Below are 72,089 nucleotides of genomic sequence, written 5' to 3' on the forward strand. Positions count from 1 at the left end.
AGTAATTAACAAAACTTCTTTCTGCAAGTTGGAAAATAGATCAATTATAAGAAAGATTCCTAGTTAACAAAATAGCTAAGCTCTAGTTAAATAGTTGATCATAGAAGCAAGTATTAATTTTATTTAAAAATATAACAAACTAGTTATAGTTGCTGGAAATGTTTTGTAAACTAATCTTTATTCTTAAACCACCCAAGAAACATTCATTAACTTACTCTTTGCTAAATAAACAGTTAGAGGAATGTTCATAAGATTTAACTTACTAGCGGCCTTGAGAGTTAAAAGAACCTAGTTCAGGTTGGCGGATTCATCCACATGAACCGGTCAACCAGATTACTTACCTTCTTAGTGTTGCATTGATTGCCACTAAGTGCCGAAACCACTCAAAATATTATGGATTTGAGTAGTTTGGTTAGCTACTTGCTATTTCGTCTCGCATCTGATAGGGTCTATTCAAACCAATTCAAACATAGCAAATATGTGTATGTGCATAAAGTAAATAAATACCAGAATCAAAATAAACCTTTAGATTACTCAGTTTGATCTCACAACACATCGCTAGAGTTTGCTAAATCTGTCAACTAAGAAAATAAAGCAAATTAGCCACTCATGGTGATCTTTTAACACAAACAAATTTCTTGAAAATAAAAAAAAGAAAGAAGATAAAGAGAAGATGCAGCGGCAGTAGATGCTACTGTGAACGGCCACAAGATGAAGAGGAGATGATGTTTTTTGCTTGGCAGCCCTATATTTTATAATCCAAGGAGGCTAGGGTTTTTTTCTTTTCTTTATTGAGATCTTTCCCCAAAGATTTCAGCTTATCCTCAACTTCTGAAATAATCTTCTCTTCATTTTTAGCCCTTAAATTTTGGTTGGGATATGATTTTCTCATATTAAAAAATGCATCCCTTTTTCTTCAAATAATCTATTGATCGTGACACAAGCCTTGGGCATGGCTTATTTTGGGTATGCGCGGGGCCTGTGAACTTATATGTTGCCTTAACCTTGGTTAAGGCTTAGTTGAATATAATCCTGGTTCCATTTTGTTGCCTTAGCTACAAGCTGTACCCAAGGGTTGGTTGTGCTTATCCATTACTACTAAGATGTAAGACCTGGGCAAGGCTTGAGTGTGTGGGCCAAAGTTTACTATTGTTGTAGGGTTTAAGCCTTGACCAAGGCTTAGACCATGAAAAATAATTGTTTTCCAGTTCTTTTTTTTTTCAGAATTTAAGCTTCATGTCTTATCCTGCATCAAAATAGACAAAATAACTTAATTAAATAACACAATTTAATTTAAACGCACAAAAGTAGATGACAAGGACGTTATTTTTATACATTATCAGAGGTTGACATTGGAATGGTGGAAAATAATTTAATCAACTTCCATCAAGTCATCAAAATTCTAACTTTCAAAAGTGGATTGATGTCATGAATGAAAAGATCAAGTCTATGAAGGACAATGACGTATGAAATCTTGTCTCTTTCCTGAAGGTGCGAGACCAATTGGTTGCAAATGGATATTTAAGACCAAGAGAGACTCGAAATTCGATGATGAGAGTTGCAAGGCACATTTTATCACTAAGGGATTCACATAAAAAGAAGGTATCAATTATAAAGAGACATTTTCTCTAATTTCATCGATAGACTCTTTCAAGACTATAATAGTTTTAGTGTCGCATTTTAATTGTTGAGTTGCTTCAGATGGATATTAAGACCGTGTTTCTCAATGATGACATTGATGACATAATTTTTATAGTGCAACCAGAAAACTTTGTATTGAGTTAGGCAAAGTAAATAGTTTACAAATTAAAGAAATTCATCTATGGACTCAAGTAGGATTCTCGTCAATGGTATCATAAATTCCATCAAGTTATCATCTCGTTTGATTTTAGATGAATGTAATGGATGATTGTGTATACCATAAGTTTAATGGGAGTAAATACATTTTTTTAGTTTTATATATTGATGACATACTGCTTGTCAATAATGATATAAACTTATTGCATGAAATCAAGAGTTTTTTATAAAAAAAATTTAAACAAAAGATCTTAAAGACACCTCTTTTGTTTTAGGGATTAAGATATATTGGGATCACCCTCTGAGTACTCTTGAATTATCACAAAAGAGCTATATCAAAAAGATTCTTAAGAGATTTGGCATGTAGGATTATAAATCAAATGACACCCTAGTGTCTAAGGGAGGTAGTTTAGTTTAAGTTAATGCCTCAATAATGACTTTGAAAGTAAAGAAATGCAAAAGATTCTTCATGCTTCAACTGTAGGGAGTCTTTTGTATGCTCAGGTTTGTGCGCGTTCAGATATTGCTACATTGTTGGAATACTAGGGAGATATTTGAACAATACAGGAATAGATTATTAGAAAGTAACCAAACGAGCCATGCAATATTTATAGAGAATGAAAGATTACATACTCACGAATAAGAGATCGGATCAGTTAGAAATCATTAGTTATTTTGATTCTAATTTTGTCAAATGCCAAAATAGTAGGAGATCAACATTAGGCTATATCTACTTATTTGCTGGGGAAGTTATTTTCTAGAAGAGTGCTAAGTAAACACTCATAGTTTCTTCCCCCATGGCAGCAGAATTCATAGCATGTTATGAGGCATCCAATCATATAATATGCTTGCAAAATTTTATCACTGAGTTGCATATTGTAGATGGCATTGAAAGACGAATCAAGTTATTTTGTGACAATAAGTTTGCAGTTATGTATTCTAATAAAAATAGGAGTTTGACAAAGTCAAAGCAAATAGACATCAAGTTCTTAGTTGTTAAAGAAAGAGTTCAGAGTAGACAGATATTGATAGAGCACATCAGAATAAACTCCATGGTTGTGGATCCGCTCACTAAGGGATTACTACCTAAGGTATTTCACAAGCACATTATTTATATGGAAGTTGTATCTCTAGATGATAAATAGTTTCAGTAGGAGTTTTGTACTTTTTCCTGATTTAGACATGTCTTTTGGTAAACTTTGGATATAGTTTATGTATATATAGTTATTATATTTTAGTTATAAAGACTTTGATTTATTTTGTCTATGAACTTGCTTAAAGTTGATTTCACTAAGCTTTAAGATAGAACCAGAATTGAAAGAGGCATGCTCGGATCACATTGTATGTAGTTTCCATGTTACACATCTATGTTTGATCAATGTCATTCGGTTATATTGATATATGTGATAGTTGACGGGTTTAGTTACAAAAAATGTAGATATGATTGATGGACCAGATTGTTTAGGTATGCATTCAGTAATGATAACAAAATTATAAGTACTGATAAAGTTGTTTAATGCACAATTATAAGGTGACACATATAACCCAAGTGAGAGATTGTTGGGTTTTAATTTTACCATGTGGGCTTCTATGTAAATTATTGTGCATAAAAGGCTATCAAATTAGTTGGACTCGTTTAAAGTGATTCGATAAGGTTAAAGGTATATTGGATTTTAATGCATCAAATTAAAGTGTGATTTTTTTCGTGTAGAGACCAAAGTGTTATTTTTAATTTTGTGACAGGTTAAATTAGAAATGATGAAAATTAAGGTTATAAATATACAGTTATAGTCCCCAAATTACACACGTAGGATTTTGCTATCATGACATCCCATCATTAGAAATAGAAAAAGTGAAAAAAATCCAAAGGACTACGTGATAATTTGGAATATTAATCGTAAGACGTGTTGCTCTCTTCTATCATAGATTTAGGTACGCTTCTGATTCAAACTAAATCTCAATGATTTGATATGAGTGTTTTGAAATTATTTAGATTCAAATTCTAAATTCCCTATATCTATTTATTGTTGATCTACATCTTTTCCAGTCCAGTTTTATGTATTTCTTCATTGAAAATAACATCTCGGCTAATAATAGTTTTAGCTGTGATAAAATTGAACAATTTGTAAGATTTTGATTGTAAGAAAGATACATTTTTCATCTAGTTTTTTTCCTTCTTAAATGGAATATGTGCTTATGCAATGCACCCAAAAATCTAAAAATAATCAACAGTTGATCAATATCCACTCCAAACTTCTTCAAGTGTCATATTTTGAACAACAAATATGGGGCACCTATTGAAAATATGAACACTCCAATTTACTACTTCTAGGCAGAATTGCTTTGGAACTCTTTTTTGTGATCATGCTTCTAACCATGTTTAAGATGGTTTGATTTTTCCTTTCTACTACACAGTTTTGTTGGGGTGTATAGGCTTTGTTGTCACTTGTTTCTGAATTCCTTGCTCATCGCAAAATTTTGAGAATTCATGGGATGTGTATTCACCACTACGGTTAGTGCAGAGTATTTTAATAATTCTCACATCTTCATTCTCCACTTGAACTGTAAAACTCTTAAATGCCATCAAAGCTTCATATTTTTTCTGCAAGCAATAGACTCATGTCTTTCAACAATAATTATCAATAAAAGAAATAAAATATTTCTTTTTGTCATTTAATACATGGTTAATGGGATTACAAATGTTAAAGTGAATCAGCTCAAGTGATTTTTGAGCTCTCTGTGCTTGTCTTTTTGGAAATTGCTCTCGATGTTGTTTGCTAACAATACATTCTTCACATATTTTAGAAGTGGGAACAATTTGAGGTAGGTCAATCACCATGTTTTTTTTTTAGAAAGAGTCTTCAATCCATTGAAGTTTAGATAATAATAATGAAAATATCACATCTATGTTTGATCGTTCATCTTGGTCATAAGGCAAGTCTAAATAGTCTAGATTCGTAGAGGAAATAACCGTTTGGTGTCATCTTGACATGAGTAATTAAACCCCTTTTAGAATCGTAGACTTCACAAGCTCCTCTTTTGATTGTAACCTTATAACCTTTTTCTTGCAGTTGTCTCACACTTAGCAAATTATTTTTTAAGTTATGAATATAAAAGACATTTCATATATTCTTAATATTGTTTTTTTAGTCTTGATTTGAACATCACATTTTCCCATAACACTGACTTTGGAATGAACACCAAAACTCACATTAGTATGAAAATCTTCATTTAAGTGAGAGAAAAATGTTTACTGCCGCATATATAATTGCTCATCCTGTATCCAAATACCATATATCTGGTTCATATTTGTCCTCCTTGATGTGAAAAGCCATCAAGAGTTTTTTTTATTCTTTTTGCTCTATAAAGTTATATTGCTCCTCTTTATTAAAACGTAAGCTTGCGGTGCATTCAGACTTGTATGAACCAATTTGTGATAGTGATAACACTTAGTATTGGACTTATTAAATTTTATTTCATTGCGGTGATCATTTTCTTTATCTCTATTTCAAGATTCTAATGAGTTAGAACATCTACCTCTTCCTCATCCACGACCATGGCCACTTGATCCTCTCCCTATAAAAAATTCACCATGAGTTGAAGCCTTCAAGGCTTGCTCTTTGCTTGGAGTTATTATCATTCTCTGCTCATGTAATAATAATGAACTTTGCAATTCATCAATTGAAAGTGCATCAAGGTCTTTTGACTCCTCAATAGAGCATACAACATAAGAGAATTTTTGAGCCATTGGTCTAAGAATCTTCTCCACCATAGTGACATCTTCTATTTTTTCACCATGAGTACGTATCTTGTTTACTATACTCAATGTTCTTGAGAAATACTCATCAACAGACTCTTTGTGCTTCATGTGAAGAATTTTAAATTCTTTACAAAGGGCAGCTTGAAGCTGCTGCTCTCTTACCCTTATTGTATCTTGATATTTTGTCTTCATAAAATCCTAAATATGTTTGCAGGTATCTTTTTGAAGAATTATCTCCAAAATGACACAATCAATTGCTTAAAACAGATAATTTTTTTCCTTGAGATCCTTCAATTTTTATTCTTTTATTCACTTATGTTGAGCTTCCGTCAACATTACTCGAAAGGTTGGTTCACGCACTCATGTTTCCACAACACTCTACTATTATTTGGATCGAAGAAAATTCTCCATCAACATGCTCTAATGATCATAATGACAATCAAAATAAGGAATTATAGGTTGCACATACCTATTCTCCGATGCCATGGATGCCTACTGCTACTGCAGAATAAAAAAAACTACTATTTTTTTTCTTTTTTTGACTCTAATACCAGATGTAGAAATAGAATAATACAAATTGTATGTATAGAAGAATTAAACTAAACTCAAGTAATTTTTACTGATGAAATCAATTAGCTTAAATAGGATAAAAATAAACAAACATTACAAAAAATAAATAATCACTGACCCACTAAGAAAACTACTAATTCACTAATTTATAATTCTTGAAATTAAGAGACCACTACTCCATGATTCAAATACCACTACTCTACTACTCCATAACTACTATATTAAACCACCACTAACCCACAATTAATGACTCTTAAATACATAATAAAATCTTAATAACTTGCACCAACACTTGAAGCCATCAAGTCAAAATGCTTCTTCTTTCACGAATACAAATTCACTACTTTGCTAACGTCTATACTCGAACCTGACTCAAATACCAGTTGTTGGAAGTAAATGAAGACTTGTTTAACTGGAAAGATATGTTTAGAGCAAAGAATATAAATTTTTTATTCAACCCAAAAGGAATGCTAGTACATAACAATACATGACCTATATATAGGTGATGATAACCACCTATTAATTTCCTTCCTCATAACCACCACATTTATTATATTTAATAACTATTTAATTTAACATTATTTTATTTTAATTTTTTCATACTGTTCATTTATAATTTTTTTAGTAACAAAAAATTTATGATTGTACATAAAGAAAACTAACTAATTTTAACATGTCTTAGAGGAGGGATACAAATTTTTGTGAAGATTCTCACTAGAAAGACCATTACTTTAGAAGTTGAAAGTTCTAATACCATTGATAATGTCAAGGCCAAGATTCAAGGAAAGGAGGGAATCCCATAAGATAAATAAAGATTAACATTTCTTAGTAAGCAACTTCAAGATGGAAGAACTCTTGTTGACTACAACATCTAAAAAGAGTCAATCCTACACTTGGTGCCTTGACTCCATGGTGGTATACAAACTACAACATTCAAAAGGAATCAACTCTGCACCCTGTCCTTCGTCTTCATGGTGGATTATAAGTGTGATGAAATAATGCTATATATTTAGTTGGTTGTCTTTGGTGTGTCCTTATGCGTCTGTCACGTCTTACTCTTTAGCCATTTTAATGCCATATTGAGGCTTTTAATATATATATATATATAGTTTTTAGTCCCAGCACACTTTAAAGTTGTTATATTGAATGGTCCTAAATTGGACAAAAATCAAAATGGTTACATGGTCCCTTATGAGGATCGAACTATTAAGAATCACTTCGATTTGGATACTATGACTAAGTTTTTTTTTGTTTTTATAAAAATTATATATGTATTATATTATGTACTCATATTACATATATACCTAAGTAATTTAGTTTAGTTAAAAATATATAACATATGTTAGATGTATAGTATATATTTTATATATATTTAAAAGAAATATGTTAATTAGTGGGTATCATGATTGGTCTCATACTCTATTAATCCAACAACAACTCGAGGATTATTGAGTTCATTTCAGTTTGAAATGAACATAAGCAATTCGAACTGAGTAATACACATTATGAAAATTAGATTTAGTTTATTATTATTTTTTTCGTTTACAATTAAAAAATTATCAACTAATTGGAAAGTTTTCTTTAGTCTAAAACTTTGATGAAATGCTTAAAAAGTAGAACTAATTGTAAATTTTAGTTAAATGATTAAAAAAACCTTCCTCCCCTTGTACACCCTTCTTTCTTGCATTTCAACATGTGGTGCCCCCCACGTGACGAGTTTTGCACTACCATTCCGGGATTGATACCCTATTTTGCTTCTAAAAAATCATTTTGTCCCTATAGATTGCCAAGTTAGTGAGCTGGGTACTCAACAATTTATGTATTTTAAATCAGCATCAAATTTTTAGAAATATAATATTTTGGAAAAAAGTATTAGTTAATAACTTGGTGAAATTTTAGTAAATTTGTTTTCTTCTTCAAAATTAAATAAAATCTAGAGTACTGTTCTCTCATTAGAATTGATCTAAAGTTTTGAGGGTAAATCAACCATTTGTCACACCTTAAAACCTCTATAAATTAAGGTTTTCTCTTAGCAAAAATCAATCAAGAATTTCTAATAGACAAAATGTAAAAATTCTCTCATTCTTAAATCTTTTTATTAAAATTATAGATTTGACACCTTAAAAATAGGAGATATGAGTTACTAAAGACGATCAATCAATAATCTAGATAAATCTAAACTCAATTCTATTTGGTAGACAAGAAGTCAATGTAAGCCTTTGATGGGTGCTGAATCTACCAATTATTTTAACCAATAATACTAAATTGTAGTAGCGGCAAATAGGGTTGAATCTTTAGGAAACTGAGGATTGTTTTCCTCTTTTTTATAACTAGTTTGAACATAATTAAAGTAGAAAAGGTGGGGGGTTATTCTTTAGAATGAAATAGATGTTAAGAGAGGTTTATTTGAATTTAAATTCTCACTTAAAAGAAAACATTGAAAGTAAATGTAGACAAATTAATTATACAAGCATTCCTAGTCAACAAAGTAGCTACGCTCTAATTATATAATTGATCATTGATGCAAAAATTAGTTTTATTAAAATGCAGCAAATTAGTTATGGTTGTCAAAAACATTCTGACAACGAATCTTTCCTTAATCTTAAACCAGTCAAGAAACGTTCATTAACTGGTTCTCATTGATCAAACAATCCCAAGAACAGCCCTGGAGTTTAATTTTTCAACAGCCTTAAGAACCAGAATGACATGATTCAAGTTACCAGATTCATTTGTGTGAACTAGTTATCAAGATTTTCTACTCCCTTCGTTTAAAACTAATCACCACTGAATACCATTTCGGCTCAAACAATTATGGATTTGAACTGCTTCAGATGGTTGTATGCTACTGTGTCACACGCCTAACAGATTTTGTTGAATAATTACCAACAGGAAATATTATATATATATATATATACGCAGAGAAATAAATAAATATTTGCATTCAAACAAAATCAAAATCAACTTAACTCAATTCGATCTCATAATCACTAAATTTGTGAACTGGGAAAAGAAAAAGTGTTTAGTCACTCATGATGAGTTTAATATAGCACAAAGTTTTTTGAATATTGGAGAGAGGAAAGAGAAAAGTACAAAAAACTTACAGGTGTTGCAGTATGCGCCGTGAGGAAGAAGATGGTTATATTCTCTACCAATGATCTCTTTTTATAGCAAAAAGGATTAGGGTTTCCCTTTTACTTTGATTGAGATTCCTCCTAATGATTTCAGCACTTTGTTTGTTTCCAAAATTATTTTCCCCTTTATTTTTAGTTGTCAATCCCTATTACAGTGGGATTCTTTCTTTTAAATCTCAAGAGTGCATTTTTTTTAACTCAACTGTCGCACATGACCTAAGCGTTGGCCAAGGCTTGGTTGAATGTGAATTGGGCCTCCCTATTGCTGTATTGTTTCTAGTTGGATCCAAGGGTTAACTATGTTTCTTCGTCTTACTGAGATGTAAGCCTTGGTCGAGGCTTACTTGAGTGAACCCGCGATTGTAATCCCACTAATGCCTTAGCCTTGCTCGAGGCTTAAGTGTATTAAAACCAGAGTATGCTGTCATTTGTTGGGCATAAGCCTTAACTAAGGCATATTCCTAATATGATAGCTTCTTCACGAATTCTACCCCTTTTTATATTATTTTCCCTGATTTCGCCCCCATCTTTTGTCCCGCATAAAAATGAATAAAATAACTTAAATCACATAGCAATTATTCCCATTAAGTATTCAAAAATGGATAATGAAGATGATATTTTTATGCACACCAAACTCCCTCATACTTATCTCACACTTGCCCTCAAGCACTTCACAATATAAATCACCAATTCCCAACCCTTCACTTTCAACCCAACTATTCTTAGCAATTTCATCACAACTCGATCTATTATATCTTGACTTTTAAATTCGAAGGACAACTACACAAATGAACAAGCATTTTAACCAATATTCATACACAACATGAAAGAGTTTTGCAAGTTTTTTGGCACAAAATTTTTCATTGAGAGAAATAGCTAATACCCAATACAACACCCACCAAACCTATCCAAATAAAAGGATTTCATGCAATTGGTTCACTAAAAACATAGAATTTATTTGTAGCTAACTTGAGCACTTTATTGCTTGCTTGAAATGTTACTAGCTTTTTGATACGAGGGCAAACATTTGTAATAAATGCACTAAGTTACTTAGTTGGTCATAGTTTCAAGTGGCTACTAGCACTAATCATAGTTATTTGACTTAAAATGTTACTAATATTTTGATGTGAGGGCAAATATTTATGACGAATGCACCCAATTACTCGGTCAAAGTTTCAAGTGACTAAAGGAGTAGATTATTTGTGCTCTCTTTTCTCTTTGTTTTATTTTTTTTTAAAGTCTTAGACATCAACCATAAGAATTATAAACACATAAATGCAGACAAGTTATAGTAGAGTTCTTTTTAAGCATTGACGTTTACTAAAAAATGAGGGAAAATCAATTTTTGGTGACAATCTCCAAACAAGTAATGTTTAAGATACATGATCAATGATAATTGTTCATAGTGTGAAAGGATGAAAGACAATCTATAATTCTTAAAAGATGGTTGTAATTTGTAATTTGATTTTTAAATTATCATATTGAGTTGTAAAATAATTAAAATGGTTGTCAAAAAAGTTGGGGAAAGAATTGTCGAAAGTGTATTTGTGTGATTTGGGCATGGCTAAGAATGTGGAGTTGTATGTGTTCAAAATATGGCTAACCTAAAAATCTGAATGTGCAACATGTACCTAAACTCTCCCACAATTAAATGACACATTGTCCCCAGTGTGATGTAAGGCATGTAGTAGGAAATAGAGAAAATAAACAAAAGGAAAGATCAACACAAAATAAGAGAAAAATAAAAAGGAAAAAAAAAAGACAGAATATTCCCCTGAAGGCTCATCTGGTGTGGGGTCGCATTGGTGGTTGCCCTGTTTAGGTGAGTAACTAAGTCAGTGCATCAACTTTTTCATTCAACTCTCATGTCAATTATTGGATAAGGTTCATACGATCATCTAACAAGCAGAATTGCATGAGGACAAAGTCCATAAATTCTTTTAGGTCAAGTTGTGGAGGATTAGGGACTATAGGATCTCGTTGCTCCTTTCTTTTGCTTAATATTCGCTGGTCTCTTAGACAGGTGGCCTAAGAGATACAAAGCAAGGGGTGTCGTCTTTGACAAGTAGCAAACTCGCCGCATCTAGAGATCCTAAGTCCGAGGGTGCTTGTGGGCATGCAAGATGCAGGTTATTGTCTGTGGGGTCAAAGTTAGTGAAGTTAACATCGAGTCGAGTGAGGACAAATCCTAGGATCAGTGGTCGCTGGAAGGAGATGACATTAAAAAACTAGGTGACCATCTAGAAGCCTAAATTTAGCCTTCTCTTAAGCACTATGGACCATAAGAAATACAACTTTGTTTTGGATAGGATGCTCAGTGCATCCTTACAGCCTGAAAATGAGTATGCCAGAAACCGATTGATATACTTCATGTTAGACTCCCATAGGTAGAGGTCTTTTGTTTTGCTAGGGTCGTAAGTGCCAGATAGGTCTTGGCAGAGCTCTTCATACACAGTGACCACGTTGAAATCTTTATCAAAATTGCATAATGGATGTTCGAGGAAAGGGTGAGAGAATCCCATGGCACTTTGGAACTGAGTGATGGAAAAATTGAGTCGCTACCCAATCAAACGGAAGAAAATTAAGTTTGGTGTCTTTAAAGTGAAATCAATCTATTTGTAAAACTCGAAAGTGGAGTAGAACTCACAAACTAATCGAGTGAAATCAGTTGTGAGAATGGCATAGGTGTAGTATGTTATAGGAATTTGAAGTTGAAAATAGGCACCAGGTGTCATATGCTTAAGCCAAGGTAGAATCGAATTTTTTTTCAATGTAAACTTACGCCTTACATAAAGGTTAGGCAAGTATTTCGGATAGACAACAGGTGTGTATTAGCCTAAGACAAGGCTTGATCAGGTCTCTTTTATGAAAGAAAACCTCGGGCAAGGTTAATGCGATTGACTAACTTTTTTCCTTTACTAGTCCAACACATTAGCCTTGGATAAAGCTTATGAAAAATCTTGACTGGGGGTTGATGTTCATTACCCTGGGGCAAGACGTATGCAGTCTGCATAGACTAAAGCACATAGGCGATCAAAGTACAAGCCTTAAGCAAGGCTTGGTTAGTGACCACCAAATTATTGTCCAGGCATCGTTGTTTGAACAATCTTTAGGCAACAGTCAATACATTAGCACGAGCCTAGGGCTATTCCTCTTTTCATGATTTAAATCTAAGTTCACATGATCCTTATTCAAGAGCTTAACAATCTTATGTAGGTTATTTAATGGCCTGTGATGAGAAAGAAAACGTAAGTTAAAGTGGCATTAACACTCAATATAAAAATAAACAATAAAAAAAGAAGAATAAGGAAAATAGAATGAATGAATAAACCAAATGGGTTGCCTCCCATTCAACGCCCTTATTTATTGTCTTAGGCTGGACGTAGTTCGTGGGTTGTCAGTCATTGTCTACATGATTCTTTAGGATAATTTCTTTAACTTGTTGCTATGTGAATCCCACATAATGTGTTTAAGTCAGTGCCTATTTACCTTGAATGTAACCCTCGGGCCCAGAAATTTGGCCCGGGACAATTTTACATTAATAAAATAATGTATTAAACTAATTTAATTTTTTATTTCGTTTTATTTTTATGAAATTTTTGAGAAAAAATGGATTTAAGAATAAAATTAAAAATAATTTGAGAAAATGGTTGAAACTGTGAATAAAGGGGAGGGTCTTTGAAAGAGAAATTGTAAATAAAGGGTAAAATCACAAAAAAAAGGAAAATACGGCCACATAGGATGGCCACGTCAGCAGTATCGACGAGTTAGAAGTCGTCATGCGCTGACATTGGTTCCACGCGGGAGGCCATATGGGCGATTCATGTGCCAACGAATCCAACAACCCAGATCGCATCCCGCGCGCACAGACGGCCCAGATGCATTTCCTCTTCATATGGGATCGGACGGATGGGATTGATCACGATAGAAAACTCAGATTCGCACAAGTGATTGGCCTAAACAAGCAATGATCGAATGGTTCTTCTCGCTCCACATCGATGCGAACGAATGGCCAGGATCAGAGGGAAGAGAGGTATTTAAACCCCTCTTCAATCGGCTCCAAAACCCTAGTCGATGAACTTGACCAGAAAAGAAGGAGCGCGGCCAAAGGAAGGACCAGTTGCAGGAGGAACACCGTTGTTGCTGCATCAGAGCCATTATCAACACCAAAAGAGGTAAAAAAAATTTCTTTCACTCGAAATTGAATTCCGAGCTTCTCCACACTCATATCGGAGCAAAAAAAGGCAGTAGGTGAGCCAAAAAATACAAGTAGAGCTTGGATGAGCCACCACAGCCGTAACTTGAAGACCTCTTCGATAACCCCTTTCTCGTTTTCCCTTCCCCTTAATTTTTTGACTATTTTGTTCCTCGTCCTTTTTTGGTGCAGGTTAGCCGAAGGAAAACCCTGACCGCAAAGGAGGAATGGTAGAACCGCCGTACCTGGACACTATTTCGCCAAGAGGGTTTTGGTTTCCCTTTTTCTGGCAAGCAGAGGTCCCCTAACTTGGTTTTTTTACAGGTTTTCATGCAAAACTTGCCGAAATCGGTCTAAACCGGTCAAAAACGGCTAGGCCGAGAACAACCATCACCGTGGGCGGTGAAGCTAGTGTCGAAGCAGGGCGGCATCGCCATGCTGGAACCTAAATTGGACAGAAAATTTTAAAAACACCTATTTTGGCCTTTTGGGGTATTTTTGGATACATGATGCATATTTTTAATTTTCGCAGAAAAACTCAAAAAATCTGGGGACTGCCAAAAAATGTAGTGAAAAATATAGTGTTTCAGACACCGATCTGGGATAAGAATCTCTCACCTTTTCTACTGTTATGGTAAATTAAAGTTTAATAATTAATAACATTATATTTTGTGAAAATTAAAAAAATCTTAAAAATTATTATAAGCTATTAGTGGAGCTGGAATTTGTCAGTATATAGCTGTGTTGCCCATTTATTTCTATATTGTCTTAATCGCTTATTGTTGTATCAGGTGCTTTAATTTATTAATTCTAATTTCCTTTTCAATTATTAGTTTATGTAATCGTTATATCCTTATTTATTGATTGATCTATATTAAATGTCTTAATCGTGTTTTCTTGATTTACATGTTGTCTATTTGCATGACTTACTGTTGATTGGTAAAAAAATGGGATGTTGGTATGTGATTTGTAACTGGTTGACGGTGTAGATCTATATATGAAAGGCTTACTAGGTACCCTAGAAAAGCGTGGACGAACTTGGTATATAAAAAAATCCTACAGTGGACATTACCTCAGTCGAACGGGGCTGAGAAGTCCTATACAAGAAGGGGTTAGGAGGTATAGTTCACCCTTATACCGGACAGGGTATTGAGGTGGTGGTACGTTTAACGCTCATTACCAAATGGGATATGGGGACGGTCGGTTGATTAATAAATTGGATATAGGGTTTACGTGTAGGGAGATTTCTCTATGGACTCCCAAGGGTATTGGTAAATAAGAAAATTTGTTGTTATTACATATTTGAATATGAAATCATAATGTTGTTCAGGTTATTATCTTCATAGGTTAGTTTAGAAACTCATAAGGGTAAGTATGACATAATGCTTTTTGAGTTAAATGAATTTATAAAGAAATAACGACTCCATTTGTTGTTTTATGATTTTTTTACCAACCTTTGGCTTTCTGTATCGATGTTAAGTATGATATTCTTACTGAACTAGTGTATCTCATTCTTCTATTTAACCATTTCAAATCATGAAGACCAAGATCCAGATCCTGAACAGTATGAGGATTGCAAATAAAGGTTACCTCCCAAACCCCATCAGAGTTGGCTTTATTTCATTTTGTTTTAATTATTTATTTCGTTACTTTGAACTTCTATAAAGGGATATTTCTGTAGCCCTATTAGGTATCCTGATTTACTGTGTAAGGAATATAAATCCTAAATTCTAAATTGCTTCTGCTTATAATTGGTATAATTCGATATTTTGATTTCTTTAAGTCTTGGGCCTTTACAGTTAGTATTAGAATCGCATTCCTCGAAACAATTCATTGCACAAAGATCTAAATCACTAAAATACAACCTAACACTCAACCCTTTCTTGTGAAATATAGGTACAAGGATATGAGGAGAGAAAGATCCCCACTAAACCGAGTAGCCCGGGATGGGTCACTTCGTGAGGATGGCAATCGACTCTTCAAGATGTTGGAGAGACTTATATCTGCCCAGCAAGCCTGGGAAGAGAGGAGGGAGTTGTCTGACCCTCTGCCACTGTCATAGTATGAGCCACCTCTGCAACAAGAAGATCCAGTGCCACCCTGATATAGTCATGCTCCTCCACCATATCATCAAGCATTGCCACAGTACAGTCTGATGCCCCCACCATACCCAGTATAATGCAGTCCCTCTTCAGCGTGATCTAGTTCCACCTATGATGGACTTAGGCTACATTAAGAGGCATAAGAAACTAAACTCATCAACCTTTGCAGGGGCATCCTCTTTCGAAGAGATTGACTACTGGTTAGTAGAGACAGAGAAGACCTTTGTAACTCTTGGGGTAATTCACTAACAAAAGTTTGTACTTGCCACCTACATGCTCGTAGGTGATGCAGGTCGTTGGTTGCAGCTGAAGTAAGCCACCCTACCCATTCTAGTCACTTGGGAACAGTTTTTGGTAGTCTTAAATGCATAGTACCTCCTAGAGCATCTTCGGCATTTGAAAAAAATAGAGTTTGAACACTTGGTCCAGGGTGAGATGACAATGTCTGAGTATGCACGAAGGTTCCAAGAGTTGGATCGGTATTCTCCTGAAAGTATGATGGATGAAGGCAAAAAGGCAAGAAAGTTTGAGTGGGGCCTTTGTCTTGAGATCAGGCAACAGTTGTATGTATTCGAGCTTAATACCTACTCAGCAGTTTTGGCCAAGACACAGCTAGTAGAGAGGAATCTTCGTATCTTTCCTCCAACAGTGGGCAATTCCAGACTCTCGGTTCTAAACTGCAGGCCAGCACCTACTGCACCGATTCAGCAGAACAAGAGACCTAGGCTTGTGACTCAAGCTCCTTCTCAAGCTCCGACGATAGGACACCATAGGGCTTACCAGCACTGTGGTAAGAATCATGGGGATCAACCCTACTATCGCCTCAATAATACCTATCTCATAAGTGGAAATGTCCAGCACTACGTGTGATAGTGCCCATGAAATCATAATCAAGCTAAATCTCCCATCTAGGGCAGAGCTTACACCCTCACCCAGCAGGATGCTGAAGCCAACCCGAATGTGATATAGGGTACATACACTATCTGTAATTACCTTGCACATGTTTTGATTGATACTGGTGTTTCTCATTTTTCTTCTCATATGCTTTTGCAAAAAATCTAAATATGTTATCTGTAAATCTCGATTATGTATTATTTGACTCCTAGGAATGAGACATTATTAGGGGAGGTCATATACAAAGCTTGCATCGTAGAAACAATAGGTAAAAAATTGAGTGTAGACCTAATAGCAATAGACATGGGAGATTTTGATGTGATTCTGGGGATGAATTGGTTAGTAACGTATCACACCACCATAGATTACTTTCATAAAAAGCTTGTATTTAATCTTCTTAACAAAGAATCATTCACCAATTAATAAAAGTTTCAGATATTATTCTCTTATGATAACTGCATTGTTTATATGATGTCTTAACTTAGTTGTTCTTTTCTACATTAGGCAAGTCTAAAAAAAAAATTTGCATTCAAGAGATCCTTGTGGTCCAAGAATTCTCATATGTATTTTCTGATAAACTACCCGGACTGCTGGTGGATAGAGAAGTTAAGTTTACTATAGCTCTTCAGCTTGACACCCAACCCATTTCGGTTGTCCCTTATCGCATGAGTCGCGAAGAGATAGAAAAATTAAAAAATAGATTGAAAAATTTCAGGGGACGGGTCCCTAAGGTTGTGTATTGACTACAGGGGATTGAACAGAGTTACAATCAAGAACAAGTACCCCATCTTCAAGATCGATGATCTTTTCGACCAATTACAGGGTATTTAGGTTTTCTTCAAAATTGACTTGCGTTTGGGTTACCATCAAGTAAAGATCAGGGCAGAGGACATTTCCAAGACAACTTTCAGAACCAGGTACGGACACTATGAGTTCTTGGTCATATCATTTAGGCAAACCAATGCGTTAGCCATTGGTATGGACTTGATAAATAGGGTTTTCAGGCAATTCTTAGATCACTTCGTCATATTGTTTATTGATGATACCCTAGTTTATTTGAAGAGTAGGGAGGAACACGCTCAACATCTGACTCAGGTTTTATAGGTTCTTAGAGAGAAGAAGTTGTATGCAAAATTGAGTAAGTGTGGGTTTTGTCTCGAGTAGACTACCTTTTTGGGGCACATAATATCAAAGGATGGGGTGTCAGTAAATCCTGAAAAGGTTGAGGCGGTACTCGATTGGGAGAAACTAATTTCGGTTAAGGAGATTTGTAATTTTTTAGAAATGACAAGATATTACCGTAGATTTATGGAATGATTTTCTTGTCTAACCGCTCCCTTGACTTGGCTTACAAAGAAGAATGTCAAGTTTGAATAGAATGAGAATTGCGAAAGGAGCTTATAGAACTCAAGAAGCAGTTGACTACCGTATCGATTTTGGCTCTATTGAGTGGGACAAGTGGATGCACAGTGTATAGTGATGCTTCCTACCTAGGGTTAGGCTGTATTCTGATGCAGCATGGAAAAGTCGTAGCCTATGGGTCTAGACAGTTGAAAAGTCATGAAAAGAATTACCCCACCCACGACTTAGAACTTGCCATCATTATTCACGTTTTGAAAAGCTGGCGCTACTACTTATATGGGGAGAATTTTGAGATTTATATAGACCATAAAAACTTAAAACATATATTCACCCAGAAAGATCTCAACATGCATCAGAGGTGTTGGATAATACTCCTCAAGGACTACGATTGTAAGATTTTGTATCACCCGAGTAAGGGGCAATATTGTAGCCGACGCTCTCAGCAAAAAAAGTGCAGGTATGTTGGTCCGCTTAATGGTTTATAAATGCAGAGTAATAGGGGCTGCGCAACAGATATGACTTCATGATTTGAAGATGGTTATATGCCTGGCCCATCTAGCTGTCCAACCTGAACTTATTTAGAGAATAAATGAAGCTTAATTGACTGATTCCACCCTAACAGCTCTTAGGAATGATACAGAACATAAGGTAAATCCAGAATTTCGAGTTTCTGTCGATGGGTTACTCAAGTTCCAGGACAGGGTGTGTGTCCCAGATGACAGTGAACTAAAAAAGGATATTATGATAGAGGCCCATAGCTTAAAGTTCACTATGCATCCCGAAAGTACTAACACGTACCAAAGTATGTGACTCCAGTTTGGCGGAGCGGGATGAAAAGAAAAATTGTCGATTTCGCCTCTAAATGCCTTGTATGTCAGAAGGTTAAGGCAGAGTGTTAACGCCTGGGCAGGCTACTTCAACCACTATCGATCTCGGAGTGGAAATGAGAACATATAACCATAAATTTTATAACAGGGTTACCTAAGGCACGCTTGGGACATGATGCCATCTAAGTAATTGTTGACCGGCTCACCAAGTCCTCTCATTTCTTGGCCATCAAAATGATTGACGCCTTGGACAAGATAGCAAGAATTTATATTCAGGAGATAGTCAGGCTATATAGAGTTCTGGTGAAAGTGGTATCTGACAAGGACCTCAGGTTCACCTCTCGATTTAGGTCTAGTTTTCAGCAAGCAATAGGAACGAAACTATCTTTCAGCACAACATTCCACCTTCAAACAGATGGAGAGTCATAATGAATAATTCGTACACTGGAGGATATGCTCAGAGCTTACGTTCTGGACTTCGGAGAACATTGCGATGATCACCTGTCTTTGATAGAGTTCATCTACAATAACAGTTACCAAGCAAGTATTGACATAGTCCCCCGTATGAGGCATTGTACGGTTGACCCTGTAGATCGTTGATATGTTGGGTAGAAGTGGGTGCTAAAAAATTATTTGGCCTAGATCTTGTACATGAGGTCAAAGCTAAGATAGTTAAAATCAGGAAGAACATTCAGATAGCTCAAAGTAGGCAAAAGAGTTATGTGAAGATCCGGAGAAGAGATTTGAAATTGAAGAAAGGTGATCGGATGGTTCTTAAGGTCAGCCCCTTTAAGCGTATCAACAGGTTAGGAAAGAGGAAAAAATTAAATCTCCGGTTCATTGGACCGGTTTAGATCCTGGACAGGGTTAGTGCATCAACTTACAACTAGCACTACCTCTAAAGCTATCTAAAGTCCATAATGTGTTTTATGTGTTTATGCTATGCAAGTACAACCCAAACCCCTCGCATATCCTGTCTCATGAGCCACTTTCATTCCAGGAGGATCTATCATATGAGTAGGTACCGATAGGTATTTTAGACCGGAAGAGCAGAGTGCTTCGCAATAAAGAAATTCCCTTCGTCAAGAACTTATGGTAGAATCACGCGAAAGACAAGGCCACTTGAGAGATAGAATCGAACTTTAGATCCCAATACCCCCAACTATTTGACCAGTGAAAGGGCGACAAATTTAAGGGACCAAATTTCTTCTTAAAAGGGGAGAGTTGTAACACTCGAGTCCAAAAATTTGGCATTGGATAATTTTACATTAATAAAATAATGTATTAAAGTAATTTAATTTTTTATTTCATTTTATTTTTATGAAATTTTTTAGGAAAAAAATAGATTTAGGGATGAAATTAAAAACAGTTTTGAGAAAATAGGTGAAACTGTGAATAAGAGGGTGTTTTTGAAAGACAAATTTAAAATAGAGGGTGCAATCGCAAAAAAGAGAAATACAACCACGTGGGACGACCATTTTAGAAACACCGGGGAGTCAGAACGCACCGCGTGGTGGACACACTGACATCGATTCCACGCGGGCGATCCACGTGCCAGTGAATCCAATGGCCCAAATCGCATCCTGGGCGCACGGACAGCCCAAATGCATTTTCTCTTCAAATGCAATCGGTCGAATATGATTGATCGCGATATACGGCTAAGATTCACACACGTCATCAGCCTAAACAAGCAACGATCAGATGGTTCTCCTCGCTCCACGTCGATGCAGACGAACAACCAAGATCATAGGAAAGAGAGGTATAAATACCTCTCTTAAGTCAGCCCCAAAACCCTAGCCAACGACCCTGACCGGAGAAGAAGAATGAGGGTAGCTGGAGGAAAGACCAGCTATCGGAGGGACACCATTACCACCGCACTTAAGCCATCGCACCAGAGCCACCGCCGACAATAAAAGAGGTAAAAAAAATTTCCTTCCACTCAAAATTGAATTCTGAGCCTCTCCACACCCATATCGGAGCAAAAAGGGTAGTAGGTGAGCCAAAAACCACAAATGGAGATCGGTCAAGCTGCCGCAGCCACAGCCAAAAATCTCTCCGATGAACCCCTTCTTGTTTCCCGTTCCCCTCAATTTTCTGACCATTTTATTTATCGTCCTTTTATGGTGGAGGTTAGCAGAAAGAACTCCAATCACGAAGGAGGAACGACAGAGCTGCCACACCCGGAGACCCTTATGTTAGTAGATTTATGTATGAAAGACTTACTAGGTACCCTAGAAAAGGGTGGACGGACTCAGTACATAGAAAAAATCCTACTGTAGATATTATCTCAGTCGAATGGGGCTGAGAAGTCCCATACCGGAAGGGGTTGAGAGGTATAGTTTACCCTCATACCAGACGAGGTATTGAGGCGGTAGCACGTTTGGCGTCCATTACCGGACGGGGTATAAGGACGGCTGGTTGATTAATAAATTAGATATAGGGTTCACGTGTATGGAGATTTCTTTATAGACCCCCAAGGGTACTGGTAAACAGGTAAGTTTATTGTTATTAGGTATTTGAATATGAAATCACAATGTTGTTCGGGTTATTGTCTTCATAGGTCAATTTAAAAACTCATAAGGATAAGTATGACATAACACTTTTTGAGTTAAATGAATTTATAAAGAAATAATAACTCCATTAGTTGTTTTATGATTTTTTTTACCAACCTTTGATTTTCCATATCGGTGTTAAGTATGATATTCTTACTGGTTTAGTGTAGCTCATTCCCTTATTTAACCATTTCAGATCAGGAAGACCAAGATCCAAATCTTGAACAGCAGAAGGGTTGCGAATAAAGGTTAACTCCCGAACTCCATCAGAGTTGCCCAGCGGATGTTAACCCTATAGGACCTTTATTTTATTTTATTTTAATTATTTATTCCATTACTTTGAATTTCTATAAAAGGACATTCTCGTAGCTCTATTTGGTATCCTGATTTACTATGTAAGGAATGTAAACCCTAAATTCTAAATTGTTTCCGCTTATAGTTGGTATAATTTGATATTTTCATTTCCTTAAGTCTTGGGCCTTTACATTGAATATCTTGTGCGTGTCCAAGCTCTTGATTTCAATAGCTCCATGGGGGTAGATGTTTCCGACGATAAAAGGTCCTAGCCACCTAGAACTCAATTTGCTTGGGAATAGTTTTAAACGGGAATCATACAGCAGAACATTCAGACCTATAGAAAATTGCTTCCTTAAAATCATTTGATCGGCAAAATTTTTTATTTTCTCTTTGTAGATGCACACATTTTCATAGGCTTCTTTTCTTATCTCTTTCAATTCCTATAGTTGTAGTTTCCTCTATCCTCTAGCTTCATCCAATCTCCTATTACAACTCTTAATCACCTAGTGCACTTTCTGTTCTAACTCTACAGGAAGATGGCAAGCTTTTTTGAACACCAATTGATATGGTGATATTGCTATGGGGGTCTTGTAGGCTATTTTATAAGCCCACAGAGCATCCTTTAACAATACACTTTTTGGTTTGAATTGAAGGTCTTCTCCAATATAGAATTCATCTTATTGTTTGAAATTTTCATCTGACTACTAGTCTACAGATGATTAATAGAAGTACGACGAGTAACATGGTGTCTTTTAAGGAGAGTATTAACAACTCAGTTTAAAAATGTGCGCCTCTATCATTAATCATTACATGAGGCACCTCGAACCGTATAAAGATATGGGATTTGATAAATTTGACAATAGTTTTGCATCATCTATTCGGGTTGCCTTGGCCTCCACTCACTTCGAGACGTAGCCAGTAGAATGTATGAATTTCCATAAGAATAGAAGAAGGACCCCATGAAGTCGATTCCTTATACATCAAAATTTTCCTAGACAAAGATGGGTGTTAAAGGCATTTGGTCCCTACGATTTATAATTCCTGTCCTCTAATAGTTTTTACAAGCTTTACAATAAATGTATGCATCCCGAAATAAGGAAGGCCAAAACAGACCGCATTCCAACACTTTTCGAGTTGTGCACTTGGGACTGAAATGTCCTCCTCAAGCATAAAAATGGAACAAGCTCAAAATGGAAGGAATTTCCACCTTAGAGACACAACGGCGAAGGATCTAACTTGCACAATTAATGTGATACCCGCTGACAACACAATTAAACTAGAGGAGTACAAGAAGCGAGCAAGTCCAGATGAGGTTCTTAGAAACGGGAGAAAGCAATGGTGAGATAACAATACTTTTAATTACTCTATGCCCGACCAATTATTAAACAGTGAGGCCGAATCAATCAAGCAAACCTCCCGGCCTAGGAAGAAACGACACCAGAAGGTGCTAGAAACCCGAAGGGTAACGGGCCTTACTGCTAAGGAATGACTCAGTCCGAAAATCCTGACCTAAAAAGAAAGCCCAAATGTTGTATGGGTTTAGGTAGTTGTGGGATACACATGCGTTTAATACACATATAGGATACTTGGCCCACACACCCACTAGTGTTCCTCGATCCTGTAGTGAAGGAGTCAAGGCGACCTCATACTCTGTACGAAAATTGGAGACAAGCAACCTTCTCGACGTAGAGATTTAGAGGTCCACACGTGCGTTGGACACGCGACATGGCTCACGAACATGCACGGATACCCACACGGACGACACGCATGAGTGCCCAGGAGCACCCACGCACGCAATACTCTAGGCCCGCGTAGAACCAACCACGCGCACACAGGACCACAGGTCGAACACTCCCATCCCGCACGAATGGGCCCGCAAATAGCCCAGCAAAATAGCCCAAGCCTGCTAGCCCACAACTCCCGTGGGCTTATCCCTGCACAACCCACGCGGATCTGTCAGCCCGATCCCTCCGGGTAGCCCAAACCGACTGGCCCCTCTTTTCCCCTTTTTAAATTATTTAAGTATTTATTTATTTGATTTTAAAATTCTAAAATCTTTTAAAAAGACTTGGGACCCACTTTTTAAAGTACCCATGGGTTAAAATTAATTTCCATATGTGTTTTAAATGGTTTTCACATGGGATAAATATGGATTTAAATTAATTATTATTTTAACATAAGTCTATCCCTTAGAATTATTTAATTTATTTATTTAGGATAGAACAATTATATTATTATGTAATTATCCTCGATTAAGATAGAATTTTATTTAGGTTATTATTTTATTAATTATCTCAAGATTTTATACTTATCTAGTTTTTCCGAGAAAGGCTATAAATAGGTATTTGCCCTTATGATGTAAATGCAAATTTTGAGAATAAATTTGAGATAATTTTTTAGAGATTTGACTTTTCTTCTTTTAGCATTTTTGCTAAAATTAACTTCTTCAAGTTCTTCGGGAAGCAAGAGTCTTCAGAAGTCTTATTGAGCCAAGGAACGATGATAAACTTATCGGTAAGTTCATGGAGTTTTTCTTTTCCTTATTTTATTTTCTCGTGTCTTTGTTTTTACTTTATTTTTAAGATTATAGATTCAATTAGAGGGAGAGATTTAATTCTAGGCGGTTATAGTTTCGGTATTGTACATGTTGAGTGGGTTTCAATAGTAGATTTGATCTTCCCCATACCCTCTTGCATCATCTGGTATTAGAGCTTTAGCTCCTAGAGACCCAAATCTATCTTTATCTACTTTAGCATTTTGTTTTTAAATTAGCATTCAAATTTATTTGATTGTTAATTCGTATTGCATCCTGCTTGTATTCATATCTATCCATTCAATTCAAGTAGTTCATGTTATTATTCAAAAAAACATTATATATCAAAAATACCAAGAACACCCCAATTGCACCCCATAAGGCAATTAGCACATTGTTTGCATTTTGCATCACAAAATCAAAATAGTCGTTTAATTGGTGACCAGAAATCCTTTGAGAAATCAAAGGCAGAGTATGTTGCCTAATTGGTGTGAGCAAAAATTTTTGTTTTCATTTCGCACACTATCCACAATTTAATTTTTGAATTGTATTTTTGTAATCTGCATTAACGTTGCATAAAGAAACTTGATCGGTAATAGCATGTAACTGACAAATTAGGAGTAGTATAGGAAGATACACTTGTCGAGTATATCATTGGGATTGATCGGATCCCTATACATCACTCCGAATTGTCATTCTTTGTGATCTATGTTTTGTTTTTTAGTTTGCACTTGTTCCATTACATAGCTAAGTGACTAATTGTTACTAGTTTCTTAACACATAAAAAGCACACTAGTCCTCCTTTTGTGTGCTTATTTATGAGCTTTCATGTAACGGCCCCGGAAAATATTAAAAAGAAATGGGTATTTAAATATATCGAATGCGGAAGCGAGATCAAAATTTCATTTAACATCCCTTACACGAAAAACCAAAAACGTACTTAAAATATAAAAGATTAAACTAACTAAGAAAGAAACTCGAAAATAAAACTATGCGTATGACTACAGAGTCTCTAGGCATCCCCTTCGTCGTCCTCCTGCGGAACGGGCTCGGGAACCATGTCTTCCTGATCTGAAATGGTTAATTAAGGAGTGAGCTACACTAGCCCAGTAAGAACATCACGATATCTCACCGTCACGGAGATAAAGGTGGGTAAAAAACCACAAAAAGACCAATGGAGCATAATTTACAATAAACTCGTTTATTAACAACAAAACCTTTTATCAATAATAAAACTTTGACCATCCACTTACCTTGGTGGAATTTATGAAAACAATATGAGAAAAACAATAACATTATCATAATCATTGAATAATCTAAGCTGTAAAACATAACACTTATCACGCCTCTTGTAATTCAATCATTGTACAACATATCTTTTTCTCATTTACCAGCCTACTAGTATCCGTGGGGGTCCATAGGGGTTCCGCTACCCGTTAACCTTTAACATTCATAATCAGTTTCCAGGGCCGTCCCCATACCCCGTCCGGTATGGGCGCCAAAACCATGAACCTCAATACCCCGTCCGGTATGAGGGTGAAACGGGCCGTCCCCATACCCCGTCCGGTATGGGCGCCAAAACCATAAACCTCAATACCCCGTCCGGTATGAGGGTGAAACGGGCCGTCCCCATACCCCGTCCGGTATGGGCGCCAAAACCATAAGATCTCCATACCCCGTCCGGCATGTGAGACCACAATCCCGGTAGGGTTCCCTACGGACCCGGTCCGTCCACCATCTCCCAGGATATCTAGTCAGGCTGACCCCCATAATACAATTATCAGTTTACACAATCTTTCATTTTTCCTTTTCCTCAATCAGCATCATCAATTCACATTTAAACAAGCAAATCGTAATTCATACCAAACAGACAACATACAGTATCAGTTTTTCAGTCATTCAACCCATAATTAATAAAAACGTAGTACATGCACACAAATCTGTAAAATGAACACATCAAACCTCATTTTGCATTTAAAGCTGTAAACAGGCCAAATAACAGTAAACCACCAATCACACTAGACTCGGGCTCCATTAGCTACCTTAAGCAATTTCACACATGCATTAATTCAAGAAATACCGTTTTATCATTTTGAACTTTAATACCGTGATAGGAAATAAGGTGAGGGGTCCTTACCTGTTTTCGGGATCCGAATACGATTCACAGTGCGCCTGCAGGCTGTCCCTAATTTTCCCCTGAATTTTTCCCGGGGAACTGAAACACGCTCACAGTACCTGCACAGGTTCCAAAAAAAATCCAAATTAGGCCCAGGGCCTCTTTCGGCCCAAATCGCAACTCCGGCACGACGTCTCCGCCGTGCTCCGGCGACGGCGCCGCCGCTGGCGGCGGCGAGTCGCCTCGGGTTGACTGTTTTCGGCCGTTTTTGGCCGAATTCGGCCACACTCGCATTGGTCCTTGTCAGAAAACAACCCTAGGGCCCTCGGGGGGCCAAAAAATCACGGAAAAACGGAGCTTACCGGCGGCGGCGCTCTCGGGTACGGCGACTCTCCGGCGAAGTTCGTGTTTTGGTGATTTGGCTTCGGTCAACCTGTAGAGAAAAGAATGGTGATCACGGTGATATAAAAATTGCATCGAACGGAGGCCGGGAAGGGCCTCGTCGGAGGCAAAAACCGAGAGGGGGCGCGGCGGTGCCGCTGGGCTTCGGCCGCGTATTCCGGCCGTTTGGCCGGGATTTCGGCTTCGATTTGGCCATAGGAGGAATCAGTGGGGAAAAACGAGTCGGGGGTATGAAATTTACCTCGATCGGCGGTCGGAAATTTCCCCGGTGCGGCGGCGAGTGGCGGCGGGTGGCGGCGGTCGGCCTCTGGTTCGTCTTCTCCGGCGAGCGGCTGGCGGCTAGGGTTTGTGGTCTGGTGTGGAGGTTCTATTTATAACCCCTTGCCTTTTGATCACAGCCGTTCATTTTGTTTTAATCTAGGCCGTTCGTTTTTGATTGAATCTGGGCCGTCCGTGCGATTGAATCTGGGCCGTCCGATCGCGTGATTGATCTGGGCCGTCGGATCGCACCCACGCGGATCGCCAGCGTGGCTCCTTTTGGAGTGACGCGGTCTTGCCACGTGGCAGGCCCTGGTTGGCCGGGACTGCTGACCGGGCCTGCTGACGTGGCTGCTGACGTGGCCGCCCCTTTTTTTTTTTTTTTTTTTTTTTTTTTTTTTTCTCCTCCTTTCCGGGTGCTACATTTCATAAAAATCAGAATCCTTTAGGGTTTCTGTTTATGTTGTAAGGATGAACGTGCAAACCCAATTAAAGTGATTCTGTTTTCGAATGCTCAACTCGACAGACAAAGTTGTCAATTGAGGGATCGTGGGGTAAACATAAGCGAAGGTGAGAGAGAGATATTGTTTTCACTAACTCAAGACTTTGCAGGAACTCCATAATGTCTCACTAAAGCACCAACAACCAACCAGTCACCTTAGAAGAGATAGTTATGACATGTTCACCCAGTTAAGTGTCCAATTTCGAAACATAGCTGCCTGTATAGATCACCAGGAGCGAGGCGAACACTGTAGTCGTGCCCGATGCCAAATAGTGCATAACGAGAAAGGATCGTGTGGCGACGATGTTGGTGACAGGCAGGGAGGCCATTGCGAAGAGGTGGACGGAGACCTCTATGACTTCAAGTTCCAGATACCAGCTTTGCAAGGAAATAATGATCCTGAAGCCTACCTTGAGTGGGAATAGAAGATTGATCGCATTTTTAGTTATCGCAACTATAGTGAAGAGGAAAAGCTCAAGTTGGCCACCCTTGAGTTTACCGACTATACCTCAATATGGTGAGATCAATTAGCTCTTCTCCGAGAATGAGATGGAGACTTGCCTATCACCACATGACGAGAATTGAGATCCATCGTGAGGAAGTGGTTAGTGCCAGTTCATTTTATAATACCCCACTCACCACCGTTCTAAATTGTATTTAAAAATCCTATTTTTTCAGGTCTTCAAGCCACACTGAACTCATTTAAATTCATTTCGCAACTTTATATCGTAATTCGTAATTTTGATTTATGTTGATTTTTTTATTCTATTTTGATTTTATTTAATCATTATTATTATTTATTTTGATTTAATTATTATTATAATTATTATTTTTGAAATAATTAAATTTTAGGAGAAAACGGAAGAGGGGGAACAATCTCACGAGAAAACACCTACAGGAGAACGTTCCCCCCGCGGGCACTGCATGCTGTACGCGCGAGACAGGCGCAGGACGTGCGCACAGTGCGCATGTCCCATTGCCCGCAGATAGAGGCCAGGCACCACACATTATGCGCGCGTCGTCCACACAACAAGCCTCTGTAGATAGGCCTGCGCACCTGGGGCCTGCGTGCAGTAGGCTTGCATGCGGCACCCCAGCGCGTTGTAGGCACTATGTGTGGCAGGGTAACTCAGTGCCTACAACGCATGTCGGCCGGGTAAGGCACACTGCCGCCTCAGGCAATGTGCCGCTCCCTCAATTGTGGGCGTGCTGCCACTTGGGGTATGCCGCCCTTAGTGGAAGAAAAAAATTTCCTTCATCTTTCGTGCTGCAACAAATCAATCTTTTCCATTTCAACATTCTCTCTTTTCACTGGATTGCACCACTTGGTGCAAATCCGACGACCCCCATTTTCTATAAATAAGGGCCCTTTCTCCCATTTTTCTCATCACTTCCATTATTCCACCTTTCAAGAGTTTATAGAGAGAAAGAGTGATCTAGAGAGAGAATGAGAGGAGGAGAAGAAGAACGATGTAGGAAAAATTTTGAGATTTCAGTAAGAAATTTAGTATTTCTTTAAACTTTTTAAGGAGTATTTCTAGAAAATTAAAATAATAAATCTGTGATTTGCATGTTCTATGTTTATACAAAGTGAATTATTCTTGATTTCAAGTATGCTATACAATTTATAGACACTTAATAATTTACATGTAAATAAAATAATATGAAACCAGTAAGGTTATCTGAAAAATAAAAACAAAAAAAGAGAAAAAAAAAGTGGAATAAAGCCTGAATGGTCTGAAGTACATATGTATCTGTATTGATATGTATAATGCATCAAGTGTCTTGTTAGGCTTTTTATCTCTTAGGGGTATTTGTTTCTCCCTCCCCTATCTGGTATGAAAAGACGTGAGATGACCACTCACTATGAATGACAGCATACCCTCTGATGAGAGCAGTGACGCGAATATCTATTAGGGATCACCTTTGACTAAATACTAGCGTGGTTATAGAATATTTGATAGGATCACTATGGTCGGTACGACCGTGGTCATAGTCGTACTATGGTTTGGCAAGCCAAAAATGTGTCTGTGCAAATTGTCGTTATCTGTATCTGATATAATCATTCTACCTGAGTAGTTGAAAATTCGTATATGCCCTCAGAGATGGAAGCCGAAACGATTTCGCGAAGCATGACACTAAAAATCTGAGCATTTCATGATTTATTTAATTTTTTCTATTGTTGAGTGTGATGTTTAATTTTGATTATTGTGACTATGGCATGGTGTTTTCTTGATAAATAAAATTATTTTCATAAGGACTCTAACATGACTAAATGGTAAGTATTAATGATATTATTATTCATCTTTTAAACCTTACGATGTTATCTAAATATTGTTTTCTTTATTGAGCATATGGAACTCACAATTTCCATTTCTCCCCAAGATGATAAAGATAGTAAAAAATCGTCAACTGACCTATCCCTTGAAGTCTATCAGGATCCTGTGGATCCGCAAACCTTGAGTGCATGATTGTTTCTGCACTCTAATGAATCCAATAGCATAATGATAGAAGTGGCCCTTTTTGTATTTAGGTATTTTATATTTTGTAAACACTTTTGGCCTCAGTTATATATGTATACTTGAGACTCATATATTTTGTAAGGAATTTGTATTAATTTACTCTGTTGCATATAATTTGTATCATGCACTCGTAATCTGTTTCTGTATCTGGAAACCTCATGCCTTCATTAGCATTTGAGATATCACATATGGTATCAAAGTAGTTACGTGGACCAAATCCCTTACAACTGAGGCTATAGATAGAAAGACCCTTAGAATATCTAGGAAAATAAGTCATCCTTTTAAAGTTAAACTACCAACTCATGTCTTACTTTTTTTTTATAGGAATGACGCACGAAAGATCTTTCATAGAACGTATTGAAAGACTCGAGGCCCAGGATCATCCAACCAGGGCCGAGTTTACCGAACTCTTCCAAACTATCCAAGGATTGACCATAGTCGTAGTATAGAACCAAACTAACCCTTATCTACACCCAGCACTGGAGTACCGAACAGCTGAGAAGTCCATCTCTTATAACATAGCGAAGTTTAGGAAACTTAACCCCCCACACTTTGAAACTGGCTTTGACCCCTTAATAGCTAAAGCTTGGATCCTACAGATAGAGAAGTTTTTCTTTGTCTTAGACCTAACCGAGGAATAAAAAGTCCCCCTAGCAGCCTTTATGTTGAACAGTGAAGCAGAACATAGGTGGCGACTTAAGAAGGAAATCTTGTTCACCCTACCACCTAAGAAATTTTCATGGATGCATTTTTTGATAACTTTTTCCAACTTATATCTAAGAGGAGGAGGAGAACTTTCAAGACCTCCATCAAGAAAATCTGACGGTTGCCCAATATGAAGCCCAATTTATCCAATTATCTAGGTTTGCCCCTCTTATGGTCATCCCTAAAAGTTATGAAGTTAGAATGTTCCTAAAAGGCCTTCATGCCGATATCTATGACTGAGTTGCGATGCTAAGACCCAGTTCGTATACTGAGGTGCTAGAACATGCCCAGTTGGCTGAAGACTTCATCTCGGTCAAGCACCAACGCATTACCTGATTCCATACCCAACAACCTAAAAGAAGATTGTCCAACCCAGTAAGTAGCTACCCCAATAAATGAACCCGAGTTTTCCTTCTCCCTTCCCTACCTCTACCTAGTCGATAGTCTACCCAACCTTCCCAACCATGTTAGCATTGTGGTCACTTGCATGATGATCTACCCTGTCGACGTATCAATCACGCCTGCTATCAGTGCGGAAGCACCCAGCACCTTATCAAGGACTACCCTCAGCGGCTGAAGAACATGGCCAAACCTGTAGCCCAGAGTCGTGTGTACCACCTAGATGAATCTGGTGCCCTCCCCACTCTTGTTCTTATCCAGGGTATGCTTTCTTTTCATGATACTTCTGCTAAGGTTTTGATGAATACCGGTGCTACTCATCTTTTATCTCCTATGCATTTATTTATAAATTTGATATATTAGGTGTGAACCTTTAAGAGAAATATCAACTGTATTGACTCCATCTAGAAAATTACTAGAAGCTCACTGTGTATATAAAAATTATAAGATAAAAACTTCAAAAATAAAAGTATTTGTAGACTTAATACTTTTAGATTTCTAAGAGTTAGATGTTATTCTAGGAATGGACTAGTTAAAAAAATATAGAGCAATTATTGATTGTTAAAGTAAAGTTATAACCTTGCGATCCCAAAAAATAAAATAAAATCTATTTTTATTATTTTTTCTAATAATTGAATAAACAGGAATATGGTTGCTGATCCTACTGTATATTCTATTCTAGTTGTTTGTAACTTTTCAGAAGTTTTTCTCGTCGAACTACCTGGTCTACCTCCCCCGCGAGAGGTAGAATTTTTAATCAAAGTACTACCCAAAACCCAACCAATTTCGAAACCTGTCTATCGCATGAGTTGTGCTGAGCTCGCAGAACTAGAAAACCAGCTTTTCGAGCTGCTTGACCAGAAGTTTATTCACCCTACTCACTCCCCTTGGGGCAATCTGGTATTATATGGGAAAACGAAATATGGCTCCCTCAGACTATGCGTAGACTAGTAGGAACTCAACCAAGTAACCATAGAAAATAAGTACCCCTTACCTCAAATTGACGACGTTTTTGACCAATTATAGGGAGTCACGGTCTTCTTCAAGATCGACCTCAGATCGGGATATTACCAGCTGAAAGTCAAAGAAGAAGATATTATAAAAATTACTTTTTAGTGTAGATACGCCTATACGAGTTCAAGATGATGTCGTTTCGGTTAACTAATGCCCCTACTACCCTCATAGACCTCATGAACAACGTTTTCTTCTAGCATGCACTGGATCATTACGTCATCGTGTTTATTGATGATATCCTGACGTACTTTAAGAGCCCAAAAGAACATGGAGTCCACCTGTCTAAAGTGCTTGGGACACTTCGTCGAAACCAACTATATGCTAAACTTAGTAAATGCTCATTCTAGTTGGATTGAGTTTCTTTCCTCGGTCATGTGATTTCAAGTGAAGGAGTTTCTGTGAATTCAGCCAAGGTTGAAACAGTAATCAACTAGAATCTGCCCACCAATATGATCGAGGTATGTAGTTTCCTTAGCTTGGCAAGTTACTATCGATGGATTTTCTAAGATTGTTACTCCGTTGACTTGACTCGTTTAAAGGGCATACCATTTGTCTGGAATTGCAAATATAGTGAAAGTTTTATAGAATTAAAGCGTTGTCTTACCTCTACTCCGGTGTTGATCCTTCCTGATAACATTATAAAATTTCAGGTCTACCGTGATGCATCTCATATTGGCTTGGGATACATTTTGATGCAGCATGGTAGAGTGGTCACTTATGAATTTTGACATTTGAAACTCTATGAGTGGAACTACCCTACTCACGACCTGGATTTGACGGCTATCATCTTTGCCTTGAAGATATGGCGTCATTACCTATTTAGTCAGACCTTTGAGATTTATACTGACCATAAAAGTTTAAAATATATCTTTTCACAGAGGGAGTTAAACATGAGACAAAGACACTAGATGGATCTTCTGAAGGACTATAACTGCAAGATCATCTACCATCCAGGTAGAAGAAATGTAGTCGCTAGTGCATTGAGCTGAAAGGAGTCTACAGTATTAGCCCAAACCATGACCTCCAATTAGAAAATAATAAAAACTATGCAGTCACTCTGCCTCAGCTATTATGGTAATGGTACCTATCTTGCTCATATCCGATCCTTACCTAATTTTTTCATGAAGATTTGGGAACCTCAGTCCACATACTAAGAAATCACCAAGAATTTGAGTAAGTTCTCTTCTGACGAATTTCCTGATTTCAGGATCTCAGACAATGGGTTATTTAGATTTTGGGACCAAATTTAGGTTCTTGTCGCTATCAGGACAGATGTTCTCAAGGCTGGCCATGCCTCCAAACTATCCATCCATCCCGAAAGTATAAAGATGTGCCGAGACCTTAAACACTCATATTGGTGACTGGGAATAAAGAAGGATATTGTCGACTACATCTCTCGATGCCTTACTTGCTAGAGGATTAAGGCAGAACACTAGAGACCCAGCTGTTTGTTACAGAGCCTCCCGATTCTAGAATTGAAATGATAGCATATAACTATGGATCTTATCATCGGACTACCCATGACCTATTCTGGTCGTAATGTTATTTGGGTCATGGTTGATAGACTAATCAAGACCGCCAATGTTGTGCCCATCAAGACCACTAACTCCACTAGTAAATTAGCCCACCTTTATGTCGATGAAATTATTCGACTCTATGGCGTCCCCTCATCCATTATGTCTGATTGAAATCCTCGATTTACCTCCCACTTTTGGGATAGCTTTCAAGAAGCTCTTGGGTCTAAATTGTACTTCAGCTCCATTTATCAACCCCAAACTGATGGTCAGTCAGAGCGTACTATCCAGACATTGGAAGACATGTTGCGAGCTTGCATCCTTAACTTTAGCAATAACTAGCATGAGTATATTCTCATGTGTGAATTTTTTTATAATAAAAGTTATCATTCCAGCATCGACATGACTCCATATGAAGTCATGTATAGTATGCCCTGTCGTTCTCCAACTTGTTGGAGCAAAGTTAGAAACCAACATCATTTGGGACCAGACTTCGTCCAAGAGATTATTAAGAATATTGCGATCATTTGTAAGAACTTGGCTCCCTCCTGGAGTAGCCAAAAGAGTTATGTTGATAATCATAGGAGACCTCTGAAATTCGCCGTTGGAGACCAAGTCTTCTTTAAGGTCTTTTCTTATAAGGGAAAAATACGGTTCGGAAAAAGAGGGAAGTTGAGCCCTCGTTATGGGGGGCCTTTTTCGATCGTGGAGTGCATTAGAGCCGTAACATACCGCCTTGCTCTGTCTCAAGAGTTTGTGGGTCTATATAATGTTTTCCATGTCTCTATACTTAAAAGGTACTACCCTGACCTGTCTCATATCATTTATCACGATGAGATGCAGGTACAAGTCAATATGACTTACAAAGAACTCTTCATGGAGATTCTTGGATGGATTGATAAAGTTTTACGCAATAAAACGATCCCTATGGTGAAGGTGTAGTGACAGCACCATACTCTGGAAGAGGCGATGTGGGAGTTAGAAAACGAGATGAGGGAAAAGTTTCCAGACCTACTCAAGACAAATTTAGGGATTAAATTTTTTTAAGGTAGAGGAATGTAATACCCCGCTCACTACTGTGCTAAATTGCATTTGAAAATCCTATTTATTCGGGCCTTCAAGCCACACTGAACTTATTTAAATTCATTTCGCAGCTTTATATCGTAATTCATAATTTTTATTTAAGCAAATTTTGTTATTTTATTTTGATTTAATCAAATTATTATTATTATTTTATTATTTTTATTTTATTTTGATTTTATTAAATTATTATTATTATTTTATTATTTTTATTTTATTTTGATTTAATTATTATTACTATTATTGTTGAAATAATTAATTTCCAGGACAAAACAGAAGAGGGAGAAAAATCTCGTGGGAAAAAACCTGGGGGAGAGGGTTGCCCTCATAGGCTCTGCGCGCTGTGCGCGCACCTGTGCATGCGACAGGCATAGGACATGCGCACCCATTACGCGGACATGGGCAAGGCACCACACACTGTGCGCGCACCATCTACGCAACAAGCTAACGCAGATAGGCTTACGCGTAGTAAGCCTGCACGCGACAGGGTAGCCCGAGCGCCTACAAGGCCGAGTGAGGCATACTGCCGCCTTGGGTAACATGCCACTGCCCTCCTTGGGTGGCGTGTCACCACATGGGGTGTGCCACTGTCGGTGGAGGAAAATATTTTTGTACCGCGTCAAATTGATCTTTTCCATTTCAACACTTTCTCTCTTCACCAGATTTTACCACTTGGCACAAACCCGACAGCCCCCATTTTCTATAAATAAGGACCCTTCCTCCCATTTTTCTCATCACTTCCATTCTTCCACCTTCCAAGAGTTTAAAGAGAGAGAGAGTAATCTAGAGAGAGAAAGAGAGGAGGAGAAAAAGAACGGTGTAGGAAATATTTCGAAATTTTGGTAAAGAATTTAGTATTTGTTCAAATATTTTAAGGAGTATTTTTAGAAAATTAAAATAATGAATATGTGATTTTTATGTTCTATGTTTAGTAGGTTTTAATAAAGTGAAGCGTTCTTGATTTCAAGCATTCTATGTGATTTATAGGCACTTGATGATTTGTATGTAAATAAAATAATATGAAACTGGTAAAGCTTATTTGGAAAATAAAAAAAAAAAAAGAAAAGTAAAGTGGAATGAAGCCTAAATGGTTCGAACTATGTATGTATCTGTATTGATATACTAATGCATCAAGTATCTCATTAGGCTTTTTATCTCTTAGGGGTATTTATTTCTCCCTCCCTCATCTCGTCTAGAAAGACATGAGAGGACTGTACCTTGTGGATGACGGTGTACCCTCTGATGAGAGCGGTGACGCAAATATCTGTTAGGTGTTATATTTGGCTAAGTATTGTCGTCGCTATAGAATATCTTATAGGACCATTATGGTCAATACGACTGTGGTCATAGCCGTACCATGGTTTGACAAGCTGGAAATGTGTCTGAGCGAATTGTCATTATTTGTATATGCTTTGGTCATTCCATTTGAGTAGTCAAAAATTCGTATCTGCCCTCAGAGATGGAAGTCGAAATGACTTCGGGAAGCATGACATGAAAAATCTGAACATTTCATGATTTATTTGATTTTCTTTATTGTTGAGTGTGATGTTTAATTTTGATTATTGTGACTATGGCATGATGTTTCCTTAATAAATAATTTTTTTTCATAAGGACTCTGACCTGACCTAATGGTAAGTATTAATGATGTTATTATTCACCTTTTAAACCTTACGATGTTATTTAAATACTGTTTTTCTGACTGAGTATATGAAACTTACTCTTTCCATGCCCCTGCCCCTACCCCTGAATGAGGAAGATAACGAGGAACCATAAGCTGACCTATCCCTTGAAGTCTATCAGGATCCCGTGGATCTGCAAACCTTGAGTTCATGATTGTTCCTGCACTCTAATGATTCCAATAGCATAATGATAAAAGTGGTCCTTTTTATATCTGGATATTTTGTATTTTGTAGCCACTTCTGGCCTCAGTTACATATGTGTAATTGAAACTCATATATTTTGTAAGGGATTTGTATTAATTTGCTTCACTGCATATAATTCTTATCATGCACTCGTAATCTATTTCTGTATCTGGTACCCTCATACCTTAATTAGCATTTGGGATGTCACACATTTTGATAGGGACATGAACATAAGATTGTAATGCTTGACCCAAGGTTCTAAGTCAGTGGAAGAATACTATAAGGAAATGGAGATAACCATGATTAGGGCCCAAGTTGATGAGCGGTTGGAGCCCACCATGGCTTGGTTCTTGGAGGGTCCAAATAAAGATATCGCCAACATCCTTGAACTCTAAAATTATGTTGACTTAGACGAGATGATGCACAAGGCCACCAAGATTGAATGGAAATTGAAGAGTAGAAGAACTAATCAGGCATATGTTATTAATGCTCATGAGGAAAACCAGTGATGGACTCAAGGGGATGAAAGTAAGAAACTGGACGACAGTAAGGGAAAACAACCCGCTGGCAATCCAACAGTTAATCCTAAGTCACCAGCCACCTGCAGAGCACTGTTAAATATTTTAAGTGCTTAAGAGTGGGGCATATTGCATCCTAATGTCCTAATCAGCATGTCATGATTATCTGAGATGATGGAGATATCTTCAGTAACCACGAAAGCAGTGATGAGCATAAAGATCTACCACTAGTAGACGCATAGAGTATAGCTCGATAAGTATAAAGAAATATATTTGTGGCTCAACGAGCACTAAATATACAGGTTAAGCTCGAAGGCAATAGTCAGTGAGAGACTATTTTCCATTCAACGTACCTGGTCAATGGAAAAGTCTGTAGTGTGGTAGTTGACAGAGGCAGTTGTTCTAACATTGCTAGTACCTTGCTGGTGGATCGGGTAGGGTTGACGTATAAACAGCACCCTACTCCCTACAAATTGCACTGGTTAGATGATAGCAAAGAGATCAATATCACCCAGCAAGTATGTGTCCCATTCTCCACTGGTGACTACACAGATGAAATATTATGCGATGTAGTTCCCATGTAAGCAAGATACCTGTTACTAAGAAGGCCCTGGCAATATGACCGCGATGTCATTCATGTCGACAAAAGGAATCAATACTTTATTCAAATAGGTAACCGCACCCATTTTTTAACACCTCTGTCAAGAAGGGACGCTTATGAAGATCAACTAAAAATTAAAAAATCATACGAGGAGTTCACTAAGAGACAGGTGAAGCAGGACCACAATTTAGATCTGGACCAAAGTTGCTTCTTCATTTAAAAACAACCCGAGCATCCGAAAGGATGTTTAGCAAATCATCTGTCATCACTGACCTTAGATGAAAAGTTTATAGTCACTACAGATTCGAGGATGAGTCCTCTCGAAGAAGAGGGGGATGACGTGATACCCGCTAACAAAACACCTAAACCAGAGGAGTGCAAGAAGCGAGCAAGTGCAGATGAGCTCCTGAAAAATGAGAGAAAATAATTGTGAGGTAACAATACTCTCAGTTACTATGTTCCTGATCAAGTATCAAACAGCGAGGCCGAATCCATCAAGCAAAGTTCCCAGCCTAGGAAGAAATGACACCAGAAAGTGCTACAAACCCAAAGGGTAACGGGCCTTACTACTAAGGAATGACTCGGTTTGAAACTCCTGACCCAAGAAGAAAGCCCAAATGTAGTCTGAGTTTAGGTACCCATGGGATATACATGTGTTGCAATGCACGTAAAAGATACTTGGCCCACACACCCATTGGTGTTCCCTGGTCCCATGGTCAAGGTGACCTTATAATCCACAAAAAAACCAAAGACAGGCAACCTTCTTGATGTAGAGATCTGGAGGCCCACACACAAGCAAGGAGGCCCACACATGTGTCGGGCTTGGGGCCCAGCCTGCATAGCCCACAAACATGTATGTGTGCCTGCATGGACCACGTGCACAATGCCCGGGAGTGCCCACGCACGTGGCCTCTAGGCCCAAGCAGAACCAACCGTGCCCACGCAAGCCCACAAGTCGAACGCGCGCATACCGCGTGGATGAGCCTACAGATGGCTCAACAAAATGGCCCAAGCTTGCTAGCCCGCGACTCACGCGGGCTTTCTCCTGCACAACCCACGGGGCCTGACCCCTCCGGGTAGCCCAAACCAGTCGGCCCCTCTTTTCCCCTTTTTAAATTATTTAAATATTTATTTATTTTATTTTGTTATTTTAAAGCTTTTTAAAAATGCTTGACACCCACTTTTCAAAATACTCATATGTTAAAATTAATTTTCACATATTTTTTAAATGGTTTTCACATGGGATAAATATGAATTTAAATTAATTATAATTTTAATGTAAGTCTATCCCTTAGGATTATTTAATTTATTTATTTAGGATAGAATAATTAGTTTATTATGTAAATTATCCTCGATTAAGATAGAATTTTATCTAAGTTATTATTTTATTAATTATCTCAAGATTTTGTACTCATCTAGTTTGCTCGGAAAAGGCTATAAATAGGTCTTTGCCCCTAGGATGTAAACGCAATCTTTGAGAATAAAGTTGAGAGAATTCTTGAGAGCTTCGGCTTTTCTTCTTTTAATATTTTTGTTAAAATAAGCTTCTTTGAGTTTTTCATGAAGCAAGAGTCTTCAGAAGTCTTATTAAGCCAAGGAGTGGGAATTAACTTATCGGTAAGTCTGTGGTATTTTTTTTTTACTTGTTTTATTTTTCCGTGTCTTTATTTTTACTTTCCTTTTTAGGATTGCAGATTCAATTAGATAGAGGGATTTAATTCTAAGTTGTTATTGTTTTGGTATTGCATACGTTGAATGGGTTTCAAGAATTGATTAGATCCTTCTCATACCCTCCCACGTCAATAATGCTTCCACGAATATGAATCATTCCATACATATTATCTAGCTTCCCTCTTTATTTTGTCTTTCTGTGATCTGAACAATTTGTTTGAAAGTGTATATGTGATCAAGAAGTTGATAATATCTGCATACCACGGTGTGATCTGTTGTGTTGAGAGGAGGTGCTCATTTAAGAATTCATCTCTCAACAACGTAAGCTCTTCAGTTAGAGAAAGTCAACTGAGATGATCAGCAACCAAGTTTTCCATGCCTCTTTTATCCTTCATTTCCAAGTAAAACTCTTGCAGCAGTAGAATCCACTAGATCAGTCTTGGTTTGACATCTTTCTTCTTCAACAAGTACTTTAATGCTGCATTATCAAAAAACACAATAACATTGGTTCCCAACATATAGGAACAAAATTTTTCAATGTAAACACAACAGGTAAACACATTGGTGTCGCATGTAAAAGCAACGGGTAAATACATTGGTGTCGCATGTGATTTCAAACGATAAGTTCTAATTTAGTGGTTGCATGATAGGTATTGTGATCAATTTCTCCTTCAACAGGCCAAATACATCTCTGCAGGATTCATCAAACTCAAAATTGACATCCTTCTGCAGCAATTTATATAAACATTGGTTGATTTTTTAAAAGTTTTTGATAAATCTCCTGTAGAAGCCAAAATGCCTGAGGAATGAATGAATTTCCCGCACGTTTTTTGGGATAAGGTAGGGACTTTATCATATCTACCTTTGTTTTATCCACTTCTACACCTTTCGAAGACACTATGTGACCCAAGATCAATCCTTGATCAACCATGAAATGGAACTTTTCATAATTCACGACAAGGTTAATTCAAAGGCATTGTTTTAGTACTTTAGTGAGGTTGTCCAGGCATTCATCAAATTATTCCCTGTAGACTATCAAATCATCCGTGAAAACCTCAATAATTTGCTCTACAAAGTCATAGAAAATATTGATCATACACCTCTGAAAGGTGGTTGGGGCATTATAAAGTCTGAAGGCATCTTTTTATAAGCAAAGGTGCCAAATGAGCATGTAAACATTGTCTTCTATTAGACTTTTGGAGAAACTAGAATCTGATAAAACCCCAAATATCCATCTAGGCAACAATAGTGTGTTCTTCCAGTAAGTTTCTCTCGCATTTAATCAATGAACAAGAGAGGAAAATGATCATTTCTGGTGGAAACATTCAGCTTCTGGTAGCCAATGCAGACCCTCCATCCGTTCTATATTTTGGTTGACATTTTCTCACCATTTTGGTTCTCAATCACTATTATTCCAATCTTCTTTAGCACTACTTGCACCGGTCCCACCCATTTATTATTTGAGATTGGGTAAATCACTCTAGCATCTAGTAACTTTAGGATTTTTTTCTTCACCACATTAGTCATAGACAAGTTCAAACACCTCTGTGCTTGTTTACTGAGTTTGTTGTCTTCCTCTAACAGTATCCAATGCATGCATGTGGAGGGTGATATTCCTTTAATATCGACAATGGTCTAACCGATTACCTCTTTATACTCGTGGAGTACCGTGATCAGCTTTTTTTTCTCTTTCTTACTCAGTTTGTTGGAGGTTATGATGGGAAATGTTTTCTCTTCTCCTAAGAAGACATATTTTAACTGTCCTAGCAGCGGTTTCAGTTCCAACTTAAGGGCCTGCAAAAAAGAAGGCAAAATCTTGGTGTGAGAAATAGGATGATTAAAATGTGGTGTGAGAAATAGGTTATGATGGGAAACCTTTGAGTCATTTGGATTAATCTATCTCAAACATAGCTTTCTGCAACTTTCTATAAGCCATATAATCTTTTTCTAGGTCTTTCAAACTGTCAGTGTGCAGCGCACTATTAAGAACTATATTCATCTTGTTCCTAAAACATAAATTATAATGTCTTTACTGTAAAGAATCTAAGATATCAACACTATATACATAAGATAACTCAGTAGGATACTTCATGGCATTATAAAATTGAACTTAACCACTTCCTCATCAAACTCCATGGTGAGGGTACCATTCTGCACATCAATCATGGTCTTAGCAATACTAAGGAATGGTCTCCCCAATAGAAGGCCCAATGAATCTATAGACTTATCACTCTCTACGTCCAGAACATAGAAATCAGCCGAGAAGATGAGATTATCCACTTGTACTAATACATCAGCCAGCACTTCTTCGAGTTAGACAATGGATATGTCTGCTAATTGGATAATGACTCCTATTTTTTTCAATTGTCCAGCCGTCAGTTAGGAGTAAATGGATAGTGGCATCACATTGATTAAGGCTTCAAGGTCGAACATGGCCTTCCTTATGCCCAAAGTACCAGTTTTACATGAAATGACAAACATATCTTGGTCTTTCATTTAGGGGCAATTTTCTCTGTATGATGACCAGCACATTCTCTTTCATATTGAGTCTCTCATTACAGCTCAGTTTCTTTATGTGTGAGCACAATTCTTTCAAGAATTTGGCATAACAGGGTATTTGTTTGATTGCATCAAGAAGGGGAAGATTTATTTCAATTTTGTAAAAAGTTTCCAAAATCTTTTTATCCTCATTTTCTTTCTTTGCCTTACCAAAACTTTCTAGGAATGGGACGTTCACTACGAATGGTTCTGGTTAATCATAATCCCATTTTTCTTTGTGTATATCATAATCATAAGTTAGGCTTGAAAGCCTTACCCAAGGCTTCTGATTTGGCTTCCTTCGTGAGCTTTACCTAAGGCCTGGCCGACAAGGGATCTCTTACAACTATTTACCATTCCTCAATGTGATTGTGTTTATGTTCGATCTCAGGTTCACTTCGGTCTGGGAAGGCAATTTTCCTTGAAACTCCAGCTTACTTATGGAAGTTGCAAGTTGGCTCATCTGAGTCTCTAAGTTTTGGATACTGACCCTCATTTCCTATTAAAATTGTTGCATGTTAGTTTTAAGTGATTTTACTATTTCTTTAAGGGATATACCTTTCTCAGGGGCAGTTAGTTGCTGCTGGAGAGGTGGACAAGCCTGGTATGGCTGGAAATTCTATTGTCTCGGCCCATAACTAAAGTTCGAGTGGTCTCTCCATCAAGGATTGTATGTGTTCAAGTAAGGATCATATCTCATTTATTGCTAATTCTAAAATCCTCCCATGACATTGACATGTTGCGCGTCATCTTCTTGGAGAGTGGGGCACATATCCGTTTGATTGCCTGTATGTGCGCATATCCCACATACTTTCGCTCGTGGTCTGTTTTCTATAACTGTGTTCTGTATAAGATGTGTTAGCTTAGAAATTTGAGATTAATTGAAGAAATACTTACCTTATTTACTCTTCTTGGAATGTCTCGTGAGGCTCCAAATTGTTGTGATGTTGTTGCTATGATTGATATTAACTCCATCGCCTCTCGATGAGTCTTGTTCACTGTTGCACCTCTGCTAGCTTTATCCACGATTCTTCTTTTTGAAATGAGCAGTCCTTTGTAGAAATAGTGGATCAACGATTGCTCAAATATGTCGTGTTGCAGACAGCTAGCGCACAACCTTTTGAACCTTTTTTAGTAATCATGGAGACTCTCAGTGTCCTTTTGTTTGATTCACATATTTCTCTTCTTATCTCGGCAGCACGAGAAGTAGGGAAGAATCTATTTAGGAATGACGTGACAATCGCTCCCCAGGTTGTAATCGAACCAGGAGCTAAGTAAAACAATTAATCCTTGGTTGCGTCGTCCAATGAGAATGAGAATGGCCTCAGTTTAATTTGCTCCTCATAAACTCCCTATAGTTTCATACTAGAACACACCACACCACTTGAAATTCTTTAAGGTGTTTATGCGGATTCTCATTCTCCAGTCCTCTGAATTTGGGCAATAAATGGATCATACCTAACTTTAGCTCAAAGGGTACATCTAAGTCAGGACAAGTAATGTAGAGGAATTGATGGTTCGTAGGTGGAGAAGCCAACTCCTTAGAGTACATTCTTGTGCCATCAATGCTAATGCTCTTTCAGTTTCTACAGTCTCATTGTCTTCTTCAGTTCTTGTATCATGTGGATACATCTATTTTCTCAGTTTAATTTATTTTTTCGGGCTTTTAGCCGTCTTTCCTATCTCTGGGTTATAGAGGAGAGGTTCTTCGCGATCAAACATAGTCATAAAAGAAAGAAAAGATAATTAGTTACTTAATTCCTTGGCAACGGCGCCAAAATTTGATGGGTGCCAAATCTACCAAAATAAATTCCTATTTTAACTAATAATATTAAATTGTAGAAGTGACAAAGAGGATCGAATCCTCAGGGAACCAAGGATTACTTTCCTTTTTTATAACCACTTTAAACATAATTAAAATAGAAGGGAGTATTTATTCTTTAGAATGAAATAGATATTCAGAGAGGTTTATTCAAAATTAAATTCTAACTTAAAGAGAACATTGGAAATAAATATACATAAATCAGTTATGCAAGCATTCCCATTAAACGAAATAGCTATGCTCCAATTATATAATTGATTACTGATGCAAAAATTAGTCTTATTAAAATGTAACAAATCAGTTTTAGTTATCGAAAACATTTCGATAATCAGTTCTTCCTTAATCTTAAACTAGTCAAAAAACACTCATTAACTAGTTCTCATTGATCAAACAATCCCAAGAACATCCCTAGAGTTTAATTTGTCAACAACCTTAAGAACCAAAAGGATCTTATTCAAGTTGTTGGACTCATCTGCGTGAACTGGTCAACTAGATTGTTTATTCCCTTACTTCAAAATTAATCACCACTAGATACTACTTCGGCTCGAGAAATTACAGATTTCGACTGCTTCGAATGGTTGTATATTACTGTGTTACACGCCTAACAGGCCCTGTTGAACAATTAGAAACAACAAATATAAATATATATATACACATAGAAAAATAAATAAATACTTGCATTTAAACAAAATCATAATCAACTGAATTCGATCTCACAATATAGATTAGAGTTTCACTAAATCTTTTAACTAGAAAAGAAAAAGTTTTTAGCCACTCATGATGAGTTTAATAAAGCATATATCTTTTTTAATATTGGAAAGAGAAAGGAGAAAAGTGTAGAAATTTTGCAGGTGCTGCAGTGCACGGTGTGAGGAAAAAGATGCCTCTATTCTCTATCGGTAATCTCTTTTAAAGCAAAAAAGGATTAGGGTTTCCCTTTTACTTTGATCAGGATTCCTCTCAATGATTTAGGCACTTTGCTTGTTTTCCAAAATCATCTTCCCCTTCATTGTTTGTTGTCAATCCCAATTGTAGGGGAATTTTTTCTTTTAAATCTCAATAGCATGCCTTTTTCAAATCAGTTGCTGCACGTGACATAAGCCTTGGCCAAGGCTTAGTCGAGTGTGAATTGGACCTCCCTCTTGTTGCCTTGGTGCTAGCTATGCCCAATGGTTAACTGTGTTTCTTTCTTTTGTTGAGATGTAAGCCATAGTCGAGGCTTACTTGAGCGAACCCACAACTTGTAATCCCGTTGATGCCTTAGCCTTACCCAAGACTCAAGTGTACAGGAACCAGAGTCTGCTACTGCTTGCTTGGCCTACTCCTTAGCCAAGGCTTATTCCTAGTTTGACAACTTCTTCATGAATTCTACCCTTTTTTATGCTGTTTTTCCTTATCTTGCCCACATTTTCTATCCTGCATCAAAATGAATGAAATAACTTAAATTAGATAGCAATTATTCCAATTAGTACTCAAAATTGGACAATGAAGATGAAGTTTTTACGCACAATCAATCTTGAAGGTAAAATAAAGGAAAACTAAACTGAAACTGACTAAATCAATCAAAATGAGCTGAAAAAAACATAAAAATAAAAAGATTGATCAATTAAAACATTCAATAATTGAATAACCTAATCTTAACTGATTTAATTTCAGCTCCCTATTTTTTTTTTGTATGCGTGGAATGCTCTAATATGTTATATTATTATTTAATTTATTAGTATATAAAATTTAATTATACAAAGTATGAAAGAAAAAAAAAAAAAACTTTCCGTGGCTCAATTTTTTCAATTCAAAACATAATTAATTGATCAGTTTGGTTAATCACATATTTTTAGTTGATTAATTCAATTTGTTCATATATATATATATATTTAATTTTACTGATCAAAACGTAAACCCATACTTTTTCTATTGAAAGGACTAAAATATTTATAAACTGTTATTTTTGTTTTAGTCCTTTTAATTATATCTACTATTTCATTTTAGCTTTTTGGCTATTCTTCGTCTTTTTGTTTAATTTAAAGGGCTTGGGAGATCCTCCATTATTTTTTGATTTTTTATTTTTCTTTTGGCATTAATTAATTCACACTAGTGTGTAGTGTAGAGGTTCAATCACTTGAGACGTTAATTTTTATGTTTCTCATGGGAAGTGAAGACAAGGAAATTCTTTGGACTTGCCACGTTTAAGAAGTCAACCTTAAAACTGAATACAGAATGAACTTAAAATTAAAATACTTGTAATTAAAATTTTATTACATTTACATTAATTTCATGTCCTAATTCATATAATTAGAATTTGAAAGTAAATTCGGAATTGAAATTATTGAAATAGATGCATGGGAGTCCTTTTAACTATTTGCGCTCTTTTTGTTGGTTCAGATTTTTACTTTGTTGACGTCTATGCATATGATAAGATTAATTCATAACATTAATTCACAAATTAAGCACTTTGTTACCAATATCATGTTTAGATCAAATGAAAATGAAAATTTCATTTAATTTCTTCATTTATTTACTTTTTCTAATTCTTCTTTTATTATTATTTTTTTTTTTTTTACGTATTTTTATATTCTTATTTTACTTTACTTTTTAAGTCTATAATATTCATATTTTCTTTTAGAATTAAAAATATGGTTTCTTGGTAAATTTTCCTAAAAATAATCCAATTGGAGTGGACTGCCAACGTAGGCATTGTGTTGGTCAATTTCCTCTCGGGTCAAATCCTATTCGTTCACTTCGCATGATCTTGTTCATTCGCTCTTCCCCCCCTGAAATTGTATAAATCTTTTGTATTCTTGCATTTGTTGATTTCAATTGCCGGCTTCTTCGTCCTCTTCTTCTTTACTATTCAACGTGACCCACATCTCTCTATCTCGCTACCCAACCCTCTTCCTCCTTCTGCCATGACGGCCTCCTTTTCTTACTCTAAACACTCTAAACCACCCCTTTTTCTCTTATCTGCCTTCTTTCTATCACTCTCCTTTGTTGCCATGAATCTGACTGAGTGCACTGCTTTTGATTCAGGCCCTGTCGTGCCCACAACGCCATTGGTGAATTTCCTTGTAAGGGTACAAGCCACTGCATTTCAGACTTTTGGGAAATCAAATTTTGATCCCAAACTCTACGTCGACTTGTCCTTGAAGTACAATCTGTCGACCACTGAGGATGCTTTCGATAAGTTACCCAGGTCTGCAAATGGATCTGTGTCCGTTAAGGATTTTGAGGAGTTTATAGGGAAGTACTTTGGTGGTGCAGGGGATGATTTGATTTTCCATGAGCCAGAAGACTTTGCCTTAGAGCCAGAAGGGTTCCTGCCAAAGGTGGAGAACCAAGAGGTCAGGGCATGGGCGCTGGAGGTTCATGCTCTCTGGAAGAATTTGAGCAGGAAAATCTCTGGTTCGGTTAAAGACCAGCCTGAATGCCATACTCTGCTTCCCTTGCCGGGGCCAGTTATAATACCTGGTTCACGGTTTCGAGAGGTGTATTACTGGGATTCCTATTGGGTGATCAGGTCAGGAGTTTTGAACTTTTTTTTATGATTTTACACCATTCATTGTTTGGTACTCTTTGGTTTATTTCTCATTCCATTTCTAGCTAATTATTAGTTTTGTTTTCAATATTAGTCTTGGTAATTACTAGTTTTAATTTTTATATTAATCCTTATATATGCAGTTACATCATAATATTTCATGTTTAACTTAATCCTATTCCGACCTTGAATTTGTTGGCCCTGAAAATATTCCTACATTTCACAAAATATTTCTGTACATCATGTTCTAACTCATAAATGAACAGTTTTACTTGATATAGAAGTTTCGAGGATTACAGGTCTACTGATAGATAATAAGTTTGAGATAGTTTAATTAAGTTTTCAAAGTTTTTTTCTTGGCATTTAGTTAGGGCCAAAAAGACATATCATTTTATGATGTCTGAATTGAATTGGACTCTTCAATTCCTCCACAAAAGGAATTTCAGTATAAGTATTCTTACAATTGTATGGAAAGCTTATATATGCTAGATTTGATGGAATAAAATGTTTACAGATCATTTATTGTAACAGAGTGTTTATGAGTGATAATGTTGTTGCTGACATTAGCTACAGCCTGTAGGCAATCAATTTTTGTCCACATTGCATATTCTTTACCACTTGTTTCGTAATATTCATATTATTTGAATTTGCTTCAAATAATTATATGCAAGATACTTCCAAAATCAATGTCACATTAAAAACATGCTCCAATTAAGTCTGACGGTCAAACACCATGGGCTTGAGGGCACTGGATCAACTCTTCTGATAATTTGTATCTAGGGGCTGGAACTTAGCAAATGCCTACGTTTCTAGACTTATCTATGAAATGGATTAAGAGTTTTCCTCTTCAATTATCCGTGTAACGTCATTTAATATTTTAAGATCCTGTTACTGCTATTAATATCAATATACTCTAATGCAGGGGATTGCTGGCTAGTAAAATGTATACAACTGCAAAAACAATTGTCTATAATCTAATTTCTCTAATAGATGCCTATGGTTATGTGCTTAATGGTGCAAGAGCTTATTACACTAATAGGAGGTAATTTTCTTTTTCATTTTGAGTTCTAGTATTTTATTTTTGATTGTTCAGGAAGGTGATGGCATGCGTCTCTATTGCTTTAATATTTCTGATAAGTGCTCCTTTAGTAGTTTTTCTTTTTCCCTCTCCGTTACTGGTTAGTTTATTTGACACAAGTGCCTTTACGTTATCCCTTAGCAATAGAATATGTGTTATTCTCTTATTTGAAGTTTAGTGCATCTGAATGTTTCGAGTTTAAATGCCTTGCATAAGACATGGTGCAGCTTAATTATAAATTTCAAAATCTTCTGTCTATTTATAGGTCAAGTGTTCAAAATTAGATTGCTCTTCTTGGCTTGATGATTAATAAGCTGAATATTACCAACTTACTTTCATTGAGGCCAACATAAATTTCTGCCATCTGTTCAAATGCCTAAATTTCTAATGCATATGGTATTTTTTTTTTTTTTCAGTATCAACCGTCATTCTAAATTAAGATCTAAATGCATTAACTTCTCCTTCTTGATTACTTATACTAGTCCAATTAGGCTGTAAACTTGGGTATACTTTTGCAGCCAGCCTCCTCTCCTGAGTTCAATGATATGTGACATATTCAATCAGACTGGTGATATGGAATTGGTCAGAAAATGTCTCCCCTCACTTCTCAGAGAATATCAATTTTGGAATTCTGGTACAATAGGAACTTTCACATCAATGAATCCTGTGTAATTTATCCTTATTACGTGACTTTATCAGGATGTGAATTCAAAGTTGTTGAATGCTTCACACATATTGCTCATGTAGGAATACATAAGGTAACCATTCAAGATGCTCAATTTGGTGATTACATTTTGAGTCGTTATTATGCAATGTGGGACAAGCCAAGGTCTGAATCTTCAGTCATTGTATGTTCTTCTCTTCACGCTAATTTAGCAAAAGATCTATGCTGAATAAGAGAATGGTGAACATTATTAGAGTTTCAGTTTCTAACTTGCCCTATTTATCAGGACAAGGAATCTGCTTCGAAGTTCTTAAATGCATCTGAGAAAGCGCAGTTTTATCGGGAACTAGCTACAGCAGCCGAGTCTGGATGGGATTTCAGTACAAGATGGATGAGGAATCTAGTCTACCTTAAAAACCTCTTCTAAAATTTCCTGCTGATTTTGCTGTTTCCAAATTTTCAATTTCTGTTAGCCAATTCCAAAACCATTGTTAGCTGATGGCAACTTTTTGAAATTTTCTGAATCACCAGTAGTGCCCGGCAAATCCAAAAGTTAGAAATTTTCATGCTATCCTTTTTTGCTGACTAGTGTCACAGCTAGTATCTGCTTTAACTCGATGAAAAACCTCATAACTACTTAACTATTTTAGGTTGCAAATTGTACTTCAGCAGGACTTGGAAGATGTTGATGAGGTGGTTCATTCGCAAAGTTAATTTGCTTGTCAAATTCCTTGAATTGATTTCTTTTTTGGTTTAAGAAAGGGGAAAATAATAATAATCCTGAAGCCAAATAAGAGTAAAAATTAATATCCAAGCAGCAGCCATGTGAACTCAATCAAAAGAGACTAATCTTTCTTACTCCTAGGCAATTCAACAATCGAAGTTATTGGTTTCAATTTGTAACGCCCTGCTTTTCTTTCATCTTGAGTCAGTTTTATGCCTCCTCTGAAGGAGTTCTATTGTCTTTTTGCAGGAACTCCTCTGATCTAACAACATTGGCTACAACATCAATCCTACCAGTTGATCTGAATGCATTCATACTCAAGGTGCAATGTGCAACTTTTTTAAAGACTCTTGAAGAGAACCTTTGCACTTAATATGAAAAATTCTTTGTATGTGTTAACCCAGATGGAAGTTGACATCACTTTCTTGGCAAAAGTTATTGGAGAGAACAACATTGCTGACAGTTTCTTGGTAGCTTCTCAAGCTAGAAGAAAGGCAATCAATTCCATTTTTTGGAATGAAAAGATGGGTCAATGGTTGGACTACTGGCTCGGCAATAACACTACATCCAAGGTACTACTTTGTCCAAGCAACTATTAGTTCTGGTCTAGCAGCATGAAACTTTTCTCCAGTTTTCTGGTATCTCGTTTTAAATGCCTGCAGGAAGTTCATTCATGGGAATGCTCAAACCAGAATCTAAACATATTTGCTTCTAATTTCGTTCCTTTGTGGCTTGATGTGTTCAACTCAGGTTTGTAATTCATAACTTCCACCCTCAGAATTTTTGTAATAAGATTGCTAGAGCAATGGGCTGTCTAAGCATGGGCTACCTGTCTTTAGATGCAGGACTTGCCTGTGGTTTTGGAATTCAGAGTTAAACTTAAATGGAAAAGCCTATAATAAATAAACTTCATTAATTTATAGTGAGGTCGCTTAAACCATGTCTGGCTTCTCGAAGAACTAATGGCTGAATTTTTTGTTTTAGTTTGTAAGTTGGAAATACCAACATGAGCTATTCACGAGTACTAAATTTTCTTTAGTTAAATCAGCATATATTGAATGTATTAAGTCTATCACCTAGATTTCTTTCAGTGCAGTGGTTCAGTAGGCAATAGCATTTGATCCTATCCGAGGGAATGATGTGTGTTTTTATTGAAACAGAGTCCGCCTGTGGCAACAGTCTAAATGTGGAAGAAAACTATGTCCAAACTATCTATCCTGGCGCGTTAAGAAACAAAATCTTTAGACTAAATCTTTTGCTAACTTTTAATAGAGCACTCTGTTTTATTTTATAAATGGAAGTGATGAATGCTTTTGATGTATTTTTGCATTAAGACACTGCTCTGGTGGAGAAAGTCAGCAAAAGCCTTAAAAATTCTGGACTGATTTGTGCTGCTGGAATTGCGACTTCGTTGAAAAATTCAGGAGAACAGTGGTCAGTGATGTTAAATACTAATCCTCATCGGGGTCCTGTACTTTCTCCTTAAAGTTTGTTACTCATTTCTTGTGACTCAATTAATTGAATGCACAAACAGGGACTTTCCAAATGGCTGGGCCCCCCTTCAGCACATGATAGTTGAGGGTATGGCAAGATCCGGATCAGAAGAAGCAAGGTCAATGGCAGAAGATATTGCTATGGGGTGGATCAGAAGTAACTACGTTGTTTACAAGAAAACAGGTGCAATGCATGAAAAATTAGACGTTGAAAAGTGTGGAGAATACGGAGGTGGTGGCGAATATAAACCCCAGGTGTGACTTTATACTTCCAAAAAATAAGGCTTTCTTGAAAGATGGAACTTTTAAGAAAATTTGTTCATAGAAGTTTTTCATATAAAATACTAGTTGGTTGATGATTTCGGCTTCGTTCCCTTGTAGTTTGTAAACCAAAGTTCTTTAAATGCATGTAAGTTAAAAGATATCGGTTTTAAACATTTTCTAAATCTGTAAAAAGATACAAAACAAACATTTTTGTTAATTTTCTATTTATGAAAAATTTTCCAGTTCTATCAGCAAAGTTAATTTTCTTAGAAAAAAGTACAAAATAAAGATAAAGAAAAGAAGAAATAGATAACAAAAGATATTTTCCATATTGTACTACCTAATAGATGCAACCATACGTACATATAAACATTAGCTTGGAGGAAAAAATATTTATTTCTATGTATATATTTCCGCTTGAATTTCATGGCACACACAAAAGAAGCTAGCTATTGGTTTAAACTCCTAATTTACCCATGTTAGAGGTGATGCTGCAATGCAGACTGGTTTTGGGTGGTCAAATGGAGTTGTATTAGCATTCTTGGAGGAATTTGGTTGGCCTCGAGACCGGAAGATAGATTGTGAACAAGGTTACTAACATTGGCACAGAATTTGAATACAGAAATGACCAAGTTAGATCAGGATCAGATCATCCCATTGAAGGCAAGTTGTAATTCATCCTCTATTTTCTTTACCAATTTGTCGATTGCAGTTATCTGATTTGGTTATGCTCTGGCTTCTGATATATGAACTGACCTAGTCATTTTAATAGATCTGATTATATGCAATCATTTCTCAACTGTTGAGTGGATCCTGAACTCAAACAGGTTGTGTTAAATGCTAAAAGACCGCTCTTGCATCTAGTGGAAGTAGGAAATAGCTGGGGGTAACATGGCAACTATTTTCACCCAAAAATGCCTCATCCTCATGCAACTTAATGATATGAGCGAGTACAAATACAGATCTCTTGGAAAGTCTTCTCAGCAATCTTAAAGATCGGCTCAACTTAGTAACGTGGCTATAAATATACCTTGTATTTATGTGTGTGCGCGCGCATATATGCACGCAAGTATTTGGATTAGGATTTGAAATATATCTTGTGTTTCTCTTAGAAGAACTCTCACTTGGATGAATATGAAAAGAATATATTTGGATAATTTTTTCAGGAATTTGGAAGTGATGACTGTTTATATATCGTTTTATTTTTTTTTAATGTATAACATTAAGTGTTTCGAATATAGTTGTGGAGTTTTTCTTAAAAAAAATAAAAAAAATAAAAGATTTTTTCTAAGTAAGGTATGCATTAAATTTGGTGATATCGCATTGGAAGAAGTTTGTACATTTACAATTAAAGTGGATAGATTCAATCACCAAGTACTTTTTTAAGTGGTATACAAAAATATTTTTAATTTTTATTTTCTAAACTTATATTTATGTGTTAATAGAAACACATAGAAAGCACAATGAAATAATTTTCTAGAAAACTCTAAAAATAACATTGAAAAGTTAACTTCCATATTGTTTTGTTAGTAAAATACATATAAACTTACAAAAACTTCTTATATTATTATCAATTATTATTATTTTTTTAAATTATCTAAAATCAAAACTCGGATTAATCTAAGTATTTTTTAGGTAGATCCTATGTCTCATACATATTACATATGAGTATTAATTTGTTGCTACTTTTAGTTATCTATATGTGGTGATTACATATTATTTATTATTTATGGCTGTCATTGGTGTACTTTATTTAATGGTTGTTTCTTTGTATACATAAATATACTATTCTAATTTTAATTATTAAAATTAAAATTAATAATTCATCACTTATAAATTTAACACATTACGTTAATAACTTAAATCATATCTTCAATTTTAAAATCATAAATTTTATATTCTTATATATCTTGGAAGTGGAGTAACTACGAAAACCAAATAATTACGTACTTGTTCTATTACGTTGACTCCCAAATCAACAACATGCATGCAAATACGTTTTACTAGTTTAACATGAGACCTAAAGAAATCTAGCTTGTCTGTGATGTAGGAGGAGTTTCCAATATCACAAATGGTTTTAAATAAAATACTGTCTCTATAATATAAACTGAGTGAGTGAACACAAATAAAAAGAATATTTTGTTATCAAGTAAGGAATACAGAAGACTTTCATATGTTGTAACTATCTGCTGTTATAATCAATTATTTTATTCGTTGTTTTATGCAAATTAAGTTGTGGAGAGAACCATTTTCATTACAATTATTAAGCAAATATTAGGTATCTGATCGTTACGCTAACTATATATATATATATATATATACATGTATACGACTTTGTTCTAGAAACAGTAAGATATTAATTGACCCCATATGTATTTTGATATTACTAACAATGATCAATATATAATACTTTCTCCAAAGTTGGTGGACGAGTTAGTTGTCTAATACTTGGCGTGTGTATGTGTGTATACACATAGATATATAAATATTATATTTCTTTTTCTTACGTATTGATAGATCCTCCAACGATAGAGACATTAATTCTTTATTGTGTGGTGAGGTTAGTATCATCAGCTTTTTTTCTTAGTTGTTAATGATATTGCAAGCCAAATGGATATCAAAAGAGAATATATTAGAGCAAGGTTCCCAAGAATGATACTACCACAGCTGGGCGCTTAACAACTCACTTCCATATATATATCTGTGTGTGTATGTATATGCATGCATATATGTGTGTGTGTGTGTGTGTACATGAGAAATATCGGTTGGTATAGGGATGTATTAAACAATGACTACGTATGTCCTATGTGGAAAGGAGGGTTATTTTGGGAATCTTTTCTGGGTGGATTTTAATTTAATTTTCGATTTACAAATTAATTTTAAGTGTTTGATTTTGTAATTTTAGAATACAGAAGTTGATGAAAACTAGAATTTAAGAATTTAAATCAAATAACGAACTAATGAAAACTTTATTTCTTTCTATAAATTCATGTGGAATCATTTCTTCGAATATTTTATTCCTTGAAAACAATTATGAAAAGAGATAAAAAAAAAACTTTTAATGTTTATCCAAACATGATTTTCTAAAACAAACTGACACTGGAAATCAAAGAAATCTTTTTTAAGAAATTATACTTTCCAAAAGTGAATTCATGAGAAAACTTCTTGTGGAAATATCTTGAGCTTTTAAAATTGACACCTAACATATTACAAGATAAGCAACAAAATGAAAAAAATAAATAAATAAATAAATTACTCTTCCGTGAATTTGAAGAAGGAGCTACACATTCAGCCTTGGGTGTTTAGGATATTATGAATGCAAGAAGTTTATGAAAATCAATTCATTATATTTTACTGTACTCTTTAGTTACAAGTCTAGCTTTGCTGGTAGATTTCATCCAATTTATTTCTATTAACCCATTTCAAAATCTTCAAATTACTCTTAAGATCAATTTGGTCAAATAAAAGTTATTTAAAAGCGGTCAAAGAATAGTCAATATTAATTCAAAAGTATTTAAATCAATTCAATTTAGAATAGCCAATTTTAATTTCAAAATATTCAAGCCAATTAATGTAATATCCGGACCTCAAAAATAAAAAGATATGTAAATAAATAAATTAAATTAGGATTTAAGGTCTAAATGAAAGAAATTTTAATAATTAAGGGGTTTTTATTAATTTTAAGAACCTAAATGAAAACATGTAAAAACAAAAGGAGTAAAAGCATAATTAAATAGAAATAGAAGGGGGCAAAAAGAAATCAGGAGATGGACGGTCCTAATCAAACCGTCTGAGGGATCCAACAGCTGGGATTCTATTCAGTTCAAAAGGCCTAGATTGAACCTTGCAAGATCCAACAGCCAAAGAGATGGGTATTGAGGAAACAATTAGGGTTTCCTTCTTCATTTTAAAAGAGAAATCGAAAATGGGAAAGAGAAGGAGAGGAGTCGTCAATGAGAGAAGGAGAGAGCTGAGTTCAAGTGGGTGAGCCGAGAGGAGTCCAAGCAGAGTGAGAGCCAAGTGGAAGAGAGACGAAGATGAAAGGAATAGGGCGGCCGGAGAAGACGAAAGGACAGAAGAGAAGAGTCAGAACCACAAGGGAAGAGAAGAAGAGAGAGTCGCAGAGGCAGAAGCTGAATGGAAGGGGAAGGAAAGGAAATCGAGCCGAGGAGCACCGCGTGATGGCATAACCCGAAGCGAAATAAGGTAAGTTCGTCCTTTTCATCCTTTTCCTCTCTATTTTCTGAAAATTCCTTTTCTTATTTTACACTAACCGGTATATAGGTGTGAAATTCGTTGTATAAACTTCGAAGCAAGCAAGGAGTGTCGCGGGGAACCAATAAGACCATCCTCGAAGTCGAACCCAAGGCCGAATTGCACCACGCTGACGCATGTAAGCTTTTTCTGTTATTGTTTTGGCTGTAGGGTGACCGGGGCAGGCGGTTGATGTCGGGTTGACCGCGCGAGCTCAACCTAGTCGCTCGCCCACTCGAAAACAGAGGAGTTTCCTTAGGTGTGGGAACCTGATACTCCCAGGTCTTGAAATAGGGACCATTGGGGAGCAGATTGCACACCCTTACGGTATGAGTCGGGCATCCCGTCGAGTTGTCATTGGAACCCATGATTTCGGTTGAATTTAGCTTCTGTTTAATATTTAAATTGCATTAATTAATCTGTGTCATGTGTGTGTACAGTGAATTAGGACCTTCGAACATATCTAGGAAGGTCGTTATGCAAAGGAGTTGTAAGTATTTTCGATTCTGAACCTAGATTAGGATTTTGAATTTATGCATGTATATTATTAATTTTTTGTGTGTTTTAAAAATAGAATAGATACTAACTTGATTTCTTGATGAAGAACAAAACACGGACCTATGACAAGTAAACCCTAATCTGCTTAGAATTTATGAGGAGATGGAAACTAGAAAAATAAAGGATTGATGAATGCTTAAACTAGTGATAAGAAATAAAATTTAAATTTAAAAAAAACCACCAATAAAGCGAAAGGTTGAGAAAAATAAAATAACGTAAGAAAATGAATAAAAATAGAAGAAAAATAATTATGGTTATGAAACGATTAACTTAAATAATACTTAAAAGAAAAATAAAATAAGAGGGAAGTAAATAAGAAATTGAAAAAGGAGGTGATGTGAGTGAATAGGGTATGGATCCTAAAAACTTTCTCATTTAGTCTGAATTGAGGAAGGGAATGTGTATGTGTGGCTGAAGTTCAGCGGATATAGTAAACGTGCACATGGATAGAGTTTGAAACTTAGTTCAGACATGGATAGGGATTTGCGAGTGTGGGTCACCTAGTAAACGTAATTGTTGTGGTTTTGTGTGTATGTTATCGATGCGATGGGGGGATCCATTTCGCCTCTCCTCAATTACAACATAAACGACAGCGCACGATGAAACCTTAAAGATAATTTTTCGAGTGTGCATATGTTCTTTCGAGTGTATATATGTTCTTTCAAGTGTATATATGTTCTTTCAAGTGTATATATATTCTTTCGAGTATATGTGGTTATATTTCGAGGTTAAAAATAATATTCAAATGTATATATGTTCTTTCGAGAATATATGGTTATACTTCGAGGTTATAAATGATATTCGAATGTGATTGAGGAATTTGATTGAAAAATGTGAAATTAAAATGTTCAAAACAATTGTATTTAATAAGTAAATTCTAATTTAGAAAATAATAGAAATTACAAATAAATTTTGTATTGGAAACATTACTACTGCATTTGCTCCTAATTGTGTATTTTTGCATGAGGTCTAATCTGGGTTTGGAAGAATGAAAATACTTATTGAGTTGGTCAAACTCATTAAATTTTACCATGATATTTTTTAAATGAGAAAAAAAAATCAGAACCACTGCTGGACGAGTGGAACTTGTAAAAAGGTTTCTATTCATGTATATTTTATTCATATTCTAGAAATTTTTATTTTACTTTGTTAAATTCTAAATTTTGACCTCATGTTTTGTATATATAACTACTGTATATACTACATGGGATGTTGATTGAATGCTAAATTTTTTAACTATACATATGCATATTTTGTGGGTCCATTATATGAAATGGCATGAGTAGGAATTGCACCTCATTATCGAGTTTGGGGTGTTACAATAAAGGTTATTCATAAAATAATCATATTCATACCATAACATCATTCAAACTTAATATTTTAATTAAAGCTCATAATCATTAAATGATTCAAATATAACTATCATATCAATTGCTAAAAAATAAGGAAATTTAAAGTATAACTATATCAACCGTTGATTTTAATTTCCTTAAAAGATATCATTAATTCAGTTTTTAATCAAGCTTATCAAGTATGAAAAAAATGGAATTAATCAATTTATTAAATAATTATTCAAATAATGACAGTCAATCAATGTAAAGATATTACCACTTAATTAAGTTCTTTTTATATTCTTTTTCTCCATGAATCGCCAAGAGTAATCATGATTCAACTTTGTAGCCCTCATTCTTTATTCATAATTTTGGGAGAGATTATCTACAAGCACAATCAATCCTTAGGTTTTGGTACCAAAAAATTTCTTGAGTTCATGAGGATTAATGCTAGAAGGTATGGTTCCTTTTAGACTCCAATATTCTTAGTTCCAAAATATGTAATATGTAACTTCCATCCCCTAAATGAAATAGAAGAAATGTAAATAAATAAATAAAAGTGGAGTTGGATGTAAATGAATGAATTTTTCAAATTTAGGGGGACTTTTAATTAATTTCAATGACCTAAATAAAAGTATGTAAGATAAAAAGGGGATAAAAACATAAATAAGGGGAAGTGGAAGGGGACAAAGGAAATCAGAAAAATGGACGGCCCAGATCGGACAGTTGAAGGAGATCAGATGGAGGAGATTTAAAAGAAAACGGACGGCCCAGATCGAGCTTGTGAGATCCAACGGCTGGGGGAACAAGTATAAAAGGGAAAGATATTAAGGTTTTCTTCATTTGGGAGAAAAGCCGAAAAAGAGAAAGGGAGAAAGAGAGAGGGGTGATCAGGGAAAGAAGGAAGAGAGGGTATCGTGCGGGCAAACCGAGAGGGAGAAAAGAAGAGAGATGCTAAAAAGAAAGAGGGGAAGTAAGAAGAAAATAGAGGAAGGGAAGAAAAGAGTGTGGTCAAATGGGAAGAGGAGGAAAGCCGAGAACGACTATACAAGGGGGAGGAGAAGAGAGATCACAGATGGGGAAAGTCGAAGAGAAGGGAAGAAAGGGAAATCGCGGCCGAGGAGCACCGTATGACGACGGAATCCCAAATTGAGGTTTGGGTTTTTTAAGCATCTCACCCGAGCAAGGTTTAGAAGCTAGAGAGCCGCAGGGTGACCGATAGAAGACGATTGGGAGCTAAGCAGAGGCCGAATCACTCGCAACAAAGGTAAAACCGTTCTGTTTTTATGTTTTGGTAGTGGTTTGAGCGGCAGTAGAGCGGGACCGGTGTCGAGCAGGCCATACGGGCTTGGTCAGGCCACCCACTCGCGCAAGAACTAAAGAGGTTCCCTCGGGAGTGGGGAAATCCACCCACCGTAGAAGTCGAAAGGTCTTCCGTAGGAATGGAGGCCGGAATCGCCCTTTTGGAATTCTGATTTGCTGTTTGGAAAGTTGAAAATTCTTCCTCGAAAATGGGAATCTGATTCACCAAACGGGGAGTCGAAAGGTTTTTCGGATACAGATCCCGATAATTTTGGGTATTTCGTTGGATGGTTATTGAAACTCGTAATTTGATTAAATTAATTTTTAGTATTTTGAAGTATTTTAATTAAGTTATATCATATGTATAGAAAAATTTGGACATTCAGGCGGATCCGGGAAGACATGTATTAGTGTAAGTATTTCTAATTCTCAATCGGATTCGAATTTTAAAATTGCATGTATTTTATAAAATCATGATATTTTGAAATTTAAATGGACACTGACCCGATTTTCGATGAAAAATAGAACCCAAATCTATAAGCAGTGGACCTAAGCAATTGAAAATTCTGAGGAGATGAAACTAGAAAACAGACCCAAAAGACTGGAGATTAATTGGACTGTGATGAGATATGAATTGAGGAATTAAAACAAATTCTTAATTAAGCGAAACATTAAAAAAGAAAATGAAATAAAATAAGAAGGTAAAACTAAAAAGGAAAATAAACAATTATCGTGGTAAAACAATCAGTTAAATAAAATTTTAGAGAAAGTAGAATAAAAATAAAATAAATAAGAAATAAAAAATGAGGAGTTATGAATAATTAGAGTATGGACCCTGAATGCCCTTTTGTTTAGTCCGAATCAAAGAGGGGAGTGCGTATGTGTGGCTGAAGTTCAACGGGCATGGTAAACCTGCACATGAATAGAGTATGAAACCTAATCCAAACGTGAATAGATATTTGTATGTGTGGACCACCTAACAAACGAACTATTGTGGTCATTGTAAGATTTGTGTGTGTGTGTTATCAATGCGATGGAAGGATCCATTTCGCATCTCCTCAATGACGACATAAATGACATCGCATGATGGAAACCTTAAAAATGACCATTCGAGTATATATGTGATCTTTCATGTGTATGTGATTATGTTTTAAGATGATGATTGATATTCGAGTATATCTATATTCTTTCGAGAGTATGTGGATATACATTTGAGGATTGTATATGATGTTCGAGAGAATTCAGAAATTTGATCAGAAACATGTGAAGTGGTGAAAATAATAAATGAGTTTTGCATTAAAACATCACTCTTGCATTTATCTCATACTGTGTGTTTTTCATGAAATCTTATCTGGGTTGCGACGATGGAAATATTTATTGAGTTGGTGAAGCTCATTAAATTTCACCCTGATATTTTTCAAATTAGGAAGAAGAGCTAAAACCACTGCCAAACAAGTAGAACATGTAAAAAGGGTTCCTATTTTGTATATTTTGTGCATATTCGAGAAATTTTTGTTTTGTTTTGTTAAACTCTAAATTTTGACCTTATATTCTATATATATAATTATTGTATATATATTACATGGGATGCTAAATTATATGGTAATTGTTGTGTTGTATATATATATATTTTGCGGGCTCATTGTATGAAAATGGCATGAGTAGGACTTGCGCCTCATATCAAGGGTCAGGGCATAACAAGTAGTATTAAATCTCATGTTCATAGAATCATCCCTTGTGCATGAGGTTTTAGAATTTAAATATAATATTTTTTGAAACTATTCGCCTGATGAGAAGTAGGAAATATTATTTTGAAATGTTCTAATTCATTCTTTTCTAAATGAATGGTTGTAAAATAAGACGTGGACGAACTCCACCGAAGCAACCTCCCAATTATATTTCTTTATAAGAGCATATTTACCGGTTGTACCACATGATAGAGGAGCTTGGTAACCAGCCTAGAGAAGGGATACATGGCCCTCCTCCAATACCAACTCCATACAATCCAGAACTAGTCATTATGGATCTAAACTGTCATAGAAAGTTTATGAGACTCCATCCTCCTACATTTACTGGTACCAAGAATTTTATTGAAGCTTAAGGATGGTTGAACTAAATTGAAAAGGCATTCCAAGTTTTGGGGGTGACTTTTGAACATAAAGTTATCATGGCTATATATCTGCTTGTGGGTGAAGCTGACCATTGGTGGAAATTCAGACAAACTACTTTACCTCTTCCCATCACCTAGGAAAGATTTTTGAGGGTGTTCAATGCCTAATACTTTCCAACACAACTCCAACACTAGAAAGAGTTAGATTTCATGCAGCTCACTCAGGGAAACTTATCAATGGTTGAATATACTCAAAGATTCACTGAGTTTATCCATTTTGCTCCAGCCATTCTAACTGATGAAGGGTAGTGGGCAAGAAAATTTCAGTGGGGGCTACGCCCAGAGATCCAGGATGCTCTTGCAGTTCTAGAATTGAATACCTATGATGAAGTTTTGGCGAAAGTAGAAATAGTAGAAAGCAGACTGAGGGGTTTATCCTGAGGAGCAGGCAATTCTAGACCTCATGTGCCTCCAAGAAGGTCGATTAGGTTTGGTTTACAAAACAAGAGGCCCAGAATGGCAACAGAGATACCTCCTAAACCAGCATCAGTTCTTGGTAAGGCACCTACCTGTCGCACTCGTGAAAAGAATCATGGTAATCAGCCGTGTCATCAAGTCATTCGATCCTATTTCAAGTGTGGTAGTCAACAACACCTGATCCGTAACTGCCCACTTATGAAAGAACAGCCAGAAGCTCAAATGCTGGGATGAGTGTATACCTTTACGGCATCATATGCTGAAGCAAATCCAGACGTGGTTCAAGGTATGTATTTTGTCTCAAAGAACTTGGCTAAGGTATTAGTAGATTTTAGTTCCATATACTCATTTGTGTTACACAATTTTTCACTACGATTGAGTGTTACACCTGCTTATTTGGAGCATATCTTGATGATATCCACACCAAGCATGGAGGTATTACTTTCTAATGTTATCTATAAAAATTGTATAATAGAGATAGTTAGTTGGAAATTAAAAATAAAATTGGTACTTTTAGATGTGGGAGATTTTGATGTAATTATAGGAATGGACTAACTGGTAGCTCATTACGCGACTTTAGATTGCCATAACAAGAAGGTTGTATTTAATATCCTTAATAAAGAAACTTTTACTTTATTATTAAACGGTGTGATTTACAATATATATGGTTATTTAAGTTGTATAATTTATTGAATCTAACATGTAGTGGTTGACGTGGTAGGTGATAAAGATAAGAAGATTGATTTTTATGATGTGTTGGTGGTCCGTGAGTATCTAGATGATGAACTTCAAGGGTTACCTCCGGACCTTGAAATAGAATTTTCTATCGATTTACAACTAGGCACCCAACCAATCTCCTATGCTCCTTATAAACTAGTAAGAGCTAAAATAGAAGAATTAAAGAAGCAATTAACAGAACTCTGAGAGAAAGGATTCATTCACCCTAGTGTTTCTCCTTATGGTGCTCTTATAACATTTCCTAATAAGAAAGATGGAGCCAAGTGAATGTGTATTGATTACAAACTACTCAACTGGGTCACCATCGAGAATAAATACCCTTTGCCCAGAATTGATGATCTTTTTAATTAAATGCAAGGGCCCAAATCTTTTCCAAGATTGATTTACAATCCATTACTATTAAGTGAAGATTAAATTCGAAAATATTTCAAAGACTGCCTTTAGAACCAGGTATGGCCATTACGACTTCTTGGTCTTACCTTTTGGATTAACGAATGCCCCAACGCTATTTATAGACATAATGAATTGGATGTTTGAGCCCTGGTTAGATCAATTTGTTATTGTATTCATTGATGATATATTGATTTACTCTAGGCAAGTTCTAGAAACTCTTAGAAAATAAAAATTGTATGCAAAATAGAGTAAATGTGCATTCTGGCTCAAACAGATTGCTTTCTTAGATCATGTGGTTTCTAAAGATGGAGTATCTGTAGATCCAACAAAAGTTGAGTCTATCATGGGATTGGAACGTCCCACAACGGTAAAGGGTGTTCGAAAATTCTTGTGCATGGTTGGGTATTATCGTTGATTTGTGAAAGGATTCTCTAATATTGCAACCCCTCTTACCCGACTTACTAAGAAGAATGTTAAGTTTAAATGGACTTCAAACTATGAAAATAGTTTCAGAGAACTCAAATACCGATTTTTGACAGCTCCAATACTAATACTACCTAGTGGATCAAAGGGCTATGCAGTATATACTGATACATCAGGCTAGGGTTTAGGATATGTGTTAATGCAAAATCATAAAGTCATCGGCTATGGGTCCAGACAATTGAAGAACTATAAACGAAATTACCCAACCTATGACTTAAAATTGGCTGCAATTATACATGCCCTTAAGATTTGGCATTATTATCTGTATGGAGAGATATTTGAAATTTATATTGATCATAAGAGTCTTAAATATCTCTTCACGCAGAGAGAATTGAACATGCACCAGCGTAGATGGATGGACCTTCTTAAGGACTATGATTACAAGATATCCTACTATCCAGGGAAAGGAAATGTGGTAGCTGATACACTAAGTCGCAGTACCTCCAGCATGATCGCAAAACTGATAGCTTTCGAATGCAAGAATCTAAAAACCCTACAGGAATTACAATGGGGTGTTCATAAATAAGGAATTTACATAACCAGTTTGAGAATTGAGCCAGTATTGATCTAAAGAATTAAAGATGCTCAAGAAACTGACACTAGAATAGGAACCATGAAGAAAAAAATTGAACACGATTTAAGGTCTAAATTTAGAATTCACGATGATGGGTTGCTTCGATTCAGAGGAAAGTTATGCGTTCCTGATGACCCTAACCTAAAAAAAAAACTCATAGAAGCGCACAATTCTAGGTTTACCATACACTTGGGACAACCATCTACCCTCAATTAAATTTGCCTATAACAACAGTTATCAGTCCAGTATTAGTGCAGCTCCATATGAAACACTTTATGGTAGACCCTACAGATCTCTTGTGTCTTGGGAAGAAATTGGGGATAGAAAATTAATTAGACCCGAATTAATTGAAGAAACTACCTCCAAGATTGTCCTAATTAAGAAAAACCTTTAAACTTCCCAAAGCAGACAAAAGAGTTATGCAAATAACCATAGAAGGGGTTTGGAGTTTGAAATAGGGGATCATATGTTCTTGAAAGCATCACCAATGAAGGGCCTTATGAGATTTGAAAAGAAAGGCAAATTGAGTCATCGCTTCATTGGATCATTCAAAATACTGGAGAGAATTGGATCTATTGCTTATCAATTGGCATTACCACCAGAGTTGGCTAACGTTCATGATGTATTTCACGTGTCCATGTTACGTAAATACCATCCTGATCCATCGCATATAATTCAATACGAAGAGATTCCTATTGAAGAAGATATGTTCTATCAGGAAATGCTCATAGATATATTGGACAAACAAGAGTGGGTATTAAGGGATAAGACTATTCCGATGTTTAAGGTACTCTGACGACATCATTCGCCAGTAGAAGCTACTTGGGAAACTGAAGACTTGATACGACCTTGATTTCCTCACCTGTTTTAGCGACATATCAAATTTGGAGGACCAAATTTTTGTAAGGATGGGAGAATTATAACATTGGACCCTGTAAATTAAATAGAAGAAATGTAAATAAATAAATAAATGTGGAGTTGGATGTAAATGAAAGAATTATTCAAATTTAACAAGGATTTTAATTAATTTCAAGCACTTAAATGAAAGTAGGTAAGAAAAAAAAGGGGTAAAAACATAAATAAGGAGAAGTGAAAGGGAGCAAAAGAAATCAAGAAAATGGACGGCCGAGATTGAACTGTTAAAGGAGATCAGATGGAGGAGATTTAAAAAAAATAGATGGCCTAGATCGAGTTTGTTAGATCCAACGGCTGGGGGAATGACTATAAAAGGGAAAAAGATTAGGGTTTTCTTCCTTTGGGAGAGAAGCCGAAAAAGAGAGAGAGAGAGAGAGAGAAAGAGAGAGAGAGAGAGAGAGAAGGAGAGAGGGGAAATTAGGGAGAGAAATAAGAGGGGGTGTCGCACGGGGAAGCCGAGAGAAAGAGAAAAGAGAAAGGAAAGAAGAGAGAGACCGAAAAGGAAGAGGGGAAGTGAGAAAAAAAGAGAAGAAGGGAAGAAAATAGTGTAGTCGAGTGGGAAGAGGAGGAAAGCCGAGAACGACTATGAAAGGGGGAGGAGAAGAGAGAGAGTCATAGAGGCGAAAAGCCGAAGAAAAGAGAAGGAAGGGAAATCGCGACCAAGGAGCACCATGTGATGATGGAATCCAAAATCGAGGATGTTCGAGTCTTTGAAGCATCACACCTGAGCCAGGTTTAGAAGCTAGAGAGTTGCGGGGTGAATAAGAGAATAAGATCGGGAGCCAAGTCGAGGCTGAATCACTCGCATTGAAGGTAAAACCATTCTATTTTCATATTTTGGTGGTGGTTTCTGCGGCAGTGGAGGGGGATCAGTGTTGGGTGGCCCGTGCGGGCTCGGCCAAGCCACCTACCCGCACGGGAACTGAGGAGGTTCCCTCGGGAATGGAAAACCACCCACCGTGAAAGTTGAAGGGTCTTCCGCAGGAATTGAGGCTGGAATCGCCCTTTTGGGATTCGATTCATCGTTTGAAAAGCTGAAAAGTCTTCCTCGAAAAAGAAATTCTAATTCGCCGAACAAAGAGCTAAAAGGTTTTTCGGGTATAGATCCCGATAATTTTGGGTATTTCTTTGGGTGGTCATTGGAACCCGTAATTCGATTAAATTAATTTTTTTTATATTTTGAAGTATTTTAATTAATTTATGTCGTATGTATAGAAAAATTTGGACATTCAGGTAGATCCGGAAAGACGTATAGGAGTGTAAGTATTTCTAATTCTCAACTAGATTTAAATTTTGAAATTGCATATGTTTTATAAAATTGTGGTATTCTGAAATTTGAACGGCCATTGACCCGATTTTCGATAAAAAAATAGAATACAAACCTATAACCAGTGGACCTAAGCAATTTGAAATTCTAAAGAGACGAAACCAGAAAACAGACCCAAAAGATAGAAGATTAATTGGATTGTGATGAGAAATAAATTGAGGAATTAAAACAAATTCCTAATTAAGTGAAAAATTGAAAAAAAAAATGAAATAAAATAATAAGGTAAAAATAAAAAGTAAAAGAAACAATTACGGTGGTGAAATGATTAGTTAAATAAAATTTCAGAGAAACTAGAATAATAGTAAAATAAATAAGAAATAAAAAATGAAGAGTTGTGAATAATTAGAGTATGGACCCTGAATGCTCTTTCGTTTAGTCCGAATCGAGGAGGGGAATGTGTGTGTATAGCTGAAGTTCAACGGGTATGGTGAACCTGTACATGGATAGAGTTTGAAATAATGTAGACGTGGATAGGTATTTTTATGTGCGAACCACCAAGCAAACCTACCTGCTGTGGTCATTGTAAAATTTGTGTGTATGTGCTATCCATGCGATGGGGGATCCATTTCGCCTCTCCTTGATGATGACATAAACGACATCGCGCGATGAAAATCTTATAAATGACATTTCGAGTATATATGTGATCTTTCGTGTGTATGTGATTATGTTTCAAGATGATAATTGATATTCGAGTGTATCTATATTTTTTCAAGAGTATGTGGATATACATTTGAAGATTGTATATGATATTTGAGAGAATTCAAAAATTTGATCAGAAACATGTGAAGTGGTGAAAATAATAAATGAATTTTGCATTAAAATATTATTATTGCATTTGTCTCATACTGTGTATCTTGCATGAAATCTTATTTGGGTTAAGAGGATGAAAATACTTATTGAGTTCGTGAAGCTTATTAACTTTTATCTTGATATTTTTTAGATGAGGAAAAAGAGTTAGAACTGCTGCTAGATGAATAGAACTTGTAAAAAGGGTTCCTATTTTGTGCATATTCTAGAAATTTCCATTTTGTTTTATTAAATTTTAAATTTTGACCTCATGTTCTATATATATAATTACTGTAAATAAATCAAATAGGATGTTAGGTTGTATGATAAATTTTGAGTTGTGCATATATATATTTTGTGAACCCATTGCATGAAAATTGCATGAGCAGAAATTGCGTCTCATATCAAGAATCGGGGCATGACATAATATTTCTAATTAAACATGAATCAGACGTACATCCATTTCTACCACATTAATACAAGTAGTAAATGGACTATTATAATTTGTGGCTTTAACAAAGAAATTTCCTTCTTCAAATGTTCATGGCCTATATTAGCTTTATCATAAGTACTTTGTTGGTTTGACACTAAAATTATACTTTGTTACAAATTAATTTTGTGAGTATATTGTTATACTCTTTAAGAGTAAATTCCCTCATCATTAAACTACGTAATTTTAATTTCTAACTTTTTATTCTCATTTTAATGAATTTATCACATGTATAAAGGATGATACTAGCTTGTAGAGTTGACTATATTTCAATCCCAAATCAATTGATTCACTATAGAGCTCTCTAAATGAATCTTGCAATATTTATCATATGAAAATTCAAGGTTAGAATTTACCTCATTTTTCCTCTTCTTCCTAGCCACGAGAAAAAGATTTGCAATTTCTTGTACTCCCCGCTTCCTAAACTACATACGTCGTTATCATGGATAATCTGCTATAACATATCCTTGCTTATTACAATCAAAACAAGTTACTTTGTTTTTCTGCTTGATTGTCCCTTGGGATTTAACTTTCTTTTCATTTTCATATATTTTGTTTGATTATCTTCTTTTTCTTCATCACACTTCCAATTAAGGTGGATAACCTAAAGACTAAAACTTTATTTTTCTTATCATTTTTATCTTCTTCTCTCTTTGTGATAAGCTCATGTAAGTGTTGAATAAAAATGTAGAAATTATAATTTATTTTATTAATTAGTTCGAATTCAAATAGGATTTATCTTTAATTAGATTTATAACGTATTTATTTTTCAAATATCATATTATCAGTAAAAGTTTATCTTTTAGGAGATTTAATTTATATTTATCTCTTAGATAGTATTAGATTATTTTTAAGAAATTTGAATTCGATATAAGCCTATTTAAAGGTATTATAAGTTGTTAATTTTGTGGAGTGAATGAAGTCAATGAAAATTTAACTTTTCTTCACCAGAAAAAATCTCAACAAGTGGTCTCAGAGTCAGATTAGTCATGAGTATGTGAAAAAATAATATAGAGAATAGAGCAGTGAGGTAAAGAAGAAAAAAAAAAACCATGGAGGGAGTTCTTATTGCCAAGATGTCGAATAAGTCTTTATCAACATCAAAGAGAAGAAAATTTTCATAATGCGAATTATGCAAGAAAAACAATCATGATGAAAAAGATTATTGGCATAAAATTAAATTACAATATTTTTATCGTAAAAGATTTGAGCATATATAAAAAAATTACAAATTGAAGAATGAACATGCAGATGTTGTTGAAGAAAAAAAAAACTCTTTTTTAAAATTTGAAGAGAAGTGCTTCAAATGATTTTGATAAAAAGTGCATCAAATATCGGAGGTTGATGAGAAGTGCATCAATAATCGGAGGTTGGTGAGAAGTACATCAACGATTGAAGAGAAGTATTTCAGAATATGAAGATCAAATAAGAAATATTAGAGATAAGTGCTCCAAAAAAATAAATTTGGTGATTATAATTTTTACATTAAGGGAGAGTGTTGAAGATAAATGTAAAAATTATAATTTATTTTATTTATTAGTTTGAATTCAAATAAAATTTATCTTTAATTAGATTTATAATATGTTTATTTTTTAAATATCGTATTATTAGAAGGAGTTTATTTTTTAGGATATTTGATTTATATTTATCTCTTATATAGTGTTAGATTATTTTAAGAAATTTGAATTCGATATAAGCCTATTTAAAGGTATTTTAAGTTGTTAATTTTGTGGAGTGAGTGAAGTCAATGAAAATTTAAATTTTCTTCACTTGAAAAAATTTCAACAAATAGTATCAGAGCCAGGTTGGTCATGAGTATGTGAAAAAAAAATAATATAGAGATAAGAGCAATGAGGAAAATAAAAAAAAAATATCATTGAGGGAGTCTTTATTGCCAAAATGTCAAACAAGTCTTCATCAACATCAAATAGAAGTAAATTTCCATGATGAGAATTATGCAAGAAAAATAATAATGATAAAAAAAATTGTTGGCATAAAAGTAAATTACAATATTTTTATTGTAAAAGATTTGGGCATATACAAAAAAAATTGCAGGTTGAAGAATTAATAAACAGATATTATTGAAGAAAAAGAAACTTTTTTAAAATTTAAAGAGAAGTGCTCCAAATAGTTTTGATAAGAAATTAGGCTATCGAAACTTTAAAATTCCTTTTTTATTCTATCACTTAACAAAAGCATGCTTCAACTTACAAATTCAACCAAATTAAATATCAACTATTCCATATACTCAATAAAAATTAAGCAACAATGAACTCAAACTCAAACAACTTCAATTCTGTTAAAGTCCTCCATTAATTCTCCAGTTTCCATGACAACATAATATTTCAATCAAATAGATTCAACTCCCTCGACGCATCATAATTCATTCCCAAGTCAGTTGTTCCACTTCTTCCAAACATGGTACCTACTAAATCATGTTTCACAAGTTCTATTGAACAGCAATAGAATCAAAACTGCTAGATTTTTCAAAGTTCCCTAAGTTTCAGATTGGAAATCCCCTGGCACCTTTTTATGGGCGAATGAGACTTCAAGAGCCTCGAGACTCTTCCCTGGTCATATCACTTTCTTACTGCAGCGGTCCATCCGGCTTCTTCATTCCAAAGGCCACATTTTTTGTCTTTTCTTCTAGGATGGTGTTCATCACTGAAAGGAAAACCCTTTTTTAGAATTCCACCTTTAACCTTTTCTCGTGGCCCATTTTCCCTTGTTTTCTCTTCAGTACTGCGCAAGCCAGAGGAAAAGCTTCTGAGCCATCTTTTTCGATTTTAGCCCTCGAGCACCAAGCATCGCACCTTTTCGCGTTCTTTGATCCTCAAAAATCTCGAAAATTGGAACCCCAATAATGAATGGTCACAGCCTTTCCTTGTTGTCCCTTTTTATTCGAATGACGACAAACCCTCAGCCTCCCCCTCTCTGTTTTCATTTTGCTGAAGAAGACAGATAATGGAGCTTCCCTAAATGTTGCCATTTTGGGAAGAAATTCCTGGACTCGTCTTGTGTCATGGGCCAGAGTGAAAACGGGTCTGGGATGGTTTCCCGTTCGGCTCTCCTCACTGGCTGCCAGGTGTTGGGCTTCCCTTGAGCTCTGTTTCAAGAAAATAAAGAGGAAGTGTTCTCAATTTTTCATAAAGATCTCATAAATGTATTCTCAGTAGCTCCTTTCCTCCATCGTCATGTCCTACCAGAAATTAATTCAAACTTTTTTTGAAAATATAGAAACTAATTTAAAGCAAAATCAGGATAAGGACCAAATCTAATAAAAAATAGTAGAGAGACCAAAATTGTATTTAAGTCATTAATTCAACACAAAAATGGCTCTAATTCCCCTTGTAGTAATATTATTAATAAAAACTATCATTAAAAAGAAACTTTTGTGCCAAATCATTAAGAAAAATATAAGAACGAAAGTATTCTTAGATCCATAAGGCACATTATTTTTTCATTGATTTTGTAGCTTTGGGTCTTTTAAGTTGACAAAATAGAAGATTTTGAATAACAGAATAATAAAGAAGTTTCTCTACTATTTTTATCTGCAACACTCTCTTTCTCTCTTGTTAACATATCATTCTCTATTTATGGTAAGACTTTATACAAATTATTTGAATTAGTAATAAATATAATTTACAGTTTAATCCTTTACATCCATTACCTAGTTTAGTTTCCTTTCAACTCTAATCAACCTAATGATGGATTTTTAAGTATATAAAGTTATAGATCTATAAAGTTATCATCAATTCGATCATGAGTGCAGAATAATGAAACTTGTAACTTCTTATGTTTGCAATTTGTTCATATAAAAGTAGTGGTTTAATTTAATATTAATCATTCGACTATTAAAAGAGAAAGATATAGAGATAGAGAAAGAGAGAAAAAAAAAAAAAAAAACTGATAATTGAGGCACATTGTAACACCCTTAATTAATTTTAAAAAAATTTAAAATTAATGTATGAAATTTTTTTTTTAATTTATGAATTTTTATTTGATGTAAATATTAGAAAAAATAGGTGGATAATAAAATTAAAAATAATTTTAGAAAAAAATAGTGAAAATTTAGATTATAATGGTGTTTTTGAAAGAAAAATAAAAAACTGGGGGGTCAAAATGTAATTTAAAAAAATGTGTCACGTAGGACACCCAGTTAGTAGCCCCGACGAATCGAAGCGGGCCACGTGGCCAGGCATGCTGGCGCAGTGCCACAGAGAAGGCCACACTGGCAATATGTGTGACCACGATTGGACGGTCCGAATTTTTTGTGTGAAAGTAGACGGTCCAGATCCGTTCCCCCTTTAAAATGCGATCGTACGGTCCAGATCAAATTACAATAAACAGTCCAAATTCACCTCTTACTTAAACGCGATCAGACAGCCAAAATCAAATCACGATGAACGGTCCATATTAATTTCTTATTTAAACTAGATCGGACGGTCCAGATTAAAAGAAGACGGATATATATATCCCACTTCACACCAAACCCTAACCCTAGCCGCCAGACCCCTCTACTGGAGAAGAAGAACAAGTCGCCTGGAAGGGAGCCGACCGCCGCCATGCTGGAGCCACCTCCGATTGCCAAAAGAGGTAAATATTTTTTCTTTGACTCGAAATTCAATTTTCAACACCTCCATGGTCAAATCAGAGCAAAAGAATCGGTGGATGAGCTGAAGACCGTGGGTAAAGCCCAGCGGCGCCGCTGCGGCAAAAATCGAAATCGCCTCCGATGATGCCCTTTTTGATTCCCATTTCATTCAATTTTTCTACCATTGTAATCATCATTTCTTTTTCTACAAGTTGACCGAAGCAAAACACCTAACTGTGAAGGTGAGCCGGCAGAACCGCTACACCGAAAACTCTGTCGCTGGTAAGCCTCTATTTTTTGACTTTTTCGGCCAACCAAGACCTCTTCACGTGTTTTCTAGCATTTAGGAGTACAAAACCGGCCGAAACTGACCAAAAACGACCAGCTCAAGGCAAACCGCCGTTGTTGGAGCACGGGGGCGCTGTTGTGCCGGAATCCCCAAATTGGCCAAAAAGGAT

The 72,089-nt window shown here is 35.9% G+C and overlaps 2 protein-coding genes and 1 long non-coding RNA gene across 7 annotated transcripts; all 3 read left to right on the forward strand.

The window, feature by feature from the left end:
- Positions 1-33,854: 33,854 nt before the first annotated feature.
- Positions 33,855-34,394, forward strand: LOC148266300 (uncharacterized). The gene has a single exon (XM_088219073.1). The coding sequence runs from the start codon at positions 33,855-33,857 to the stop codon at positions 34,392-34,394; it is 540 nt and encodes a 179-aa protein (XP_088075199.1).
- Positions 34,395-46,231: 11,837 nt separating this feature from the next.
- On the forward strand, positions 46,232-52,491 carry TRE1 (trehalase 1). 5 transcript variants are annotated; one of them, XM_088217922.1, is made up of 13 exons: positions 46,571-46,734; positions 46,803-47,058; positions 47,999-48,118; positions 48,673-48,788; positions 48,902-49,002; positions 49,105-49,218; positions 49,796-49,864; positions 49,947-50,114; positions 50,205-50,292; positions 50,877-50,976; positions 51,077-51,290; positions 51,802-51,962; positions 52,127-52,491. In XM_088217922.1, exons 1-12 carry the CDS (start codon positions 46,713-46,715, stop codon positions 51,895-51,897), a joined length of 1,464 nt encoding a protein of 487 aa, XP_088074048.1. In that variant the 5' UTR covers positions 46,571-46,712; the 3' UTR covers positions 51,898-51,962; positions 52,127-52,491. The 5 variants fall into 5 exon arrangements, with proteins under 5 accessions (XP_088074047.1, XP_088074046.1, XP_088074045.1 ...); XM_088217919.1 differs by having other exon boundaries at positions 46,237-47,058; positions 52,072-52,491; XM_088217918.1 differs by having other exon boundaries at positions 46,238-47,058.
- A 2,478-nt stretch (positions 52,492-54,969) lies between these two features.
- LOC110820054 (uncharacterized) lies at positions 54,970-56,104 on the forward strand. Its single transcript, XR_002540800.2, has 2 exons — positions 54,970-55,505; positions 55,584-56,104. It is a non-coding gene; the product is annotated as an uncharacterized LOC110820054 (long non-coding RNA).
- Positions 56,105-72,089: the final 15,985 nt, after the last annotated feature.

Source organism: Carica papaya, chromosome 4, assembly GCF_054855325.1.
Source record: "Carica papaya isolate Zhongbai chromosome 4, ASM5485532v1, whole genome shotgun sequence".
NCBI classification, from domain to species: domain Eukaryota; kingdom Viridiplantae; phylum Streptophyta; class Magnoliopsida; order Brassicales; family Caricaceae; genus Carica; species Carica papaya.

Bases quoted from the DNA above. Each gene is read 5' to 3' on its own strand.
- LOC148266300 (XM_088219073.1), top strand. From the start codon at position 33,855: ATGACTCCATATGAAGTCATGTATAGTATGCCCTGTCGTTCTCCAACT.
- TRE1 (XM_088217919.1), top strand. From the start codon at position 46,451: ATGACGGCCTCCTTTTCTTACTCTAAACACTCTAAACCACCCCTTTTT. The intron at 48,789-48,901 runs GTACAATAGGAA...TTGCTCATGTAG, and splicing joins ATATCAATTTTGGAATTCTG to GAATACATAAGGTAACCATT. The intron at 49,865-49,946 runs GTGCAATGTGCA...GTGTTAACCCAG, and splicing joins TGAATGCATTCATACTCAAG to ATGGAAGTTGACATCACTTT.